The sequence below is a fragment of the Felis catus genome, chromosome A3, assembly GCF_018350175.1.
Source record: "Felis catus isolate Fca126 chromosome A3, F.catus_Fca126_mat1.0, whole genome shotgun sequence".
Classification (NCBI taxonomy): domain Eukaryota; kingdom Metazoa; phylum Chordata; class Mammalia; order Carnivora; family Felidae; genus Felis; species Felis catus.
The window spans coordinates 58,803,321-58,869,396 of NC_058370.1; the positions used below are offsets into that span (position 1 = coordinate 58,803,321).

The 66,076-nt window shown below is 40.7% G+C and overlaps 2 protein-coding genes and 1 non-coding gene across 6 annotated transcripts; 2 read left to right on the top strand and 1 right to left on the bottom strand.

Moving 5' to 3' along the window:
• Nucleotides 1–4,888: 4,888 nt before the first annotated feature.
• RNF149 (ring finger protein 149) lies at nucleotides 4,889–40,551 on the top strand. 3 transcript variants are annotated; one of them, XR_002741102.2, is made up of 10 exons: nucleotides 4,898–5,519; nucleotides 16,771–17,021; nucleotides 17,957–18,025; nucleotides 23,687–23,769; nucleotides 25,926–26,022; nucleotides 29,345–29,543; nucleotides 33,187–34,281; nucleotides 35,497–35,641; nucleotides 37,143–37,198; nucleotides 39,500–40,551. XR_002741102.2 is itself a non-coding variant. In XM_023251568.2 (7 exons), exons 1-7 carry the CDS (start codon nucleotides 5,063–5,065, stop codon nucleotides 33,228–33,230), a joined length of 1,200 nt encoding a protein of 399 aa, XP_023107336.1. In that variant the 5' UTR covers nucleotides 4,898–5,062; the 3' UTR covers nucleotides 33,231–34,398. The 3 variants fall into 3 exon arrangements, 1 of the variants encoding a protein (XP_023107336.1); XR_002741103.2 differs by lacking the exons at nucleotides 23,687–23,769; nucleotides 25,926–26,022 and having other exon boundaries at nucleotides 4,889–5,519; XM_023251568.2 differs by lacking the exons at nucleotides 35,497–35,641; nucleotides 37,143–37,198; nucleotides 39,500–40,551 and having other exon boundaries at nucleotides 33,187–34,398.
• LOC111559977 lies at nucleotides 35,719–35,833 on the top strand. The gene has a single exon (XR_002741437.1). It is a non-coding gene; the product is annotated as a small nucleolar RNA SNORD89 (small nucleolar RNA).
• CNOT11 (CCR4-NOT transcription complex subunit 11) lies at nucleotides 38,537–56,638 on the bottom strand. 2 transcript variants are annotated; one of them, XM_023251566.2, is made up of 7 exons: nucleotides 55,990–56,616; nucleotides 52,966–53,130; nucleotides 44,507–44,659; nucleotides 42,645–42,847; nucleotides 41,231–41,433; nucleotides 39,752–39,848; nucleotides 38,537–39,671 (listed from the first exon to the last, which is right to left on the bottom strand). In XM_023251566.2, exons 1-7 carry the CDS (start codon nucleotides 56,504–56,506, stop codon nucleotides 39,474–39,476), a joined length of 1,536 nt encoding a protein of 511 aa, XP_023107334.2. In that variant the 5' UTR covers nucleotides 56,507–56,616; the 3' UTR covers nucleotides 38,537–39,473. The 2 variants fall into 2 exon arrangements, with proteins under 2 accessions (XP_023107334.2, XP_023107335.2); XM_023251567.2 differs by lacking the exon at nucleotides 44,507–44,659 and having other exon boundaries at nucleotides 55,990–56,638.
• Nucleotides 56,639–66,076: the final 9,438 nt, after the last annotated feature.

Consider the following 66,076-nt stretch of genomic DNA (forward strand, 5'->3'; position numbering starts at 1 on the left):
AGTTGGTTGACTTTAGCTCAGGTCATAATCTCACAGTTGGTGACTTCTACCCCCACATCAGGCTCACTGGTGTCAGAGGGAGCCTGCTTCGGATCCTCTGTCCCCTCACTCTCTTCCCCTCCCCTGCTTGCACTCTCTCAAATATAAAAAAATAAAAAAACACTGAAGAAAATTTATAGGAAAAAAATTATAGGGACATAGAAAAAAGTCTGGAATGTGGTTTACCAAAATTTGGCAGCATTTCTCTGGTATCATTATGATATTTTCAATCTTCTTTCAATTTATCTATACATTCTGATTTTTTTTTTAAGTTTATTTTGAGAGAGAGAAAGAGAGCATGTGCTCATTTGCGTGTGAGCAGGGGATGGGCAGAGAGAGGAGAGAGAGAATCCAAGCAGGCTTTGCACCCAACTAAGCCACCTAGGAGTCCCTATATCTTCTGATTTTTTTTAAAAACAATGAACATGTATTATTATATGATTAATGGGGGGGGGGGGGGGAAGCCAGGGGACAGATTGTGGTCTCTAAAGAGCATTCCCTACTAAAAGGAAACAAGTGTCCTCAGGGAAATGGCTGATGCTCTGCTGACTACAGAAAGCAAGGAAGATATCAAAGGGGCCAAGTGGATTTTGGAGCCCATCTAAAAAGGTTCCCACTGACCAGCGATGAGAGACTTCAATAAGTGGACTCCAGTAAATGTGGGCTACAATAAGAATAATCACAGCAAAGGATTGAAACTCATCAAGTATGCTAAATTTATGCATTATAAATGACAATTTAAAAAGAATTCTCTTACCTGGCTCTATAGTGCAATGGATAGTGCATTGGACTTCTAAAAAGAATTCTCATTAAGGGAGGTTAGGGATTTAGTATTCTGAAAACTGATAAAGGAAAGAAAATTTTAATCTGATTTTTCTATATAAATTGTCCCTGAGGGTAACCTTATTTGGTGAAGGGAAGTTTCTCTTTATAGAAGTATTCTAGCAAATAAAATGAAGAAGTAATGATAGAATATCACCACTTGGCAAACACTTAATGAAACAACAGATTTAGGTAGCGATCATTAATGGCAACTAACACTGCAAAAAAAGAAAGACACTCCAACATGATGCCACCACGTGGAAGTACACAGCACCCCCTTTTTTTGCCCAGAAATCCAATTTGTATCAGAGACCCCTTGATCTAACCACCGGGTCACGGGAAGTACAGGGAATAAAGGAACATGGTAGATTGTCATCAGCCAATGCAATCAGCCAAATACAGAATGTGGGAAATTATACAGGACAAATCATCCAATTCTTCAAAAAGATGGGGCGCCTGGGTGGTTCAGTTGGTTCAGCGTCCCAACTCTTGATTTTTTTTTTTTATAGACTAGTTTTTTTTATCTTATTTTATTTATTTATTTTTTTTTCAACGTTTATTTATTTTTGGGACAGAGAGAGACAGAGCATGAACGGGGGAGGGGCAGAGAGAGAGGGAGACACAGAATCGGAAACAGGCTCCAGGCTCTGAGCCATCAGCCCAGAGCCTGACGCGGGGCTCGAACTCCCGGACCGCGAGATCGTGACCTGGCTGAAGTCGGACGCTTAACCGACTGCGCCACCCAGGCGCCCCCCAACTCTTGATTTCAGCTCAGGTCATGATCTCACGGTTCATGGGTTCGAGCCCTAATTTGGGCTCTGCACTGACAGAATGGAGCCTGCTTGCTCTCCCTCTCTCTCTCCTCTCGCTCTCTCTCTCTCTCTCTCTCCCGCCCTCCCTCCCTCTCTTTCCCTCCCCCCCCCAAAATAAATAAACTTAAAAAAAAGAAGGAAAAAAACTTATGAAAAAAGGAAACTCAAGACACATTTCCACCAAATGCAATGTGTGAACGTTTGAACCTTGATCCAAACAAACTCAATGTAAGATACCATTCAGGAGACCATCAGGAAATTTGTGCACTTACTGGATATTTGATATTAAAGAACTGTAGACAATTTATTTAAATATTGTGATAATACTGTGATTATGTTTTTACTTCTAAAGGTACATATGAAAATGTTTACAAATAAAGTATGTCCGGAATATCCTTCAAAATAATCCAATAGGGGCAAGCGGAAGTGGCCAAGAGTATATTTGACATGAAGTTAGCCATGAGTTGATCATTGTTGAATTTAAATTATAAGTGCATAGAGCTTCATTACACTAGTCTCTCTACTTTTGGAAACATTTGAAATTTTCTGTAATAAAACAATTAAAAGAAAAAATAATGAAACCTGTACCTATCTCCCCTGTAAAGAGTGTGTAAAGAGTGTGGTGGGGGTGAGGCCTGTCAGCTTTTCTTCTTGGGACAATAGAGAAGGGGAAATTAAAGAGGCTGAATGGCACTTGGCAGCTAGTCTAGGGGACAAAGGCCCTAATGGTTTAAGCCAGTGGTGGCAGCTTTGGAACCAGCTCAGGCCTGTAGCTGGTAATGAAAAATTGAAAACCAAGAAGCTAGGGTGAGCCTCAGGGCTTAAGAGCCGCAAGGCCTGTTCCTGTTAGCCTGTTGAACTTCTCTGAGCAACAAACCTGTACTCAGTCATGAGTCCCTTAAATCTGAAACAGTAAAAAGGAGCTATTTTGCTCATTTAACAAACATGGATTACACGCATAACTGTGCTTGCTGAGGTAGGTAGGTAGGTAGGTACTGTGCTCGCTGTCATGAAAACAGCAGACACAATCCTTGCCTTTATGATATAAGAAGGCTAAAAACCTGTATTTGGAAAGCAGTATTGCTGTTATAACATTAACATATAAGCATAGCATACCTAAGCAACATGGAAACTAAGAGGAGCACCCAAGTTTGTCTTTAGGAACCAAAGAAGGTTTCACAGAAGAAATAGCTTTTGAGATAAAACTTGGAAGACTAAGTTGGTGTTTGCCAGGACAAAAGCCAGGAGCAGGAGGATTTCAGAAAGAAGGAAATGAATTTGCGAGACATAATGTGAAACTACAAAGGCAGATTCTGGGAACTACAACTATTTGTTTTGCTAGACCATAATGTGTGTGTCTGAGGAACTGTTCTCTAGCCTGCTTGCTCTTCTAGGCCTGGGACAAGGGGAAGGCCTTAAGCCTTCCTTTAAGCCTTTAAAACTAGTTTCCTGATGGGAAAGGGACAGGAGATCTAACTTCAAGGAAAGCTATGGGTTATGGGTCAGGCTGCATTTTACAGCAGTTTTAAAATGGAGTCCAAATGGGGTGCCTGGATGGCTCAGTCAGTTAAGTGTCCGATTTCAGCTCAGGTCATATCTCACCATTTGTGGGCTGGAGCCCCTCATGGGGCTCTGTGCTGACAGCTCAGAGCCTGGAGCCTGCTTGGGATTTTGTGTCTCCCTCTCTCTTTGCCCCTCCCCTGCTCATGTTTGTCTCTCTCTCTCTCTCCTTCAAAAATAAATAAACATTAAAAAAAATTTTTTTTAAACCTCCCCAAAAGAAAAGCCCAGATGTTTTTATGGAGTTTTATTAATAATACATAAATAAATCAATAATAAAATGCAGTCTAAGAAGTAAAATAAGTCAGAAAAAGATACGTATCATATGATTTCACTCCTTTGGAATTTAAGAAACAAAACAGATGAACACAGGGGATGGGAATGAAAAATAAAACAAGATAAAAACGGGGGCAAACCATAAGAGATTCTTAAATATGGAGAAAGAGGGGAGGTGAGAGGAGGGATGGGCTAAATGGATGAGGGGCATTAAGGAGGGTACTTGTTGGGATGAGCACTGGGTTCTACTCCTAAAACCAATACTACGCTGTATGTTAACTAACTTGAATTTAAATAAATATGTTCTTAAAAAATACAGCCCAAGAGAGGCTAATAATAAAAAGGAGAAAGTGAGAAGGTTTAAGGCACAACAAAAACCCTGCTATGAGTGGCAACAGCCTACTTCCTTCAATTATAGATCCTTGTAGAAGGAGGAAGATGAGTCAGTCAGAAATTAATGTTCTAAACTTTTCCTGCAGCAATAAGGCTTTGTATCCACGGCAGTTTTAAATGGACTATCGCCCAGTATTTCTTTCCAAATACTTATTTATTTACTGCTATACAATTTAAGTGCTCATCTAAATAGGTAGTTAGATGCACTTATTTCAAAACTGCAGATTGCACATAAAATACCATAATAGAAAAGGCTGTTGTGAGCACAATGCTTGAGAGAAGCTACAGGGTATCAATCAGCATTAAATAATTGGCCACCAAACGTATCTGGAAAATATGTGCAGCTTGGTTCCAGACAAGCAAGGCCTCCGCCAAGTGCCTTCCACGGAAATTCATTCATTCATTCATTCATTCATTCATTTATAATGTTTATTTATTTTTGAGAGAGACAGAGACAGAATGCGAGTGGGTTAGGGGCAGACAAGAGAGGAAGACAGAATCCGAAGCAGGCTCCAGGGTCTGAGCTGTCAGCACAGAGCCGCACGCAGGGCTCGAACCCACGAGCTGGAGATCATGACCTGAGCCGAAGTCGGAGGCTCAACCGACTGAGCCACCCAGGCGCCCCTCCACTGTAAATTCTTCATAAACATTCGCTGGACGACTCTACACAACCGCGCTCCCATGCCCCCCGGGCCCGCACGCCGAGGAGCTTCCCTTTTCTCCGACGGCTACTTCCCCTGGCTTCGGGGGCCCTCGAGGTCCTGTTACACAAGCTCGGCGTCTGGCCACCGGGCCCCCCCAGTGGCGCAAGCCGGCGAGTGGGTTGCCAGCACCCGTCCCGGCGTCACTGGACCGCCTAACTGCCAGAACCAGACAAGCCCAAGGCACTGAGAGGGTCTGACTCAAGCCAGCACGCGCTGCTCCCCCGCCGGGGGAGGGCTCCCCGGCGGGGAGGGGCCAGGAAAAGCCCCGCCCCACGCCCCGTTCCGCCAGGTGCGCGTGCGCCGCGGCCCCGCCCGCCCCCCGGCCTGGTTCTGCGCTGCTCGGCTGAGAGCGTCTTTTCCTCGCTCTCTGGCGGCTTGCACGCGCCCTCCTTCCGGACCTCGGGAGTCGCGCAGCTCCCGGCCCGGTCTCCTCCCCGACTGCCTGGCTGCGGGGCCATGGCGTGGCGGCGGCGGCCCGAGGCCGGCGTCGGGGTCCGCGGCGCGCTGGCGCTGCTGGCGCTGGCTGTGTGCGCGCCCGGGGCCCGGGGGCGGGCGTTCGAGTGGTATTCGGCCGTGGTGAGCACCGAGTACGTCGACCCGTACACGAACCGCACCGTATGGAGCGTCTCGGAGAGCGGCCGCTTCGGCGACAGCTCGCCCAAGGAGGGCGCGCAGGGCCTGGTGGGCGTCCCGCGCGCGGCGGATCGCGACCCCGAGGGCTGCGCGCCAGATACCCGCTTCCTCGTGCCCGCGCCCGGCGGCCGTGGAGCCGCGCCCTGGGTCGCCCTGGTGGCGCGCGGTGGCTGCACCTTCAAGGACAAGGTGCTGGTGGCTGCACGGAGGAACGCCTCGGCCGTGGTCCTCTACAACGAGGAGAGCCACGGGAACCTCACCGTGCCCATGTCCCACGCGGGTAAGCCGAGGTCGGGGGGCGCGGGGAAGTGGCGGGGGGAACTCTGCAGCCTAGTCATGGCCCGCGGCCCTCTCGTCCTCGGCCTTGACCCCCGCCTCCCAGGGGCAAGCAGCGAAGGGGCCGGGAGCGCGACTCTGATGGCCTCTGGCCGTTGTGAACTACGGGGGAAGCTCTAGGTTTGCGCCCTGTGACCCCCCCCCCCCCCCCACCCCGGGACGCTGTAGGAAGTTAGACGGGCCTCCAGACAAAATCAGATCTTCGCCTTGGGCCCTTCAAGTGAAGGGAGGTGCCATCTGGAGGAGGGCAGTGGGGAGAGAGAAGGAAATTAAAACCCACCGAAAGAGGATTGTGGTGGAAGGTCTCATGATTGCTAATCATGGGTCCCTTTCCATTCTTCGTTACCCAGAGTCAGGTGGGGTGAGAATTGAAGCTCTTTCCTAGCGCGCTCCAAGGTCTGGCAGCCCCTTCACCAACGTAAAGTGGTGATTGGTGGCACTCTGTTTTCTCCACTTTAATAAAGCGTGTCCGAATATTCTAAACTTTCGAATCAGAAAATCTGGATTTAAGTTCAGGTATGCTTTCTCGCTCTCTACATTAAGGTTAATACTGGCGCGACTGCCAGTTAGGTTCCTTGAGTCTTGAGTTCAGATGAAAGTTTTCAAGTTGTGTACATTCAGTAAAAGATCTTGCTCTTTGCCAGGCAGTACTTCCCACACACCTATTCCCCTCAACAGGTTCTATCTTCAAGCAGTGATGACAGTTTAAAAGTCTTATTTTGCAAGAAGACGTCCTCAGAACTGAATTCCGAGTCCCATAGGAGCAGTACACAGCAGAGTGGACATATTTCTGTTATGACTTCTAAGATCATGACTCTTGACTTACTGTGATTAAAGTCTTTTTTAAAGTTGCTGCTGTTGCAAGTCAGACATCCTTTTTCCTGTACTTTTGTTTTTCATTCTGCTTTTTTTGTTTTTAATGTTTTATTTTATATTTGAGAGAGACAGACAGCGAGCAGGGGAGGGGCAGAGAGACAGAGACAGAATCTGAATCAGGCTCCAGGCTCTGAGCTGTTAGCACAGGGCTTAAACTCACGAGCAATTGAGATCATGACCTGAACCAAAGTCAGCCTCTTAACTGACTGAGCCACCCAGCCGCCCCTTTGTTTTGATTTCTTAAAGGCAAGTTAGAACTTAACTAGAATGAGGACAGAAAAGTGACTTTGGATTTGGCCTATTTTAGCAGTGATGGGAATGGAAATCAGCTGAGAGGTGAGAAAATGGAAACTGTTAGAACAACTCTTCCAAGAAGTTTGACTGGGACGGCTCAGGAGGTGCTGAGAAATGGGCAGAAACTATAGGGCAAGTGAGGGTAGGGTGAACAATGGTAAGCCATGTTTGATATTGGATGGAAGTGATGTATCCAGGATAGAGAAGAGGTAACCACTCATGTGGTGGCAATGGGTGAGGCACCACCTTTGGTGCAATTATTACAGTGATTACAAGTCTACCTAATTGTTGTACCCAAGTCATGTTTCCATAAGACTACCATGAAAAGCCCTATCAGACTTCACAGAGCATTCCTGATACATCCTATTGATGGTTTTTCCCAATTTTAGTAGTTCTGTCAAAAAGGTTAGTGTGTCAGGATTCTGATTCTGGGTCCTTGCAATCTCTTTTGAGTCTACAACATCTTCATTTGGACCTTTTCTTCCTTCCTTCCTTCCTTCCTTCCTTCCTTCCTTCCTTCCTTCCTTCCTTCCTTCCTTCCTTCCTTCCTTCCATGTTTAGTTATTTTTGAGAGAAAGCAGGGGAGGGTCAGAGACTCCCAAGTGGGCTTCACACTGTCAGCACAGAGCCTGACATGGGACTTGAACCCACAAACTGTGAGATCATGCCCTGAGCCAAAACCAAGCATCAGACACGCAACCAAATGAGCCACCCAGGTACCCCAGGACTTTTTCTCTTCAGTGGCAGGCTCATCAGCTACAATTTTCTAAATTTGTTTACTGCATTTTTTGATAATGACATTAATATTTTTCCAGGCTAATAGCACTTGCTTTAAAAATAGTTCAGCCGCCTTGCTTGCTTATACTAGTGACACAAAATTTGTCCAGGCCCAGAAAAACACCACATTGATGTTTATTTGAAATCCTTTTCTTGTTTCTATTCCCATTATCAGTGTCCATTCAATCCCTTTTCTGTGACAGTAATTGTTTGAGAAAAAAGACAAAAGTAACAGCTTTAGCAATTTTTTTTGAATGTGTGAAAGTACCCAGTGTGTAGGTACTGTGCTCAGTGCTCTTCATTCAGTGTGGCTCACTTAATCCTCCTGACAGCTTTTTGGGATAGGTACTTTAACCCCTTTTCACAGATGAGGAAACTGGCCCAAGGTAACAGGGTGATCTGTATATATAGCCAGATCTTTCTTTGTTGTGGGAGAGGGTTTCCTGTGCATTATGGGATGTTCAGGGTTTCTGGCCTCTACCTACTAGATTCCAGTAGTAGTGTCCTGTTGTGACAACTGAAAATGTCTCCAGATGATACCAAATGTCTGAGGGGAGAAATGATGACGGAATCATCCAACATTTGAGCCACTGACTTAAAGGGAGATTAATTTGGTAGCATTGTGACCAGGGCATTAGACAGGAAAATCTTCAGAGACTCTTGTCAGACTTTTGGGCTAGTCTAAGTAGAAATACAGTTGACCCTCGAACAACACAAGGCTTAGAGGTGCCAGCCTCCCATGCAGTTGAAAATCTGCGTATAACTTTTGACTTCCCCAAAACTTAACCAGTAATAGCCTCCTGTTGACTGGACACTTTATCAATAACATAAACAGTCAATTAACATATGTTTTGGATGTTATATGCCTTGTATACCGGATTCTTACAATGCAGTAAGCTAGAAGGAGGAAAATGTTATTAAAATCCTAAGGGAAAATACATTTACAGTACTGTACTATATTTATTGGAAACATTCCTTGCATAAGTTGATCTACACAGTTCAAACCTGTGTTGTTCAAAGGGTCATCTGTATAAGGGCCAATATTATAGTGGTGACCAAAGGAATGGAAAGGAGTGACCTTCATACAACTTGGCCCAACTGGGGACAAGGGTACAAATGTATCATGACTTTTTGAGAATGGAGTAGTATTAAGAATGGAAAGAATGGAATTAACTCAGAAGACAAAGTGGCTTTGACATACTTGAATTTGAAATGTCACACAGAACCTTGAATGCAGCTCAAGTTTAGGTTTCTTGCATTTTGTCAGGATGTGGCTAGAGACAGTAAAAACCGCGGATTTCAATGGTTTGGGTGTTCCTGTGTAGCACTGTTGTCCTACAGAATAGGTAGAGGTGGCTGCTTGTAAAATTAAATCGTGATAGTCTTTTCCCAAATCTCAAGGAGAATTTCACCAGTTTTTGTTTGTTTTTTTTTTTAAACCTGTTGCTTGACTCTACTAAATCCAGTATAAGATATTTTGTGCTCAAATCAGTTTTTTACTGTGGTTCTAAAAAAAAAAAAAAATCATCAAGATAATATTCTATCAGAACAACTATAAGGACTGTTTAATCCCCTGTTAATTAATCTTAATTTCCTTTACTTTAGCAGACAGGATAATGAGGAGCCACTTTGGGCCAACTATTGTGCTTGCTCAGGGATAGAAATGCATAAGACACATGCCTACCTTTGAGGACTTTGGGGCATGGTAAGAGCGATAAACAGCTTTCTAGATAATATGGTTTGGACCTTGATGGAATTATATGCTTAGGAAACAAAGAAAGGACATGTAAAGCAGGTATTGCAAGGGTAACTAGAAGTCATTTTGACTAAGGTGAGTAAAAATTGGTGCAGGTCAAATCATTAAAACAAAAGCTTTTATAGAGTGTTGGCCTTAGTGTAGTTATTGTCAGTTAATAAATGGGATGATCTTGGGGATGCCTGACTGGCTCAGTCGGTAGAGCATGTGACTCTTGATCTTGGGGTAGTGAGTTTGAGCCCCATGTTGAGTGTAGAGATTACTTAAATAATCTTTAAGTAATAAATAGGATGACCCTTTAGCTGAAATCTTGACCTTTTAAAAATAGATTCATTCATTCATTCTGCATACAGTTCACATTCTGTTAACAGGTGTTTACTGAGTGCCAAGTACTGTCAAGGCTTCGAGCTATGTTTGAGGAAGGGGCCAGAGTTGGGATGGAGGGAGATGACAAAGATGTAGAAGCCCCTAGCGTCAAGGAAGATGTGCATTTTGCATTTGCAGAATATGGTAAATAGTTTTTTATAAATAATAAATTTTTGATGATGTTTAATGCTATACTCAAATGATCCAAAAATTTGGATTTGAATTAATGTATTTTGGTGCTGTAGGAAGACAGAAATGGCACCTCACAGGCACATAGAAGGTGGGATTAGCTGAGACAGTTCCCAGAAAGATTGAATTTTGAAGGACACGTTGATGGAGAAGGGTGTCTCTGGGTGTGTGTGGTAGGTGGGGTTGGACTATAGGACATTGTTGGTGGCAGGAATAGAATTGTAAAATGCTGATTTCCTGAGATAAAGTAATGCATTTAGGAACGCTGCAAAGAGGTGGATAGTATATTCAACAAATACGAAATATTTTTGAGCAAGTCGAATTATCCAAAATGTAATTTTAAATTCCAAGGAAAGAATCAACATTTGTTTTTGTGTCCTGCCAACACTTCCTAACCAACCATAAAAACATTTCTGTTTTGTGTAATAACTTCAAATTTCAGAAACATTTGCATTCATATTTGGTGTCCTGCTCCTCCTGCAAAGCAGTCCATAGTATTCTCCTTATTGGGGCATTTCAACTATATAGAAGGAAAGCCAATATTTGCATACAGAAACTCTTCTATAGGTCATCACTGTGTGATGCTGGGCTACAAAAACTAATAAATAAGAACAGGTAGTACTCGTCTAGTGAGAGAGAGAAACCTGTAAAGAAATTGTGGTGGGTGTATAAAAAGCTGTGTCTAAGAGGCACTGATGCATTGCAGCCACAAAGGGGTAGGTGGTTCTGAGCAGCCTTGAGTTGAGCTTGTGCTGAATCAGAGATGTGACCAGGAGTTTCCTAGGTTGGGAGCAGAAGGTGGAGAGAGTATGGAAGTTATTAGAAAAAAAAAAAAAGGACCTGAAACGTCCTGGGTTTCTTTTGCTGGAACTCTAAAATGTGTTTTTTTGATGCCTGAATCAGTTTTCTACAACAGAAATCTAATCCATCACTTTAAATATTTCAGTAGTTCCCACCTCTATTATAATTTCCTTTGGGAGACAAAATGGTACACTAGACTCACATGTAAACTCTAGAATTTTGAACCCACTATTTTTTTTTTAAGGTTTGTTTATTTATTTTGAGAGAGAGAGCAAGCACAAGCCGGGGAGAGGCAGAGAGGTAGGAAGAGAGAGAATCCCAAACAGGCTCCGCACTGTCTGCACTGACAGCACAGAGTTCACTGTGGGGCTGGAACTCATGAACCTTGAGAACATGACCTGAGCTGTAATCGAGAGTCAGATGCTTAACTGACTGAGCCACTCAGGCACCCCTGAACCCACTATTTCCCAAGATAGGATTTTTTGTTTTTGACCAAGTGGTAAGAGGAACATAGAAATTTGAAAGGAAACGGAAACATATGCAATTTTATTTTTGGCACAGAAGAGTTTTATATTATAGATAGTTTGGCTTGCTAAAGAGTACTGTGTTTGGTATTTACTATTTGACAGGTGTTTGGTATTTACTATTTGATCATGTTCTCTGTACACAGACCTTGTGCTAAGTAAGACAAAAATAAAACTGCCTTCAAGGAGTTTCCCTGTAATGGTGTGAGGTATAGATTCTTTGGGGAAGGAGGGGGATTGCACCAGGTGACATTTTTTTACATAAGCATGATTGGTAGCAGTGTTAAGGTCTAGGGAAGAAAAATCTTGAGAGCTTTCTCTCCCCGGTCCCAAGTCTTTGAGCATCTGTGCATCCTGTGAAGAAACAGAGGTGTTCAGTTTAGAAATAAGCCATGACTTGCTCTTTTGTGCCACTAAGGCTCTCTAGGATTGGCCTAGGGAGGAGGCAGTGCATCAGGAGGTAAGGGCAGGGCCGAATAAGGTGCCTGTGCCTGGCAGCCCTTGGGGTCATGCATTTTCACTGAGCTGCCCTGCTTCCAGTTCATCCCCAAAAAATGTCCCAGAAAAGTAAATCATGGGATAGAATGAATCTTCATTCTGAGTTTTATTAATTTAAAGTTGTTCCCAGAAGCAATCTTGCTGCTATAATTAGCATAGCAAATGGTTTAGCTGTCATCCTAGACACTTTTTTTTTTTAATGATTTCTTTTAACCCAGTGAACTGTTTTAGTTTCCTAGGTAAAAATTTTCAAGTAGATATTACAAGTGTTTTCAGTTCAGGTTATCCTTCTGATAATTGTTGTGTGTTAATAGCCCCTCCCTTTGAAAATTTTGGTGTCCTTGGTGCCTGGGTGGCTCAGTGGGTTGGGCGTCCAGCTCTTGATTTCGGCTCAGGTCATGAGCTCACAATTCATGAGTTCAAGTCCTGTGTCAGGCTCTGTGCTAACAGTGCAGAGCCTGCTTAAGATTCTCTCTCTCCTTCTCTCTCTGTCCTTTCCCTGCTCATGCATGTGCCCTCTCTCTCAAAATAAATAAACTTAAAAAAAAAAATTTGGTGTTCGAGAACCTCTCTAATCTCAATTCATCTTCCACCTCTCATTCATTCATTTCGTTCATTTATTCAACAAATATTTATTAAACACTTTCTATGTGCCAGGTTCTATGTGAGGCACTGGGGATAGGAGATCAACAGGATAACCTTTACATATGCAGTAGTTGCCCCCCCCCCCACCCTTATCCATGGTCTCAGCTTCCATGGTTTCAGTTACCCACAGTCAACCTTGATCTGAAAGTAGATGATTCTCCTGACCTATGCTCAGAAGGTTAGTAAGTAGCCTAATGTTAGGTCATCATGTCCACGTCACTCACCTCCCTTCATCTTATCATGTGGGCATTTTACTTCATCACAAGAAGGGTGAGTACAGTATAAGATATTTTAAGAGAGACCACATTCATATAACTTTTTTGGCAGTATAATTGTACTTTATTATTAGTTGTTCATGTCTTACTGTGCCTAATTTATAAATTAAATTTTACCTTAAGTTTGTGTAGGAAAAAAGCATAGTATATATAGAATTTGGTGCTATCTGTGGTTTCAGACATCCACTGGGGGTCTTGGGATATATCGCTCATGAATAAGGGGGAGACCACTATATTTTTATCATTAACCAAATAGGACCAGTCACCATCCCAAATAGGTTTTTATGGTGATTTCACAGCCTAGAAATCCCCCCTTCATTGTCTTGGTAAACCTTGCCTGTCCTTCAAGATGTAGTTCAAGTGTCCTCCCAGGGAAAGAGTTCTGTCCCACCTCAGACAAAATTATCACTTCATTTCTGTAGCTCTTTGTATTCTACTTTCATATTAAATAAGCAACAGTCAAAAATAGAAAAATTCTCATTCTCATTTTATAGCTGAATAAATTCTCTCAGGGTAGATTCTCCAGACCTAGACAGTGGATAACAGTGAGATTTGAACCCAGCCTGTGAGGCTCTGAAGGCTGGGTCCCCCATGAGGAGAGGGTAGGGCAGACTTACTATGTGGGAGCTGGGTCTTCAGACCCAAGGATTGGCTTTTCCAGGTGGTGTATGACATTGAGCAGCTCTCAAGATTTCAGAACCCTCATCTGTAAAATGGTAATTTGACCTCTTTCTGCTGCATGTGAGATATAAATATGAAAGTGCTCCAAAGTTATTTTCCCCAGTTAACACAAAGAGCATTATGTCTGTACCAGAAGTTTTATGTGGCTGTAACCGTAGCATAGAAACAGTTTTGTTTTCTGTATAAAACTTTTTAACTGAAATAGGTACGTAGGGTTCATTAAACTGTTCTTTCTACTTGAGTCCATACTTGAAATTTTCCACCGAAGGGGGTTTATGAAAAAGGCTTTCCGCTTATAAGGTGCCATGTAATTACAAGTGGTATTACTATCATAATAATTGTTTCTGTAGTTGTCTTTCTCAGCTTTAGATGTTTGCTTTCCTGAAGGCAGGAAGTGCCTTCCCCCTTAGCGTGTCTCCCCAGTGATGACATGACAGACTGTGTGAGTGTGGAGACCAGAACAGTTCTTGTTAAGTGACACTTTGAGGCCTGGGTCAGAGGATCGGCCTCCAGGCCAGAGCCACCTTAGAAGGGTGCCCTTCTGGTGTTTCAGTAACTAAATCCTGTTGGCAGCGGCGGGGCCACAGTGGATTTGCTACAGATTCAGTTTCTCTGCAAAAGAATTGCGTTATAAATCAGTTTCGAACCGATGCCAGAGAACATTCTTTGTGTGTATTTTTAAAATTAGTTTTGAATAGGTAATATGTGCACATGATACAGAATCTTTACTGTGTCCACCTCTTTCCCTACAGACATAGTCAGGGTCCCTAGACTCTGGGTCACATTCCAGAGGCAGTCTAAATTGATACGACATCTAGATCTTTCGTCCACATAGTTTGACATTTTGCTTTTTTCCCCTTTTGTCGTGTTGAGTCCTATCAGTGCTAACAGTTGCCGCCTCAGTCTGCACACATATCCTGTATGTATTTATATAGGATTTATATAACTCTCTTCCTATTGAGGACGTTTAGATTGTGATACCATAAACTTAGAGAAAACAAATTTGACAACAAATATCTTTATAGATAGTTCCTGTATACATATACAAATAAGATCCCCCCTGCAGTGTGCAGGTGTGCAGATTTGTGCTCACTCTTGACAATATAGAGGATCAAAACTTTTTGATCTTTGCCAATCATATAGACGCAGATGGTCCCCAACTTACCATGGTTTGATTTACGATTTTTTGACTTTATGATGGCACGAAAGCAATACACATTGAGTGGAAACCATACTTCAAATTTTGAATTTGGATTTTTTCCGGGGCTGGTGATGTGCCCTACAGTACTTTCTTGTGATGCTGGGCAGTGGCAGCAGCCCCAGCTCCTCCTACACCACACAATCACGAAGGTCGACAACTGATACAACCATTCTGCACGCAGACCACCCTTCTGTTCAGTTTTGGTACTGTACTCAATAAATGACATCAGATAGCACTTTCTTACAAGCTTAATGTTAGAGGATTTTGCCCAACCTTAGGCTCTTGTAAGGTAGGCTTGGTTGAGTGTGATGTTCAATAAGGAATATTAAATGCATTTTCTGCTTAGGATATTTTCAACCTATGATAGGTTTTGAGGATGTAAACCCATCATAAGTTGAAGATCTGTTTAATGTTTTCATCTGTACCCTGACTTAATGTGTTTAAAACCCATTTGTTGGGGAGGACCACAGAGGCATTCAGGTTTTCTATTTAGGGTGATGGTTGCACAATTTTGGTGAATACACTCAAAACCACTGAATTGTGCACTTTAAAGAGGTGAATTTTGTGGCGTGTGAATTCTGTTCTCGCCAAAGCTGCTATGTAAAAAAAAGGTATTCATCTTTTCTGCAAACTGACTTCCTTTGTTTTTTTGTTGCTCTTTCTCTTCCAGGAAACTGTTTTCAGTCTTTGTTGTGTTATATGCCTTTTTTCCCCTTGATGACCATTTGCTCTTTTGATCTTGATTCCTTGATTTTGCTCTTTTCTAGCCACATGGAAAATTTTCATGTTTATATTTCCTCTTTTTTATATATTTAAATCTTTGATTTAGTTGGGACTTATTTTGCCATAAGTTGTGAGAAAGGGATGTAGCTTTTTTTCTCTCAGATAATACCCAATTTTCCCTATACTATTTTTTAAAAAGTAATCCATTTTACCCCAGTGATTTAAAATAACATTTTTATCATATACTGAGGGTTTTTTTAATATATTAGAGTCTAATTTCTGGACTTTTGATTCTGCCCTGTTATTCTGGTTGTTTCCTGTGCTGCTACTACACTGTTTTAATTACTTTCATTATAAAGGTTTAGTCTGGGTTTTATTGTTTAAAAAGTTTTCCCAGTCAAAAAAAATATTTTTGCCCGATCATTCTTGATTGTTTTCCCCTAATGAACTTCAGAAACAGCACTTAAGGATTTAAGAATACTTAAATCTTGAGGGGGCCTCAAGGGGCACCTGGGTGGCTCAGTCAGTTAAGCGTCCAATTCAGCTCAGGTCATGATAGTTTGTGAGTTTGAACCCCACATCGAGTTCTGCGCTGGTATCACAGAGCCTGCTTGGAATTCATTCCCCCCCCCCCCCCGCCTCTCTCTCCCTCCCTCCCTCCCTCCCTCCCTCTCTCTCTCTCTCTCTCTCTCTCTCTCTGCCTCCCGTGTTCATGTACATACACACACACTCTCTCTGTCAACAATAAACATTAAAAAAAAAATTAAGAATACTACTGATATTTTATGGTTATTATATTAATCTATAGATGGAATTCACCCATCTTTACCCATTCTTTCCTGTTATCATTATTATTATTATTGTATTATGTCTGCTCATGTCTTCGGACCAATGTTAAATAATAGTGATTACAGTAGAAATTCTCAGATGCCTCCTTGTGTTTAATAGGCATGCTTTGGGCATCATGTATTAATGTTCATAAGTGAAATTAGTCTGTATGGTTCTTTTGGTTTCACTCCCATGTTTGGTTTTATTCTCTAGAAATAATTTCTAAACTTCCTTTTTAATTTTTTTAATCTGTGGAACAATTTTAGTACTATTGGTTTTACTTAAAGATTTGGTGGTAGAATTCACCTGTGAAATTGAATGGTGCTCTTAACTTTTGGGGGTAGTTTTTAGAGACTTATTCTACTTCCTTATTTTTTTTTCAAGTTTATTTATTTTGATAGAGAGTGTGCCTGTGAGCATGAGCGGGGGAGGGGAGAAAGAGAACTCTAAGCAGGCCCCATGCTGTTAGCACAGAGCCTGACTGGGGCTCAGTCTCATGAACTCGTGAGATCATGACCTAAGCCAAGATCTAGAGTTGGACGTTTAACTGACTGAGCCACCCAGGTGCCTTAAGACTTATTTTACTTCTAATGTAATCAGTCTGTTTTCTCTTTTGGGACCAGTTTTCCTTGAAAATCAAACATTTTTGGAAGTTTTGGGATGGTTATATGTGGACAGACTGTAGTATTCTATTTCTCTTAACCTTTTTCTGTGTCTTATTTTGTGTTCTTCATATTGACTTTTTTTGTTCTTTCCTCCAGGAACAGGAAATATAGTGGTCATTATGGTTAGCTACCCAAAAGGAAGAGAAATTATGGATCTGGTGCAGAAAGGCATTGCAGTCAAAATGACCATAGGAGTTGGCACCCGTCATGTGCAGGAGTTCATCAGTGGTCAGTCTGTGGTATTTGTGGCCATTGCCTTTATCACCATGATGATTATCTCGTTAGCCTGGCTGATATTTTACTATATACAGCGTTTCCTATACACTGGCTCACAGTTTGGAAGTCAGGTAATTATGGATAATTCTTTTTAACTTTGCTTTTTAAAAGATACCTCATAAATATTTCTCATATATATTGTCTTTAAGTTATATTTGAGGTTTTTTTTTTTTTTGGACCATATTCTTAATTTCATTTTCACTCATACTGTTTAATTACTACACAACTTTTTGAAAATAACTTTTTAATTAGAATATATTAAATTTTCTGTTCTGTAGGATATTAAATACCTTTAAATGGGGTCACTTTTTGCATATTTTGCTCCTGCAGATACCCTCTTTGCCTTTTTCAGACATAAAGGGGTAATAAATAGGCCTGAGGTAGAGTGGACCTGGTTCTGTGTTTAAAATAAAAGAACACTGGGCCTGAAGGCCAGGAGCAGAGTGGGAAGGCCTTCCCGGCTTCCATTGTGGGGCAACTTTCAAGGCAGTTTTTCTGCAGAGAGACAGTGTCTCTGTCACAACAAAGAGGAGGGCAGTAAAAGAAGAGCCAGAGGCTTCCAAAGACAGGCCTTTGAATTTCATGCTTATCCTGTTGTCTTGAAAAGCCACCCTCTCTGGCTTTGGTAGTCGTCTGGCATCTGGTAGTTGTGTCTGGGTCATCTGGCACCTGCTACATAGGAAGCCGCCTTCATTTTAGGGACAGACGTTAATATATTGATGAATATGTGGGGCCCCCATCCTCAGCTTACTCCTCTCTTGCCAACATTTAAACGTGAGAATTGGTTTCTTCCCCAGACATGGAGTTGAAAATCAGTATTCTTGATCAAACATCTCTTTAAGTTATATATGGCTATTTTATACATTAGGATGTAAATATTAGTTTTTGTTATTTTCATTGTAGTCATTCAACTTTGTTTTTTAAATGAAGCTTTTTCTATAAGCTTATGTAAATTTTTGAAAATAGTGACTTAAAATTTTTAATGATGATATTTTTCCTACCTAAGAGTCATAGAAAAGAAGCTAAGAAAATTATTGGCCAACTTCCACTTCATACTGTAAAGCATGGAGAAAAGGTAATATTTTCATGAGGTTTTTTTTGTTTGCTTCTTTTAAAGTATGTATCTGTTTATATGTCTAAGTAAAACTTTCCATTCTGTTAAACTCACCTTGACCATGTGGAGTTTTGGCTGGTTTGAGTTAGAACTAAGTTGCATACGTGTTTCATTTTGGAGAAGGGTTGGCAGAAATACTCCTTTGCACATGTGAAGAGCCTTCCAGACCTGTGCCATCAGATAGGGTAGCCTTTAGTCATATATAGCTATTATAATTTAAAAGAATGAAATTGAACTTACAATTCAATTCCTGAGTCACACTAACTACATTCCAAATACTCAAATGGCCCCATTGGCTGGTTGCTACCATACTGGATAGGACCGGTATGTTCATTTGCTAAGAAAGTTCTTCCTGTTGGTCAGTCACAGATGACTCTTAAGGAACCTAAAGAACTTCAAGTCCCGTTAGACCATAGACCTTTGATAGTTTAAATTCATTTCTGTTAAATCTGAGGCTGTGTATCCATTCTCTCTGATTCCCTTAATTGCAGGGAAAAAATACTGGGATTTGTGGAGAGGGGGAGAACAGATGTACTTAAAACTACTTTTTAAAAAAAGAAAACATTTTGACATGGCCAACATGAGACTGATGAAAAGGTCAAAATCATACCAGAGTTTTAAAGCATTTTTGGAATAGGACAGATCCTAATCTAGAACCTCAGATTCTTAGAGGATTGATTCTTTAAAAGGAAAACAGTTGCTAATGAAGTAGTATTTACTTTTTTATTTGTCTGTCTTCTGTGCTGTAAAGTGTGGATAACCATGTTGACTTGTTGGTTGACTTGGTTGGTTCCGTTGTTTTTTGTTTTTGTCTTTGTTTTTGTTTTTATCATTTTTTAAAATTTTATTTTTTTAATTTACATCCAAATTAGTTAGCATATAGTGCAACAGTGATTTCAGGAATAGATTCCTTAATGCCCCTTACCCATTTAGCCCATCCCCCCTCCCACAACTCCTCTAGTAACCCTCTGTTTTTTCTCCATATTTAAGAGTCTCATGTCTTGTCCCCCTCCCTGTTTTTATATTATTTTTGCTTCCCTTCCCTTGTGTTCATCTGTTCTGCGTCTTAAAGTCCTCATATGAGTGAAGTCATATGATATTTGTCTTTCTCTGACTAATTTCACTTAGCATAATACCCTCCAGTTCCATCCACTTGGTTGCAAGTGGCAAGATTTCATTCTTTTTGATTGCCGAGTAATGCTTCATTGTATATAGATACCACTTCTTCTTTATCCATTCATCCATCGATGGACATTTGGGCTCTTTCCATACTTGGGCTATTGTTGATAGTACTGCTATAAACATTGGGGTGCAAGTGCCCCCTTCGAAACAGCATCCCTGTATCCCTTGGATAAATACCTAGTAGTGCAATTGCTGGGTCGTAGGGTAGTTCTATTTTTAATTTTTTGAGGATCCTCCATACTGTTTTCCAGACTGGCTGCACCAGTTTGCATTCCCACCATCCGTGCAAAAGAGATCCTCTTTCTCCGCATCCTCGCCAACATCTGTTGTTGCATGAGTTGTTAATGTTAGCCATTCTGACAGGTGGGAGGTGGCATCCAGTTGTGGTTTTGATTTGTATTTCCCTGATGATGAGTGATGTGGAGCATTTTTTCATGTGTTGGTTGGCCATCTGGATGTCTTCTTTGGAGAAGTGTCTATTCGTGTCTTTTGCCCATTTCTTCACTGGATTATTTGTTTTTTGGGTGTTGAGTTTGATAAGTTCTTTATAGATTTTGGATACGAACCCTTTATCTGATATGTCGTTTGCAAATATCTTGTCCTATTCTGTCAGTTGCCTTTTAGTTTTGCTGATTGTTTCCTTTGCTGTGCAGAAGCTTTTTATTTTGATGAGGTCCCTGTAGTTCATTTTTGCAGTTGTTTCCCTTGCCTTTGGGGACGTGTTAAGTAAGAAGTTGCTGTGGCCAAGATCAAAGAGGTTTTTGCCTGCTTTCTCCTCAAGGATTTTGATGGCTTCCTGTCTTACATGGAGGTCTTTCATCCATTTTGAGTTTGTTTTTGTGTATGGTGTAAGAAAGTGGTCCAGGTTCATTGTTCTGCATGTCACTGTCCAGTTTTCCCAGCATCACTTGCTGAAGAGACTGTCTTTATTCCATTGGATAGTTTTGCCTGCTTTGTCAAAGATTAGTTGGCCATACATTTGTGGGTCCATTTCTGGGTTCTCTGTTGTGTTCCATTGATCTGAGTGTTTTTGTGCCATGTTTTTGTTTTTAAAGGTTTATTCATTTTTCAGAGATAAAGAAACAGAGCGTGAGTGGGGGAGGGGCAGAGAAAGAGGGAGACACAGAGTCCTAAGCAGGCTTCAGACTCCGAGCTATAAGCACAGGGCCCTGTGCTGGGCTCAAACTCACAGACCATGACCTGAGCTGAGGTCAGACTCTCTGAGCCATCCAAGTGCTCCCCCCCCCTTTTTTTTTTCTTTTTTCTTACATCTCACCAAATTGTTGAGACTTCACTTATTCCACTCTCTCTTCCCCCTTCAAAAATAACCATACTTATTGTATGTATCTCTTCTGACCAACTTAAAGGTTTAAAACAAATAATACTCATTAGAGGCTCCTGGCTGCCTTAGTCAGTGCAGCATGAGACTTTTGATCTTAGGGTTGTAGAGTCAAGCCCCACCCTGGATGTAGAGATTACTTAAAAATAAAATCTTTAGAAGAAGAAGGAGGGGGAGGGGGAGGGGGAAAGGAAGGAGGGCGAGGAAAACATAATACTCATTAAATATAGGCCTTTGATTTTTTTTTTAACTTTGGCTTCTGATATTAATGGGTTATTTAGAATATTAATATGGAGATACTCTTGGAATTACATCGTTGGCTGCCATTCTTTCCTTCATGCCTTAAACAGAACTAACAGTTGAATTTTAATAGTTTGTGCAGGGTACTGGTTTCTTCCCATGCAAATGTGTACTGAACAGAAAAAGTAAAAAATAAATAATAGAAGTTTCTCATGTCACAGCTTAGGTTTAGCACCTGATGTACAGATCACTGAGGGTCCTTGGGGAGAGAGTCTCCAGTGAAAGCCTGTGACAAACTGTACCTGCATTAGATGTGGCCTGTTACTTGAGTAGCATGTAGTTTTATGTTCCCCTGAGAAAATGTCTTTTACTCCATAGCAGGAAGTCTCAGTCTATAAAATATGAGAAAACAGAGGCTTATATGTATAATATGCTGAATTGAATCTTTGAGAACATAAGTAAATTGATATCCTCTTCCTATACAGAGCATATTTTAAATAGAACATTTTTGAAAATATGATTCCACTGTTTTTGAAAGTTGTCAAAGTAGGGGCGCCTGGGTGGCTCAGTCAGTTGAGCGTCTGACTTAGGCTCAGGTCATGATCTCACCGTTCATGGGTTTGAGCTCCGTATCAGGCCCTGTGCTGACAGCTCATAGCCTGGAGCCTGCTTCAGATTGTGTCTCCCCCTCTCTCTGCCCCTTCCCTGCTTATGCTCCGTCTCTCAAAAATGAATGTTAAAAAAAAAAAATTTTTTTTTAAGTTGTCAAAATAATGGTTAAAAAAGGATCTCTAGGGGCACCTGGGTGGCTCAGTCGGTTGAGCGTCTGACTTGGGCTCAGGTCATGATCTCATAGCTTGTGAGTTCAAGCCCCATGTCAGGCTCTGTGCTGACAGCTCGAAGCCTGGAGCCTGCTTTGGATTCTGTGTCTCCCTCTCTCTCTGCCCCTAACCCACTCGCATTCTGTCTCTGTCTCTCTCAAAAATAAACAAACTTAAAAAAAAAAAAAAAGGGATCCCTAAATGGCCTGTGAGGTACATAAATGGGTTTTCTTTCTTTCTTACTTTCTTTTTTTCTTTTTGTTTTTTTGTTAAGTTTTATTTCTTTAATCTGTACACCCCAAATGGGGCTCAGACTCACCACCCTGAGGCCGAAGAGTCGCATGCTTCTTCGACTGAGCCAGCCAGGCACCACATACATAGATTTTCTGATGATTCTGATTGAACTTGTACTGAAAAGTGTGTTTTCTTAAATCTACATCATGTCCAGTTCTAGAGACAGGTTTGTTTTCTAGTTTTTCTTTTCTTATGGGTGCATTCACAGTAATGTGTAAGCTGGCAAACCATTAGGGGCTTTAAAAATTATTTCCTCATGGGGCACTTGGCTAGCCCAGTCAGTTGGCTAAGTGTCTGACTCTTGATTTTGGCTCAGGTCATGATCCCAATGTTCGTAAGATTGAGCCCCACATTGGGCTCTACACTGACAGCATGAAGCCTGCTCGGGATTCTTTCTCCCTCTTTCCTCTGCCCTTTCCTTGTGCACATGCTCTCTTCTCTCTCATAAAATAAATAAATACACTTAAAATAAATTATTTCATTACTTTTGCATGGCATATGATAAAACAAGTGATAATATTTACTTTAGTGGTACCATACCATTTTAAATGTTAAGAAATTTTCATATAATCTTTGATAATAATAATCAGTTTTTACTGCTTGCTTGCTAGCAAGTGATACACATGGCTCAGTGTATTTTTAAATAATTACATAAGGACAGGGTAGCCATGTTCCCATACAATCCACTTGCTAAAGTTGCAGCTACATGCAGACACTGGTTGTAATTTCTGAATCTATCCCGGAACCAAAGAGAGTCTCATTGGCCTGTCTTGGGTCAGATGACCACTCTGGCCATGCCTGCTTTGGTTGATTAGTTGAGGCCAGGTGGTTTAATATGGGGGGTACCCTGAGAAACGGGGGGAAAGCTGATACCACCAAAAAGGTCTGTGATTCATAGATTCTTAGAAGTGGAAATTTTGTCACAAGACTTTTCCTCTCCAGCACATTTTATTTCTTTTTGCCTTTGTTAATTTGATGGATGAAGAACAGTAATTGAGGGGTGCTTGGGTGGCTCAGTCAATTAAGCGTCTGACTTTGGTTCAGGTCATGATCTAATGGTTCATGAGTTCAAGCCCCATGTCAGGCTCTGTGCTGACAGCTCAGAGCCTGGAACCTACTTCGGATTCTGTGTCTCCCTCTCTCTCTCTGCCCCTCCCCTGCTCACACTCTGCCTCTCTCTCTCTCAAAAATAAATAAACACAAAAAAAAATTAAAAAGAAAAAAAAAAGAAAAACAGTAATTGACTTTAATCTGTGATTCTTTTATCATTAGTGAGGTGAACATTTTCAGATATTTAGCCATTTGTGTTTCTCATTTACAAGTTGAAACCATGTTCTTTAGCAAATTCTAGTGAATTTTTGTTAGTTTTTAATGATTCTAGAAATGAGTATCTTATTGGATTTTAATCCTCTTTATAAGTTTTACATTTGAAAAATAACTTACCATTGTAAAGCAAGCATGTGCATTTATTTCCATAACCCTTAAAACGTGAACGTTAAAGACACATGAACACTCCCCTAGTAGCTAAAAACTGTTGGTGTCTGATTAGGTAGACAATGACATTTTTTCCTTTTCAGGCAGCTTCTGTAAAAAATCTCTGGACAGTGGGGGAAAGATTGTGTTTAGTTTCCGGCTGCACCCCTGTAGTATAGAATTGGTCATTGTTTTAGCCAGGACGTGGTGAGTTTTACTAAGCATAGACCGTGTAGCAAGGATGCAGTGAACTCTTTTCTTTCCTCTTTACAGGGAGTCGACGTTGATGCAGAAAACTGTGCAGTGTGTATTGAGAATTTTAAAGTGAAGGATGTTATCAGAATTCTGCCATGCAAGTACGTCCTTGTTACTTCCTGAGACGCTGCAAACTACCCACTATGTTTCAGGTTTCCGACAAAAGTGTTAACGTGTTTTTTTATGATGTAAGGATCTTGCTATCATGTGATGATCTTGTGATCGTCTCATCTTTTAGGAAGGAAGCTGGAGCCTTCGAGGCTCCTGGATTTGGATTATATTGCCTTCAAATTGCTTAGGACGCTTCAGGTCCTAAGACAGACCCATTATGTATCTTTGATTGGCTTCTAGTCTAAAGCAGGGCTTCATTAGGAACCTGGGAATCCCATCCCACATTTAGCCATGCAAGATATGCTGTGTCGGAGTAAGGAGACTGAAGCATGACTGGTGAAGGACCCCAAGGGGAGCGGCCAGGAATAGTTAGCAGAGAGTCGATCGGGGAGGGCAGCGGTCTGCTATTATTTGCACGCTGGGGTGTAGGGCTTTAGGTAGGTTCTGCCAAATAAATATTTCTTGCTTTAGGTATACTAGGGGCTTTGCTTTAGCAATGGGAAGTCAAGCTTTCCTTTTTTATTTTTTTTTAATTAAATAATGGGATACTTTATTGATAACCATTTAGAAGAATGGCTGTTACCAGAAAGATGTACAAAATGACAATATACTTTAGAGTCTGATCGGTTTTAATTATACTTCTCACCTATTGGAGAAATAGGTCAGAAGTTAATATGTAATTATGGTTTGCTTTGTGTTTACAAAGTACTTCAGTATTTATATATAAGTACTCTATAGTAGATTAAGTTCTCAGTAATTCTGTAGAGAAAACAAATAAATATCAGAATAACAAAAGTTTCCAGAATAAAGATTGCTAACTTCAGTTTGCAGGCTTTTATATGAGGTTGGTGTGGTGGGCACTTAATGTATTGGGTCAGTATGTCCTGTAGAAAGTTATTAAAATCAGAAAGGATTTTTACCATAGGATGCTTTAGGGCCAGTCTTTCTGACTTAAAAATAATGCTTGGGATACAGCACAAGTGAGCGGCCTGAGGCTCACTTCCTTTGTGACACCAGATCTGTCCTGATAGCTGAGCTGGGTTTCATACTTGACCCTCACAAGCAGACATGTTGCATGTGCACATTTCCTGGTCTCCTGATCTGGGGTTTTTACTTGTTTCTCCCCATTTTCTCCCATGCTTTATTTAACAGATTTCGCAGTAAAGCCAACATGTTTCCTTTGTGTTTCTGTAAAAATCATTCCATTGGGTCAGTCAGCTTCAGTTTCAATTTGAGGATGGAAAGGACAGAAGACAAGCTGGGCTAGACTGTATTCTGTAATTAAGTTCTTTTATCTTTAACTGCGCTGTCAGACTTCTGTATGAAGAAGAGGTCTTCAAACAACAGCATTAATAGTGATAACAGTTGCTCAGTATTTTCTGTGCCCAGCACGGTTATAAGCACACTGCATGTCGGCTGCTGAGAACAGCCTGGGGTGTAGATACAGAGAGGTTGAACAGCTGGTTCAGACTGCCAGCATCACGTCACATAGTGGTCACTGGAGCCATGGGTACTGTACCCATTCTCCTGACTCTGTATCTTCACCATGTATAGAAGGCAGATTCACCAGGTAGGAGGCAAAGGGAGCCAACTAAGACAAATCAGTAAAAGAAAATACGTAGGCAGTTTTTCTTTTTTTCTCTTTTTGATTCTGAAAGTGATCATTTTAGAAAAACATGGAGTATACAAAAACACGGTTAAGACCGAAATTAAGTGCTTTCTTTTAAGCCTACAATCTAAGACGATCTGTTTATATTTTGCTGTATTTCCGTTTGATTCATTTCATGAACTTCTATAAGATACTCTGAGTTCAGGATAAGCTTTTTGCTGTTGGTTTACTTATGCCACATTTATTCCCAAAAGGCTTTTAAGTAAGTTACAGGGGCACATAAAAATATAGCCTAGCATGAAGCAAAAATAAACCGTGCTGTTTTTGTGGAGTGAAGGGAAAATTTCCCTGTAAGTTCCAGATTCTGTTTAACATGGGAAATAGAATAGATAATGACATAGAATAAGTGAATAGACTAGAATGTTGATTTGAAGTTGTTTAACTTGTTCTGAGAAGGTGAGTTAGTAGAATGTGTTGTTTCCTTAATAAGATATAAACATTTATTTTAAAACATTAACACATACTTAATTTTTTTAGGCATATTTTTCATAGAATATGCATTGACCCATGGCTTTTGGATCACCGCACGTGTCCAATGTGTAAACTTGATGTCATCAAAGCCCTGGGATATTGGGTTTGTTACATTTTTGTTTATATTCAATCTCTGCCCCGGTTCTTCCTGAGTGATGCGATTTCATTACTGACCAGAGGCAAGAGGAACGGATTAAGTGCTCCTTCTAACATGTTTGTGGTTCTCTGAAGAAATTTTCCTCGTGATTAAAAATGCATTTTTAAGACATCCCAAAAAATTAATGAACTGCTACCTTTGCGGTTATAGACTAATACGGCCAGATGCTTCCCCCCAGAGAGTTTGTAATTGCTTAGAGCAATGAGCTTTGGTATGCTGCCCTGCAGAATATATATATGCTCATCAGTGTCATATAAACAAGAATTGTAAAGTTTGAAATGAAAGGAGCCTCCTACATTTTCTGGCTCAAGGCACACATGTTACATATGAGGAAACTGAAGCCAACACTCCTTGACACAAGGCCTCAGATTCCTGGCTTTCGAAACCAAATCCTGCTGGGGAAATTGGTCCCGTGTGGAATTTGCTCTGTCAGTTTGTGGTACTCAGGTGGTCATAGGACCTTCCTCAGAAAACAGAGACATGAGGGCAGAGTGAAAGGGGGTGCTTCATCGTAGCCAGCCATGTGCTGAGGGCCTTATGTACATTATTACATGCAGTCCTCAAGGCCGCTCTAAGAGGTAAGTACTATTTCTCTAATTAGGAACTTGAGCTTAGAGAAGCCAAGTAGCTTGCTTAGGTCACACAGCTAGTTACTGGGGAATCAGCTTTCAGACACCAGCTTGCTTAATTCTTGGGTGTAAGCTTTTAACCAGTAGTCCCACCCAAAAGGGGAGACATAGGGGGAAAAAAACCAGATTTCTCTAGATTGCTGTATTTTTAATTATTTTTAGAGTCTTCGTATAATGTATTGTCTTAAAATATTCTTGACTGTTAAACAGTAAATAATTTTGAAATACTGATCTCTGGAAGAAGTCATTTAAGTATCAAATAAACTTCTTGTATTGCTAAACATTTTTTTTTTTAGAAAACTTTATAGTGTTTATGGTAGAGCTAGAGACCACAAGGAGGTTTTTCATGCACCTTACAGCCATAATAGTCCTCGAGGTACCCTGTCATCTTCTAGCTTAGTGCGCCTTAGAAAGATAGTTGAGAGCCTGCTGCCTTAATTACTACTGTAATTTTATGTGAATTATATTTTTCACTGTGAGTCCCAGAATGCCCTCACCATAGGTACACAGAAAGAGTGGGCGGGGGGGGGGGGGGAGGGTTGGTCAGCATTCAAGACCTGTCTTATTGAAAGAAAACTTCACCCGCTTTAATGTCTAGAAATTTTGTCTTTCCTCTAGAATTTCTATAGTTTATAGTTTTTAATAATGATGGCCCTACTTAGCAGGGCATAACATGCTTTCTTAGTGAACTTGAAAGTTAGTGAACTGAGCCTGTAGCTCAGACAAGAGAGTGCACTTTCCTAGGATTTTAACCAATACAATACAGGGAGCTTGACAGATGTTTTTCTTGGCAAAGGTTTCCTTTTTCCTCTTTTCCTTCCTGTCTGGCCCCATACTGTCAGTGCAGAGCCCGGCACGGGGCTCATCCTCACAAACCATGAGATCATGACCCGAGCCAAAATCGAGTCAGGTGCTCAACCGGGTGAGCCATCAGGTGCCCCCTAAAAGTTTTTATAAAGATATTTCGCTAAACTTAGCACTGAGACTTTAATCGTTGTGAGTTTTGTTTTGGGAAATATATCTACGTATGTATATTTGTTAAAATGTTAATTTCAGAAAGCTTGAGTATGTCCTCAGAAAGTAATTTTTTTTTGAAGAACAGAAACCTATAGTAAGAGATTAACTTGTCTTGCCCTTAGTTTTTACTTTTTGGATGAATGTGCCATTTTCTTTAAACCCTGTGGCCCGTCCTGCATTGGGTTTCGTAGGTATGACACTCTCATATGGTAATGACTGGTAAGAGAGCTGCTGTCAGTCCTTCACATGGACTTGGGAGGTAGTCCTTTCATTTGCAGTTGTAACCTCCTGGATGGGCCATTTGTCACTCTTGTTTTCATTCATTCAGCAAGCATGTATCAAAGGAGCACTCTTTCAGGTGCTAGATCGAAACTTGGGGAGACAAAGACAAGTGAGACGCAGCCCTTCTGCCTGCCTGTGGGCTCTTGGGGATTTCACTTTCTGGACTTTGGGGGCCAGGGGACACACCCGTGCACAGTGCAGCAGAGGATGTATGTTTGAAGTGCTGAGGAGCATGGAGGAAGGAGGAATTTACTCCACCAGGTGGAGTGGGGAGATAAGAAGGTGGTATTTTAAGAGGGGAGTCTGAGCCTGGTGTTAAAGAGTTTGTCTGACCGATCACTATATTGCAGATAGGGGTATGACCGTGTGGGCTTTGAGACTGGCAGGTAGTCCAGTTTGTCAGGCACTTCAGTAACTATCTGGGAAAACAGATAAGGGTGGGCTGGGTGGGAGTTTGGACTTTCTAGCAACTCAGTAGGATTCGTGTATTGCTGTGTCGGGAGTCTCAGTTACCAGTGAGGAGGAGTCTGTGTGCTGTGTTGTTCAGGAGGGCGGTTCTAGAACCCTGTGGAGTGGCAGTGGGAGCAGCGTGCCAGCCGTGCCCTTGACCCCGAGAGCCCAGTGAGGGAGGTGCAACAAACACCATGTTCTCACGTAAAGCCCAGGCTCACAGTAAACCCAAAAGCCACCGCTCATATACCAGGTGACCTAGTGGTTTCCTCTCTCACAACATGGCCTGACTCTGGTATTAATCAGAAAGGTATCAGGATTAGCCTCCATGTAAGACCGGGCTGTCACTTTCACGGTCCTGTTCTTTAAAGCAGTGCACGGGAGAGTTGAAGGTAGACTGAGAGCCAATAGACACTGTCCTCAGGGAGCCACAACTGATTGTTTTTAAGTGAACTAAATGCAGTCTGAAGCCCTCTGTTTTCAGATACTGTGTTCTTCCCCCAAACCCTGGTGCCTGCGGTAAGACAGTACGACAGTTAGAGGCAGTAATCTGAGCTCACGGCCACAGCCAGGCTGATTCACACCCTCTGTCCAGGAAGCAGGGAAAATGCATCTGTGACAAAGCTTCACTTACTGTCAATAAAGAATTTAAAGGTGGCATTGCTTACGTCAAGGTGGGAAATGGTTTTTAAAATAAATACCGTTTAGGTCTTAGCTGCTTATTGAGAAGTAATTAATTTTCTGATGTTGCTAAATAAAGAAGACATTAATGTTCTTGCCTGATTCTGTGTATAAAAATATTCCGTATGGATTATGCCTAATCATTAGGAGATGATAGATAAGCTTTGAATGTGTTACCCAGACAAGGTATTTTCTTTTCTTCTCTCAAGGGAGAGGTGGAGGATGTGCAGGAGATGCCCGCTCCAGAATCTACCCCTGGGAGTGTTTTGGCTGCAAATTTGAGTATTACTCTACAAGAGGAGGACAGAAGCGAGGGGAACAATTTACCGTCCTCTTCCACTAGTGAGTCTGCACTGCAGTGTGATGCCGGCTTTAAAGAAGATGCAGGTGAAGACACAGCCTTACTAGGTAAGTGCCTTCCAGGTTATAAAACAATGTTGCTAGCAGTTAGGGAACAAAATGAAAAATACATAAAATGCAGAAAAACATAAAGGAAAAATAGAAACTGTGATCCCACACCTGGAAATACCATTTTAACATTTTGATAAATACCTTTCCAGATGTTTTTCTGTGTTTAATCACATATCATTTATGTGCTGTTAGGTAGCCTGTTTTTCTCTTAATGTGTGCAGCTCTTTTCTGTATCAATAGGTGCATGATTCTGTGTGGCTGTGTAGTATTACAGTTTAGATTCACTGTAATTTCTTTAAACCGCACCCTTTTGGCGACTTTATTTTTAACACTCAGAAATCGCTGTGTAGGGGCACCTGGTGGCTCAGTCAGTTAAGCATCTGACTCTTTTTTTGTTTTGTTTTAATGTTTATTTTTGAGAGAGAGAGATCCAGCCCCACATCGGTCTCTGCACAGACAGTGCAGAATCTCTCTTGGGAATCTCTCTCTCCCTCTCTCCCTCCCTCCCCCAAGAGCTTGAGTGTTCTCAATCTCTCTCTCTCTCTCTCTCTCTCTCTCTCTCTCTCTCTCTCTCTCTCTCTCTCTTCCTCAAAATAAATAAATAAACATTGTTTAAAAAGTAAAAAAGAATTTATTATGCATATACCCTCACCACTTAGATGTCTGATTATTTCTTGTCATTCTGAGAGAGGAGATAGAGTGAATTGCATTTTTTTTAATTAATGAGGTGACCTTCTTTTCATATTTGTTGGTCATTTTTATTCTTTCAGGAGTTGCCTGTTTCATCCTTATTTTTCTCTGGAGAAACTAATTTTTTCATGTTGCTTCTAAGAGTTCTTTGATCTTTGTCATATGTGTGACATATATTTCTCCCCCAGTTTGTCTATCCTTTGACTGGTTGGTATATTTTGCTAGTAGAAATGTTTAATTTTTCTCTAGTCCCAACATATGTTCATGATTCTGCCTTTGATAGCATACTAACTTGGGAAGGTCTTCCTTATCTCAGGATTATATATTAACCCATATTTTGCTAATATTTGTGGTTTTGTATTTTACATTTACATTTTTAATCCACATAGCTTAATGGAAGGTTTAACCTATTTTTCCCCAAAATGTTTAACCAGTTGTCCCAATATTTAGTGAATTATAATCATTTTAGTGAATAATAATTATATATGTTTTGATATTGGCAAGGCAAATTCTTTCACCTTTATTCATTTAAAAACATTTCTGGACTATTCTGCATTTTTCTAAAAAATTAAAACTACTCTGCCAAGTGAACATTTTTATTATAATCAAACTTATTTTAACTGGGAAGAATTGGTGCTTCCAATTTTGAATTTTTCCATACGGGAAGAGGAAACATATCTTCCCAAATCAGTAAAACTCAAACTGAATCAGTTTTATGTTTGGCTATGAAGCAAAAATAAACAAATACTAGAACTTAGGTTTTAAACCAGTAGCCAAGGAAGAAGAGCACACTGTGGAAGAGAAGGAAAAACCCATTTCTGAGCATTGGAATGCAGAAAGGACATTCTCCCAGGCGGCTCCCTGGTTGCCTGCTGGGATGGAACCACCTTTAGAATCCATCCCGTCCGGTTGAGCCCAAGTGCATGCCAGTGTCATTTTTGCCATTGCCTTCAGTCTCCAGAAAAAAAACTAACTTTCCTTTCTCTAGTACTTGACCACCCTTGAGATAGTTAAAGGCTGATAAAGACTCACCCTAAGCGTCCCCCACGTTTTCCTGCACTCTTGTTATCTGCCGTGCATTGGTCTGTCAGCATCTCCTCTCCCCTCTTAGAAGTAGGATATTATTATCATTTGAAATAGTGCATAGTGTAGTGTAGACTACAAGTGCAAGTATACAACAAAAACAAGAAAAGATCAAATCCAAATGCAAGTTAATTAGGAAAATGCAAATTGAAATAGCAGTGAGATATCACTTTCCAGTGTTCAAACGAGAAAAAAATTCAAGACAGCTAACATTTATTGCTGGCTGGGATGCAAGAAATGGGCATTTCCATACATTGTGCTATAAATGTAAATTGTTATGGCCTTTTTAAAAAAAATTTTTTTTAAACATTTATTCATTTTTGAGAGACAGAGCATGAGCGGGGAAGGGGCAGAGAGAGGGAGACACAGAATCTGAAGCAGGCTCCAGGCTCTGAGCTGTCAGCACAGAGCCCAACATGGGGCTTGAACTCACGAACTGCGAGATTATGACCTGAGCCGAAGTCGGACACTCAACCGACTGAGCCACCCAGGCACCCCCTGGCCTTTTTGAATAGCCATGTAACAACATCTATTAAATTAAAAATACATAGTCTTTGAAGCTGATATTTCATCCTTGGAAATGTATTTTATACAAATAAAATCACCCCTACACACACACACACACACACACACACACACACACACACAGAAATAGTGCATAAAAATAAAAGTGGAAAAAGAAGCTAGGTTATAAAACAACAGGATGTTAGATACATTCTGAAGAAGCTGGGCCCACTCCCCACACCTGCCTTTTGTGTGTGTGTGTGCTTTCTTCTTTTTTGTTTTTTGTTTTCGTCCTTTTTTATTTTTAATTTCCAAGTATTTCTTCACGAGTAAATTGACAGGTAAATTTAAATGTTCATATTCTTTCCACCTTATCATTGTACCAATATAATTTGAGAAATATTAAATTGGAGAAATCTATTCTTTTTTAAAAAAAAAAGTTTAGAGAGAGAGAGGACATGTATGCACACAGGGAAGGGGCAGAGAAAAAGGGAGAGAGAGAGAAAGAGAGAATCCGAAGCAGAGCCCGACACAGGAATCAAACTCCTGAACCATGAGATCATGACCTGGGCCAAGAGTTGGACGCTTAAGCGACTGAGCCACCCAGGTACTCCCAAGAAATCAGTTCTTTTAAGCAGACACTAGTGCTTCCAGAATAAAATGTGGCTTCACTTAAAGTTGAGAAAACATTTACTAGGCTCTTCGGAGCAACTAGAAATAAAATGTGGAACTTACTAATGATAGACTACTCGCTAGAGACTGTGTTTCCCTGGTGAGTACTCCTTCTGTTGTCCAGTTGACCTTCTTGGCTCTGACTAGGTGAGTTGAAGTATTTGATTCTGTATTTAAGGAAGTACTCTATTCCTGTAAGAAACCTTCTGACTTTGAACCACCAGTTCCTTTTCCAAGATAGTTTAATGTCTCTGTGCCCATGTTTCATCATCTGTAAAATGAGCATAATAACATCCTAATGCTTACCTCACAGAGTCACATATATAACACAGGAAATGCTCTCTGTTGTTTTTGTGGGCAGTGACACCATCATCATCATCAGATGTCATCATAGCTGTCTGGTTTACTTTTGAAAACATACACTAGTTCACCAACTTTAATAGCACCATGTTGGTTAAAGTAACATTGGTTAAGCTAATGTGAGAAAACTTATCACACTCTGTGTGAGGAAGATGTTTGTATATTTTTTTTGCTCTCTGGAATGAGTTGCCAATTTTACATGTAGGTTTTATGTACATTTTTTTGTAATTTGTTGCTTGAATTATAGTCTCCAAATGAGTCACAGTGCTTCTGTAATTAAAGTTTAGAATATGCTAAGTGGCTGACATTGGCTTTTGTTGCTTCATTGTAGAAATGGGCAGGAGCGACCTTGAACATGGAAGGCCCGTCTCCTAGCACACATCCTGGTGACCGCGTCATGGACAGAGCATTGACTTCAATTAAAGGACTTTTTTTTTTTTTTTTTACTTCAGCACATAGTTTGTATATTTGAAAATAATGTACATTCTTTTACCTTTCAGGTTCTGATTTGATACACAAAGGGCTAAGATATTTTATTCTTGAAGAGATGTTTTGATTAGTCTTAATATATTTATCTACTAAAATATATCATTTATGATAAACAGTATGTTGTTTTGGACTATTACAGAGGAGACCACTAGGAAGGCCCTCTAAAGGGGGTGGCAGGGGGAGGTTTTTCTGAATACTACTAGACTAGCTACCACGGTACTGTACAAATGGGATTTTGTTTCTCAAGGATGGCTTTAGACTGAGCAACTGAATTTAGACTAGTGGAAGTGGAATTGTATAATTCACTTCAGTTATTGATCACGAGTTTTCCTTGGAGGAAAGGCTTTTCTAGAGCATTAAACTTATAAATGAGATCTGAGAAATCTACAGCTTTCTCAAACCTCCGTGTTATTATATAGACTTTGAAACCTACGAACACCTTTTCATTGTTCTCTCTTTGGAATTATAGGAAAAGCGTTAGGTGACTTTAGGATTTGCATTTTCCCTTTTTAATCCCTAATTGCTTGTGATACCTTAAAGGAGAGGGAAATTTGTCCATTTTTTCTACAAATGAAAAGCTAAGATCCTTCATCACACATGAGCAGTAAGTTCTTCATTGCCTTAAGGAAATCGAGCAGGCAGAGTTTTTTGTAAATGATGACTGTATTAGTTCCAACTGCAATTTAATCTTTACAATTAAAAGGATGGAGAACTTTGTTTCTGTTACAATGTAAGCAGTTTACTTGATTGATTTAAAGATCATGATCTCGTGTAATCATCTATCCTTTTTATTCTTGGCTGTTCTCACTTGTAGGTTGAAAGCGGCAGGTGAATGTAAAGCTTTTGGAGACTGCACTCTTAAATTTTATAAAATTATTAAGTAAAAACGCACACTTTCTGCTCTCCTCTCACTTCTTGGAGGTGGAAGTTGAGGAGGGTGAGGGAGAGTTATTTTTTTAAAACTTGAAACTGTTGTCCTTTGTTGCTTCTAAGTTAGTTGTGTGTATCTTTATTTTGTGAGTAAAAATAAAGGTCTGTTTGGAGTTTTAAAAAATGTAAGGAATTCATTCTTAACAGCTGCATCTAAGTTTTGTATGGCTCTGTTTTCTTTTTTTTCCTTCAAACTATTTGTTGCCCTTGGATTTTAGCCACTCATAGTGAAACATTTGGTGAGTAAACAGTTTTGCTGGTGTAAATTCTGTGGCCAGATTCAACTTGAGGAGCTACTGAAGTAGAAAAGTTGACTGACTTTGAGCTCTCATTGACAGCCTCAAAGTAGGTTTCCTTAATAGCCATTATCTTTGTGGTTCATTGCAAATAGGAAAGTATGTCCTTGATTCTGTACCAAGTAGGTTTTTTGCTGTTTGTATTTTAAGATACATACTTGGGAGACATGCTTTAATTAATAATTCTTTCCAGTATCCAATGAAGCAGACTTTTAAAAAGAATATCATGACAGATCAAGCTAAATTGTTTGATAATTACAGAAGTATGATTTCTTCATTAGCAGCTATCAGATACAGCTTTCCATAATTCAAACGTTTGAACACTAAACTGCAAATTCAAGAGATGGGAAGAACTGTAGTGGTCTGGTCTCATCTGCAGAAACATGTCTTTAAAAATAATTTTTTTGTTTATTTTTGAGAGAGGCAGAGCATGAATGGGGGAGGGGCAGAGAGAGGGAGACACAGAATCTGAAGCAGGTTCAAGGCTCTGAGCTATCAGCAGCTCAAACCCACAGAGCCGTGAGATTCTGACCTGAGCCAAAGTCGCTTAACCGACTGAGCCACTCAGGCACCCCTGGAAACATGTCTTTAATAGCAGAGAAAGGAATTACCAAGAAAAAATAGAGAACTGCAACACTTTGAAAGCTTCCTTTGATAGGCTTTTTTTTTTAGATATAAATATGATAGAAAAGGGTCAAATATTAGCAGAATGTTTGCTGAGACATGAAATTGATAAAATGCTACTCGGAATATGGGAATGTAATGAAGAAAGGGTAAACCAGAGAGATTTGGTTTAAGGTTAGTCATATTTATGGCAGTAATCATGTTCCCACTAACAATTGTCATAAAAGCCATTTGTTCACAATTACTGTAGAAACAGTTTTTTTTTTTTTTTTTTTTTTTTTTTTTTTTTTTAACTTTGAAAGTCGCAGGCAGCATGTGAAAGAAGCAGTTTGACCATGAACGTGAAGCACTGTTGTCAGCCGCCTGCCCAGGTGCTACTTCTGGGTTTCCCGCTAGAACACCACAAAGGGCAGGAGGAGATGTGCAAAAACAGGGCACCTTGGACAGGTAAACTTCCTCACATGCTGAAGTCTGGGGGATCTTGAATATAAAAAGCCTCTCCTGAGAGCTTGTCTCCTGCAGTCACTGAGGAGTGATGACAATAAAAGGCCGAATTGCAGTGTGCCCATCAGCAGTTTGCTCTCTGTGGGGCGCACGATGACAAAATCTCCAGAAGCGAATCACTGGTCTGACCTCAGTAACCTCAGGATTGAAGCTTTGCACTTGGGCAGGCTTTCTCAGAGGGGTCTGCTCTTCCCAAAGAGAGCTGATATTTTTAGAAGAAAAACTAATCAGTGAATTGAAGGCATTGGATCTTAAATTGAGTAGTAAATACCTGTCTACATACTTTGCAGTCTACTTGCTGCATCAGGGACTGCTAGAATCAGAAACAGAAATAGGCCTTCAAGAACAGGTGTGTTCCCACTGGGATGAAATACCCAGTGTAACCAAATTCCCCAAGAGGATAGCTTAATTGGCAAGTTTCTTCTTTTGGGCACATTAAAGTTTATTTGCTCAGTGAAGGCTGAGCTTAAATCAGTATGTGTATGTTATTAACGAGAACCTGAGGTAATTACATGTTTGGTCAAAAGCAGTCTCTTTGAGCTCAGCGTAACCCAGTTTGTGATTTACAAAGCACAGGATGTTGGCCTGAACCAAAGTGAGTCTTATATATAACATACGCTGTGCTTCTGTGATGCAACAACCAATTAGAAAAGCCACCTACGCCTTTCCCAGTTAATTTCGCTTTTGAAGTTTTAAAAACATTTCATTTTAAAAGATACTAACGTAATTCTTATAAAAGTGAAATTTCTACAGTGTAATCAGCCATTTAGCTAGATTTGCCTTTATTCTAACAGCAAAGTAGAAGTTGTAAATTGAAAAAGGTATATGGATCACATTAATTCAGTCCATTTTTTTTGAAGAGGTGTAAGCTTGTATATTATGGGCTAATGAGAAACCTGAGAACACCAGCACTTTCGTGGGGCTTGGCTGCATAGGTATTGGATCCCAGGACCGTGTTTTTGGAAGCATTTTAGGGATGGATTTCCTGATCAGAACAGTAGTGATTGCATAAAAACGACAGACCAGATATAAAGTGAAACCGACAAAATGGTCCAAGTACCTAGGTAGAGTGTGCAAGAATTTTAAAGAATACGTAAAAATATGCGTTAGTTTTCCAGATATCCTTAAAATGCTAAAGTGCTGCCCTTCAAAATATTATTTAAAATAAGCGCGTGAGCCATTGCTTTCCATGAGAATCATTACAAGATAAAGTAGTGGCACACACCACTTAAAATTGTGGGAAAGTGTGTACTCTGTAAGAAAGGTGAGTGATAACTGTTTCTTTAAAGTTGTTTAAATGTTATAAACACTTTGAAAAAAAAATTTAAAAAAAATGTATAAACACTGCTAAAAGAATTAAAGTAGTTGTATCTTGGGATCTGATTAATTTTGAAGCATTTTTTCTTTCTACCCTATGGTGTAACTTAGTGCTATCTTTTTACAGGTGATTTGAAGATACTACAACTAGAAACCGGAACTAGAAAACCCAGAGAATTCAAGGTATGTTATTTTTAACATGGCAGTCAATTGAACTACACTTAAAAGTTGATTACAGTTACTGAATCCCAGGACTATAGTTGATTTCAGGTAAACTTTCTTCTACTTTTAAACATGTTTAATGAAGAACCTCTTGCTGGTATTTAAATTTTTTTAATATTTATTCATTTTTGAGAGAGAGAGAGAGAGAGAGAGAGAGAGAGAGAGAGAACAGGGGAGAAGCAGAGAGAGAGGGAGAGTCAGAAGCAGGCTCCAGGCTCTGAGCTGTCAGCACAGAGCCCGGCTGGTGTTAAATGTGAACCTGACTCACTTTTGGGGGAGGGGAGGGGGGTAAAATGTTCCCTAAATATAACTACTGTTTTTTGTTAACTATTTAGATTTGGAAATCTTTCCTCTTTCAAGTAAACACCAATAGTGTGATCTTGGAATTTTTAGCAATAGTCTATTTGCAGAGTCCAGAATTTGTAAATTCACCAACTGAATTTATCTGTAACCCTCACATCAGAATGAGCAGTGCTTTTTGCAAGTCCTTTGTGGACACGTACAGTGCAGTGAAAATTTTGAGGCATGTGACACACTTTTTCCAATTGAGGTTTAGTAAGAGGACACTCTGCCTTCTTGTTTCAGCTCTCAAAGTGTCAACAGTGTATCCTTCTCCACTATGTATTTAGCGTCTTTTCCAAAATTTTGTACCTTGGTGATTTTACAGTTTAAAATGGCCCCCAAGCATAGCGTTGTCTCCTGTTCTCAGCACATGAAAGCTGATGTGCCTTATAGAGAAAGTACATGTTAAGTAAGCTTTGTTCAGGCATGAGTTAATAGTGCTGTTGGCCAGTGTCGTTCAACGTTATCAGAGAATCAGTAGGTCCTGGAGCCCTTCCAACAGTCGTCCAAACTTTGCCATTCCCAGAAGTATCTCAGTAATACTTTTGGAAGTATTTGGAAGTACTTTTGGAAGTAATTCCCAAACCTAATAACGTAAAACAGTGATGCCCACTTATAGGTATGGAAATCAAGGCTGTTACTATCATCTTGGATGTCTTAAAGGCATTCCTCTAGTACACTGGCTTGGGTTAATTCCTTTAAGCAAATACATTTATAAATACCTTACTTTCATAAGATTACATAAAAATCTAGGAGTACTGTTTTTTTGCTGGTATTATAAGGTTGAAACTCCTCTTTAAACCAGTAGGCTCGGTTTCCTTTAACTTTCGCTGAGGGTTAAATTGGAAGGTGAATTCCTGTTGAATAGATTACTTCCCTATAAAGAGCAGGCTTTGGAAGTACCTCAGTAAATGAGGAATTTTTCATGCTTTCTTCAAGTAAAAAAAAAACACATAATACAGTTCATAAAAAACTTTAATGTAAGGCACTGTTGTCCAAAGTTAAATGAGGGATAACAGCCCACATGACGCCAGCCACCTTGTCCTCCTACGTCTCAAACAGGTCATCTGCCCTAGCACAGGCAGCAGGGTACAGACTGTACATGACAGTTCCTCAGTGGTGATGTTATCTCCCAAAACATGGACTAATATTTTTCCTTTAAACAAGAAAATAACTATCTTAGACTAAGAACTGAAGAACTAATGAACAGCTCAAGAGGAAAAAAACAGAACACTACACCAGCTATTATAGTCTCAAAAAAGGTTTCTAAGAGTTTCCATGTTTCTAAGAGGTCCAAGGAATGCATGTATTCTGTTGTCTATTAAGTCCCCATGACAAGAAAGGATAAAGCTAGAAGCATTTCCTTGGTTCAAACTGTGCTTCAGGAGGCGGTAAGGGCTATACGCATAAATGGGTTCAAGGACCAAACTTCTGTTTGCCCCTTGATTCAAAAACACTTAACTGATTTCACCTCAAGGGCAGTATGACAAATTCTTAAGAATGTCTTCATTTACTCTCATTAAATACTAAAATATCAGAACCTTAAGAAAACTGGGATTCTTGATTTATCAGTAGCCTGTAAGTTGTGTTTTAAACAAAAACAGGCACCTTGGTTCTACAGTGCTAAAGACCGCATCTACTTTTTTGCAGCAACTTTTTTTGGATAACTGCTAATCCTAATCATCAGCAAAGACACCAAAATAGACACATTTTTCTAAGTTCTTACCAAAAATCCATTTCAAGGAAAAAGTCATCCAGGAAGGGAAAATTTTGCTTTAAGTAGATAAAGTAGTGTTTATATGCATTAGGCCAAGCAATCCACTCAGGGTTCTAACAGTTTAAAAATTAAGTCACAATACAGCTGAATAATGAATGTGGTGGTTCTGATGAGGTATTATTTTGACATTTTGGTCTCGGAAGGTGTTTCTCCAGTGTCCAAGGTCTTCAACAATCGGAAAAGGCCAGCGGCTTCTCGTATCCTGCTGAATTCAATACAGAATGCCTGCACTTCTATAAACAAGTCCTGCACGTTAATTATTTTGTTACGGATCAAGGACTGGAGAAAGACACACACAAGACGCACCAAACGATTCTGAAAAAGAGAAAGCAAATTTAGTGTACCCGTTTCCTTGGCAGGTATTTATAAAATTTACAAAAATCTCTGCTACTTACCTGCATATATTTATCCTTAATTTGTTCACAAGTAGAGATGCAATTTGATATGTAAAGGTGAATAAATTCAGGAGGTAGATCAACAGCTGTAGTGAGTCTGTTTCAGAAAGTTAAAAAGTTAGGGCTGTTACAAAACACTGTTACCCATAAAATATAAAATTCCTCTTTGGTCATTTAGTCAAAATTTCTGATAGATGATCAGTTACCTACTTTTAAACATACTTATGCAAATAAGCCTGAGTCACCCACTTTGTTAGTCAATGGCACTTCATTTTTTAAGTCTATACTTAGCATTACATTACACATGAAAGTTACTCATAATTTTGAACACCACATTTCTGTGTTCTTGGTTGAATCCTAATTTGTAGTTAATGGTCTTCAAGCTCTAGTAAGTAACGTTAACTAAACCTCAATTATATGTAAGTGCTGTGCAAGGTGGTAGGTCCAAGAAAGTATAATTTTTAATAAGTATAATTAAGGGCTAAAATGAGGGGTTTGCAAAAAGCAGTGTAAATGAAAAAACAGGAAAAGTCTTAAAAGGCCAAGTGGCCTAAAACTGAAACCTTGAAGTATTTCTTATAACCTAGCAAGTGATGTGAGAAAAAGCTGGGATCTGGGATTAGTGTGGCACATTCAGGAACATGGTGGTAGAGATCCGGATGGAATGTGACAGAAGGCACTGGTGGCACATTAGTGTCTCCAAGAGGAAAGGTGGTATTTTCCGGAAGATTCTGTGGAATATTTTAAGGAAAACAAAAAGATGGGAATTCCATGTTCAAATAAAGGTATGCTATACAGTATGAATTTCCAAAAGGAATTCTAAACTTCTTTGACTACAGAACCTTTCCCCATAAAGCACCAAGGAACCAGTGCTCTGAGAAAAGTGCTGTGGTCACTTGAGGTTGGGGGGGAGGAGGGCAGGGGGGGGGCACAAGGAACAGACCTCATCCTTGAAATTATTCTCTAGAAAGAATTCTACTGACAAAAAGATGTGGTTATTCTTGGACTAAATACCAAATAGCTGGTGAAAACAGTGCTACAAGAACATAGTGAAGGGGGAAAAGCTGGCACTGAGAGGGCAGTCAGTCCAAGGATGGGAGCAGAAGCAGCCCCAGAAGGAAGTGAGTCTGCACTGGAGGGAAAAGCCTGAACAGGAGAATGCAGACACACAGTAGTGTATTTTCAACAAACAGCTGACCAGTTTTGCCAATGACAGAAAATAAAGTTGAAAGCCTCATGCCTGCCTCCTCTCTCTCCCATCCCAGAAAGAACACTCCTGTACACATACTTGTGATTACTTAGTTCTTACTGGCTGATAAGTTTAAAAGGGCAGCCTTCAGTACAATTTCAAGAAGGTTAAAAAAAAAAAAAAACAACTAAAAATTTGTTGCTAGTTTTTGCCTTCTGGCCATTTAATCAGGATCTAGATTCACACCGCCCCCGCCACCCACCCACACCCGATCAAGTATAAAAACTTACCGATTTACAACTTCCATTGAATGCAAAGACATGTCCATGTTGACCAGAACCGAAAAATACTCCGTGATCTGGCTTGACTGCATTAACTTCAGCAGCATTTCTATAGCAACTAGAGGGTTGTTTTCCACTAAGTCTGGAAGTTTGGCTGGAGTGAGGCCAATATGATAAACGAGTTTGGGGTCTTTTTCCAATTCACCCAGGAGCTAAATACAACCAAATTTTTAAAAAGAGAGAGGTTCTTAAGTCAAATATTCTCTTTCCTGCCTACAAAACCAAACTATAAAATAATCTACATAGAACCAACTTGGTAAATTTCTTCCCTGAAACCCATCATAATCTTGTATTAATTTTTAAATTTACATTTAAGCTGTGAAGATAATAAAATGCAGACACCTTCAAGACTAAAAATGCTAGTGATCCCTTTCCAGGGCATTAAACCAGCCTCAGTATGGTCTGGTTGGATAGAATGCTGTGTGGACTGTAACAGTATCCTCAACAGCTTTGTAGGCTTTTCCTATCCTCTGTTAGTTGCCAACCAGTTCTCCAGAAAAGCAGAGACCACAAAGAACTGAGAACAGGGGAAAGAGTGCAGCCCAGGCAGAGAGCAGACACTCAAGGAGAGAAGCATGACGGGAGGAGATCGCTGCCCTGTTGTGGTGCCTCCCGGCAGGACCGTACAGTTCAGGCCCTACTCACGTGATGCAATCTAAATACCTTCAAAAGCAGTTCTGCCAAATAAGTGGTTTTTCTTACAAATTCTCTATGTTCATTCCCCTACCTGCCTGCATATACCACAGTGGACTGTGTTAGGATGGCCTAGCAAACAAAGTGAACTATGAACAGCTGTTATTTGACTCTGAAAGTAACATTTTCAGTGGTAAACTGGATTGGAAGTGTCAGTATGTCCTCACAAGTTCCACTGTTTAAGTTTGCAAAGCTGGGTAAAATTCACCAAACAGAAACCACCCACCAGGTATCCTTGCCTTTCCCCGCCCAGGGGACTCTTACACAGAGAATAGCAGGGCCTATTCTAAATCTCAAATCCACCACTAACCAGCTTACCTTCCCTAGGTCTCATTTTCTTCCTCCATAAGATGTTAATCTCACTTGCCCTCAGTAGTTACTGTCCAGCAAATGTAACAACATATGCAAAATGCCAAAAATGTGAGATCCATCCTACCCCTCCTCTCCCATAGTCAAAATGGCCCCAAATAAGTGTTGATACATGTTGAGTCATCAGTCTTTTTCCACCAGAGTAAAATGACCAGAGTGGGAGGGGCAGAACAAAGCTCCAGAGATCCAAGACTTATTGGATCCAAAACATTCTTATTGCTGGCTCCTATTGGCAGGATCATTTTATTGGTCATTTATCATGTGAAGGATTAAAATAAAACACCTACAAATAAATACATACCTGTGTTTGTTGAGGAGAAGATAAGGGGCTTTTGAAGGCTTTGGCCATTATTCGCTTGATCTCCACACCAGTGCTATTCTTGACACACATTGATTTGTCCCATTGAATCGCATGGTCAGGCTCTGTTGGATTCAGCCAAGCCAGCTCATCCTCACAAATGTGGAGTGGAGGTGGTGGACGAATAAACTCTGGCCGGAAATGGCCTGTAACGAGAGTAGGAATGTTTGCTTCGATCAGGAAGCTACCATCTATGCACATCTATAAAGATAACATGATAAAACTTGCAGACTTCAAAATCCAAAGCAGAGATGATATAGAAAGTCAGGGTTTTATTCAGAATGCCAGCAAAATGAAACACTGATATAACATTATTATTCCAGAGCCCAAATCTACTTTTCAGGAGAGATGAAGGCATTACCATGATCTGATGATTTTTAATTCAAGCATGATCACCACTGAGAAGCAAAAGGATACAACTTCACATACTGGTGAGAGTTCTGATGGGAAAAATGAAATGCTACTTGATCTCACTCTTCCTATTCTTAGTGACCGGTATTTTTTTTTTTAAGTAGGCTTCACACCCAGTGCAGAGCCCATCGTGGGGCTTGAACTCACAACCCTGAGATCGAGTCCTGAGCTGAGATCAACAGTCAGACACTTAACCGACTGAGCCACCCAGGTGCCCCATTAATTACTATTATTTTATTCAGTAGTAGTGAATAATTACTATTATTTTATTCAGCACTACTATTTGTGGTTTTTTCTTTGCATCTTCTAATGTTGAGGTGGCAAATTATGTGTAGATAAAATGGCAGGGAACAAAAAAGTACAGTTGGCTTGACATTCCCAAATGAATCCAGAGACTTTCATAAACCCCTGAATTCACAAATCCCATATTCATTTTCATAGAACAGTAAAACGACAATAGGAAAATGCAGTGACTCTACCTCAATTGTTGTATGAAATAAGACTGAACCCTAAGTTATAAGCCCAAGAAAATAAATGCTGGCTGGGATTTTTGCTGAACAAAATTTCATAACTCACTCTGGTTTCCACACAGGGCCTCAGATGGCTTATTCTGACCATGGCTCCTAGCCCCTGCCAAATTTGAGAATGGTTTGTTGAAAAGGTTTTCTGGCTAAGAATCACCAGTTTATCTTCTACTCTCTCTTCACTTACATCCAGCATTTTACATCTAGTAGGACTAGCATCTCCATCTCTTTTCAGACCACTTATAAAAAGAAAAAACTTTTAACACCTCAGGAGAAGCACCACTTATATGATAATGAAATCATTCCCATGAAGTACATACGTTTAGCCAGACTCCGTATCTGATTTGCTTTTCACATACTTTTCTGGTGGCTTACCCAACACACAGTAAGCAAATATTAAATGAAAACCAGTATGTGCCATGGGGCTGTCAGGCACACTTATGCTCAGCTTAGACTTCAAATATTAAACCCATTTATGTCAAAGATCTAATAATGGCATTAAAGTCATGTAAGTTTTAAACTCATGGTGACACTATAATTTGGAGAACATTTTCTTATCCCTAAGGATAAAGCATGCCTTCATCACTAAAACCACATAGAAGCCTGAATACAAAAGTTAATAAATTACAGAAGACTCATTTCAGTAAAATCAGAATTTGTATCTTCAGGAATGCTGATAAAAAAACTTGAAATGTAATTATATTAAAGAACACAGACCATCACTACTATGTTCTACAAGACACTATAACTGGGAAGTGTCTCACTGAATTCAAGTTTAAGCAGCAACAAAGGTAACACCATGTTTTAAAAAACCAAAAGTCTCAGGATGCTGGTAAAATAAAACCAAGTACAAAAAAGTAATATACCTACTTTCAATAGGTGGCTTTGGTCCACTGACTAAAGCTTCTGTGATTTGAGAGGCAACTGAGCTGTCAAATCCAGAATTAGAAGAATCTGGGTCTGGGTCACTGAGAATACTAGGGAAGCTAGCCTTACTTTGGGTTGGCAATTCAGACTGGCGTTCTGAAAAAGGGTAAAATAAGAGACATTTTTAAATTGAGGGCAACACAAGGAAAGTGAAAAAACTAACTGGGAAAAGCTGTCTGCAACATATGAACAAAGGGCTAGATTCAGAATATAGATACATCCCCCCTCCCCCACCAATACAAAATCAGCCAGGAGCTACAAAACCCACCAATAAGCCAGCAGCAGCTGCAACCACACTCTCAGCCAGTTGTGCTGGGGGGGGGGGGGGGGGGGGGCAGCCACACCCGCCAGAGCATCCCCATCTGCTGCAGACCAGTCACAACAGAAGGGTACATACAGCCCATACAAGGGATATCCACAGTGCTGGACTGGTGATCAGGGGATATTAAACTAATGGACTCCACAGGACATTTTCTATATAAGGCCACTACTTTCAAGTCCAAGAGATGTAAGTGACATACCTAATATATAGAAACACAGAGTCAGAGAAAATGAGACAGAAGAATATGTTCTGAACCTCAGAAAAGAACTAAAGGAAACATAAGCAATCCACCTGATGAAGAGTTCAGGTAATGGTCATAGAGATGCTCACACTGGACCGGGGAGAAAAGTGAATAAGCTCAGAACTGAGCTGAAGAATACAATAACTGAAATGAAAACTAGAGAATAAATAGCAGATGCAAAAGAAAGGATCAGCGATCTGCAAGACAGGGTAATGGAACACACCAAGCACAACAGCAAAAAGAAAAAAAAAAATTAATGAGGATAGGTTAAAGGATTTCTATGACAACATCAGGTATTATAACGGGTCCCAGAAGAGAAAAAGGGGCAGAAAACTTATTTGAAGAAGTCACTGTTGAAAACCTCCCTAACGTGGGGAAGGAAAGAGCCAGCCAAGTCTAAGATGCTCGGAGAACCCTACACGAGATGAGCCCAAGAAGGTGCATATCAAGACATAATTAAAATGTCAAAAATTAAAAGATAAAAGAGAATCTTAAAAGCAGCAAAAGAAAAGCACATAGTTACAAGGAAAACCTCAAAAGGCTATCAGATGTTCTTTCAGCAGGAACTGCAGGCCAGAAGGGAGTGGCATGACATTCAAAGTGCTGGTAAAAACCCTACAATCAAGAGTACTTAACCCCAGCAATGCTAGAACTCAAAATTGAATGACAGATAGTTTCCCAGACAGACAAAAGTTAAAGTTCATCACCACTAAACTAGCCTTACAACAACTGTTAAAGGAACTTCTATAAGTGAAACAGAAAAAGCCATAATTAGAATAAAATTATGAAAAGAAAAAAATGCACTGGTAAAAGCAAATGCATACTAAAGGTAGTAGATCACTTATAAAGCTAGTATGAAGGTTAAAAGACAGAAGTAGTAAATCAATTATAGCTATAATAATTAGATAAGGGGCACAAAATAAAAAGATGTAAAATATGACAATATATACATGTATGTATACATACATATACATACAATACATCCGTAAAATACAGAGCCAGGGGTGAGGTGGGAGAGTAAAAACATAGTGCCTTCAGAATGTTCAAACTTAACCAACCATCAGTTTACTTTAGACTGGTATATACAAAGAATATTATATATAAAACTCATAGTAACCACCAACCAAAAACCTGTAACAGATACATAAAAAACAGGAATCCAAACATAATGCTAAACAAAGGGATCAAATCACAAGGGAAGAGAGCAAGAGAAGAACAGAGAACTATAAAAACAACCAGAAAACTAACAAAATGGCAAAACATACATATCAATGAATACTTAACTTTAAGTGAACTAAATGCACATTTACTTTTAAGTCAAAAGACAGTGACTGAATGGATTAAAAAACAAGACCCACTTATATACTTCCTTCCTACAAGAGACATGTCCGATGTCAAACATCAGATCCAAAGACACAGACTGAAAGTGAAGGTATAGAAAAAAAAATATTCCACGCAAATGGATTGGGGGGGGGGGGCGGGGAGGAATACTTATACAGGACGAAGTAGACTTTCACAAATTTTTTTTAATGTTTGTTTATTTTTGAGAGACAGAGCACAAGTGTGGTGGGGGGCAAAGAGAGAGGGAGACACAAAATCTGAAGCAGGCTCCAAGGCCCTGAGCTGTCAAGCACAGAGCCCATCGCAGGGCTTGGGCTCAAACTCAAGGACCACGAGATTGTGACCTGAGCTGAAGTCGGAGGCTTAACTGACTAAGTCACCCTGGTGCCCCAGGACAAACTAGACTAAAACAAAGACTGTACCAAGAGACAGAGAAGGGCATTATATAATCATAAAAGGGACAACCGAACAAGAAGATACAACAATTGTGCATATTTATGCACCCAACATAGGAGCACCCAAATATATAAAGCAAATACTAACATGAAGAAATTGACAGTAATACATAATAGTAGGGAACTTTAACACCCTACTCACATCAGTGGACAGATTCTCTAAACAAAAAATCAATAAGGAAATAGTGGCTTTGAATGACACACTGGAACAGAGGGATTTAATGGATATATCTGGAACATTCCATCCTAAAAGAGCAGAATACACATTCAAGTGCACATGGAACGTTCTCCAGAACAGATCATATATTAGCCCATAAAACAAGTCTCACCAGATTCAGAAGGATCAAGTCATACCATGCATCTTTTCTGAACACAATGCTACAAAACTAGAAATCAACCACAAGAAAAAAACTGGAAAGACCACAAATACATGGAGGTTAAATAACATGCTATTAAACAATGAATGGGCCAACCAGGAAATAAAGAAGTACATGGAAACAAATGAAAATGAAAACACAAGTTCAAAACTTTTGGGATGCAGCAAAAGCAGCTCCAAAAGGGAAGTTTATAGTAGTACAGGTCCACCCCAAGAAGAAAAATCTCAAACAACCGAACTTTACACCTTTAGGAGCCAGAAAAAGAAGAGCAAAACCTAAAAGCAGAAGGAAGGAAATAATAAAGATTACATCAAAAATAAATGATCAACTGGAATTTATTCCTGGGTTGCAAGGACGGTTGAATATTCACAAATCAACCAGTGTGATACACATTAACCAAATGAAGGATAAAACTGATATGGTTATCTCAATAGATGCAGAAAAAAACATCTGACAATATTCAACATCCATTCATGATTAAAAACTTACTAAAATGGGTATACAGGGAACAAATCTCAGCATAATAAAGGCCATATATAACAAACCCACAGCTAACACCACACCCACTGGTGAAAAGATGAAAGCTTCCCCCTAAGGTCAGGAACTAGACAGGCATTTCCACTCTCACCACTTTTATTCAACACAGTACTGGAAGTCCTATCCACAGCAGTCAGACAAAAAAATAGTCTGGTAAGAAAGAAGTAAAACTTTCACTATTTGCAGATAACATGATACTAACCTATAGAAAAACTGAAAAGACCCACCAAAAAACTGCTGCAACTGATAAACTCACTAAAATCACAGGATACAAAATCAGCGTGCAGAAAATCTGTTGCATTCTAATTTTTTTTTTTTTAACATTTATTCATTTCTGAGAGACAGAGCACAAGGCAGGGAGGAGCAGAGAGAGAAGGACACAGAATCCGAAGCAGGCGCCAGGCTCCAAGCTGTCAGCACAGAGCCCGACGCAGATGTCAAACTCACGCACCGCGAGATCATGACCTGAGCCGAAGTCGGACGCCCAGCCGAGGCACTCAGGTGCCCCTTCATTTCTATACATTAGTAACAAAGTAGTAGAAAGAGAAATCAAGAAAACGATCCCATTTACAACTGCACCAAAAACAGTAAGATAACTAGGAATAAATCTAACCAAAGAGGTAAAGACCTGCACTCTGAAAACTATAAAGCACTAATGAAAGAAAGTGAAGATGACACAAAGAAATGGAAAGACATGTCAGGCTCATGGCTGTGAAGAACAAATATTATTAAAACGTCCATACTACCCAATCTACAGATTCAATGCAATCCCTATTAAAATGCCAATAGCATTTTTCACAGAACTAAAACAATCCTAAAATTTGTATGGAACTACAAAAGACCCCCAAATAGCCAACGCAATCTTTTGAAAGAACAAGGCTGGAAGTATCATGCTCTTGGATTTCAAACTAACTGCAAAGCTACAGTAATCAAAATAGTATAGTACTGGGACAAAAACAGACACACAGATCAATGAACAGAATAGAATGCCCAGAAATAAGCCCATGCTTATATGGCCAATTAATCTACAAGAAAGGAGGCAAGAATATATGATTGGGGTAAAAGACAGTTTCCTCAATAAATAGTGCTGAGAAAACTGGACAGCTACATGCAAAGAATGAAACTAGACCACTTTCTTACACCATACACAAAAATAAACTCAAAATGGATAAGAGACCTAAATATAAAACTTGAAACCATAAAACTTCTAAAATAAAATATAGGCAATAAACTCTTGGACATTGGCCTTTAGCAACTTATTTATAGATAGGTCTCTCCAGGCAAGGGGAAAAAAACAAAACAAACCAAACTGAGGCTACATCAAAATAAGGCTTTTATACACCAAAGGAAACCATAAATAAAAAAGCAACCTAATAAATGGGAGAAGCTATCTGCAAATGATGTATCTGATAAAGGGTTGATATCCAAAATAAATAAAGTACTACAACACCAAGGGAAAAAAAAAAAAACAAACAGATAATCAGACTTTAAAATGGGCAGAGTACCAGAACATTTTTCCAAAGAAGATACACAGGTGACCAACAAACACATGAAAAGATGTTCAACATCACTGATCATCAGAGAAATGCAAATCAAAACCACAGTATGACCTCACACCAGTCAGAATAGCTAGTATCAAAAAGACAAATAGCAAATGTTGGTGAGGATGTGGAGAAAAGGAAACCCTTGTGCACTGTGAGAATGTAAACTGGTGCAGCATGTCTGGAATACAGTATGGAGGTTCCTCAAAAACTAAAAACAGAAGTACCATAGGACTCAGTAATTCCACTTGTGGATATTTACCCAGAGAAAACAGAAACACTATTTCAAAAAGACCTAGGCACGCTTATGTTTATTGCAGTGTTGTTTATAACAGCAGGATATGGAAGCAACTTAAGTGTCCATCAAAAGATGAATGGATAAAGATGTGGTGTATATATATACACAACGGAGAATTGTGAAAAGGAATATTAAAAAAGAATGAAATCCTGCCATTTGTGACATGGATGGACCTAGAAGTTATTCTGCTAAATGAAATAAGTCAGACACACAAAGACAAATACATATGATTTTGCTTCTGTGTGTAATCTAAAAATATGAAACAAATTAAAAAAAAAAAAAAACAAACAGACTCCTAAAGATAGAAAACTGGTGGTTGCCAGAGGGGAGGGAAGGAGGAGGATGGGCAAAATAGGTGAAGGGGATAAAGAGGTACTAACTTCCAGTTTTAAATAAATCATGGAATGAAAAGTACAGCGTAGGTTATACTGTCAATAATGCAATAACTTTGTATGGTAACAGATGGTAACTACCCCGAACATGATGACCACTGAATAAATGTGCAGAACTGTTAAATCGCCATGGTGTACACCTGAAACTAATGTAATATTGTAGGTCAACTATACTTTAATGTCTTAAAAAAAAAAGTCAAATCAGTGTTTTAAAAAAGAAATAATGGGCTGACTTCAACAAGCATTTTATTTCAAAAGGCTTGGATGGTCAATAAACATCTGAAAATATGTTCAATTCCATTGGGGACAGGGGGTGGGGAAATCAGTCAAAACACAAGATCCCCTCCAGATTAGCAAAAATTAACATCTGAAATTATCAGATGTAGATAATGTCATGTAACTTGCACACTGGTAATGGGAATGAAACATGGCACAGCAAAATCTGGAAAATAATCTGCCATTAGCTAGTAAAGTTTTACATGTGCTTATCTTTCCTGCTAGAAGAAACACTTTCATATGTACACTAGGAGAATGTACCAGAATGTTCATGGCAACATTACGTCCATCAATAGTAAAATGGATAAAGAAACCACTACCATTATGTCATCAACATGGATTCATCTTACAACCCATACCCAAAAGAATACTGTATGATTCCACATGCACATCAACTTGAAGAACATCCAAAGTTAAACTATAGGCATGCACAGTTTGGAGGGCTATAAAGTAAATCATGAATGATTATCACAAAAGTCAGGTTAGTGATGGGGAAGAAAGGGAGCATTGAGTAGGAGAAACACATAGGGAGCCACAAGATCCTGAAACGATTCCATTTCTGAACTTAGATAATGGTTGCTCCAAGGTCACTTTATAATTCCTTAAAATGTACATGCTGGTTTTATGAAATTATGTATTTCAGATTCTGTAATTTTGAAAACACAGAGCTAAATTCCTAATTCCTTAAAGAGCCACCAGTGTTAATAAAAGACCATCGATCCAATGGAAAAATGGCCAGACATGAAAGATGCCTTAGATCTGTAACCACATGTTCAACTCATTCAAGGAAAATGCTAATTAAAATTATCCTGAGATGCCATTTTCTCATCTCAGATTACTAAAGCACAAAAAATTAACATACTCTTGACCAAAATGCAAGGAAAAGATTTAAACTGGCACATTGTGTGGTAAACTAGTAAGTGCAAGTTGTCAGGAATTTCTAATAAAACCTCTAATATGAATACTGACATTGTTAACAGGGTAAAAGTGCCCCTTATAGTTACTTCTGTTTAACTTGTCTGCTTGTTTATTTAAAGTTTAAAAAAAAAATGCAAAGGCATCCTCCATAAACACACCTCTGGTCCATGAACCCTACCACAAGACCTATGAATTGAGGGTCTCTGCAAAGATCATCTGTGTGTAGCCAGCTCCAGAGAAGACAGGTGCATCACTTTGTTTTTGTTTTTTGGTACTTGTAAAAATGAATGGATTAGGACATCTTCAATCTGGGTAGGGGACAGCAAGCAGCAAGCTTAGCCACTGTGCCCAATTTTCTCAAGACTAACGTGTTCTTTTCTGGGCTTGATATATTTTAAAACTTTCTCACAAACTAACTCAAGTCATCCTAAGTTGCAAGGGAAATCAGATTCTCACTCTATTAAATACAAAACTAGAACCCTCAGAATATCTATCCCTTCTGAAGGTAAGGTGACTGAAATTGCCTATCACCTCTGTACCCAGCTTTCACATTATCTTTTCAAAATTGTATTTTATTTCTGTGAATAGATTGTATCCAGCACTAGTGACCAATAGGTATTTTTGTGTACATTCAATCTTAAAAGCCTTAAAAAGATTTCTCTTGGTTTCAGAAAATAACCACTGTTATATTGTTGATACCCAGGAGTTAAAAAGTGAGGTTCAGAGGTTCAGAATGCTCCAAGGAAAAAGGAGTTTATTGAACAATGTCACCTTATGTAAGAAACCAAATGTCACAGATGCATTAAATCTAAGAAGGATGGGAAACTGTCAAAATTAATTAATACTGCAGCTCACTCAATCACAAGATCAAGGGTTCAAAAATTTGCCTATATGTTAGAATTTCCCTAATGAATCACTCTCAAGTGGTTAAGACCCATTCATCCACATTTTTGCTGAGAGCAGTTAAACAAAAGGCGCCTCTTCTTACCTTCCCTACTTAGAGATGCTCTGACCATCCAGATCAAGAAAGTCCCCCTATTTTCTATTACAACATGGTTTTGCTTCAAGAAAACCCATTCATTCGTTTACACATGTAACACAGAAGGTGCCAAAACAATCTTGAAACAGAAGGAAGGACACAGCAGAAGTTTCATATGTCCTGATTTCAAAACTTCCTACAAAGCTACTGTAATCAGAAGTATAGTAGAATCCAGACAGGCAAAGCAATTATTATAGAATAGAGAGCCCAGAAATAAACCCTTCCATATATTGTCAAATGATTCTCAACAAGGGTGCCAAGACAAATTGTTTGGACTATTCAGGGTCCCATGGGATTTCGTATGAATTTTATGGTGGGTTTTTCTCTATCTGAAAAACACATTGTTGGGATTTTAAGAGAAATTGCACTGAATCTGTAGATCATTTTGACATCAGGAAAAAATTTTTAAACAGACTAAATTTTATCCAGCATTCTTCTTAAATTGGAAACACAATCAATTCAGGTGAAAACTCAGAGTGAACTTCTGTGCCATATTAACAAGGATCCAGTACTGAAGCTGTTTTTCACAGAAGTTATCAAGCTTTTAGCACAGTTACAAAGACCTTCATTTTAAGTGGAGAAGCTCATAAAAAAAAAAAAAAAAAAAAAAAAAGGCGGCCTAGTGCTACCACACAAGAATACCCAAACCACTGATTCCTCCTTACCAGCCAAGGCTAACTGAAGCCCACTAATGTCCACAGACTGGCCCATATTTCCAACATCCATCAATGCGATCTGCCGAGGTGTTTTTTTGAAGAGTTCCCTTGGGGGTGCCAGCATCAGCTGGGAAAGAAAAAACTTTTCTGGTGGAGTTATGGGAGGTAAAAATCCTGTAAACAGAAATGTATAACAATTTCTCCAATGGTTATTTTTTAAAATTAACTTGACTCTGGTAAAATTAGCATTTGCTACTTGCCATTTCCATTCACTTATTTTTAAAAACAAAATTTTCAGTGAACCAAATATATACATTTATGAAAATGTAATTAAATATGTCATTTGAAATTCTATTTGTGGCAATATCAATGAAACTTAAGGTTTTTTTACCTGTATTTCCAACATGCAAAGGCTAAAGCTTACACGTGCAAGCAAAAACAAAAAAGCTACAGTGCTCAGAAATGCTCTTCTTGGAGCGCCTGGGTGGCTCAGTCAGGTTTTGATCTCATGGTTTGTGGGATAGAGCCCCAGCGCAGAACCCTCTTGGGATTCTCTCTCTCCCTCTGCCTGTCCCCTGCTTGTGCTCTAATAAGTTTTTAACATTTATTTATTTTTTGAGAAAGAGACAGAACGTGAGCAGGGAAAGGACACACAGAGAGCGGGGAAGACACAGAATCCCAAGCAGGCTCTAGGTGCCCAGCTGTCAGCACAGAGCCCAAGTCAGGGCTCAAACTAACGAACCGTGAGCTCATGACCTGAGTCAAAGTTAGACACAACCAAATGAGCCACCCAGGTGCCCCTCAAAATAAATAAGGTTAAAAAAAAAATGTTTTTTCTTCTGCTGCTGCAACTGTACAGGTTGAAGAGACAAGGAAACATCATTAGCAGGGCAAATACACTTCTCACACCTGCTTCAAAAAACAGTGAAGCTACAAAATTCCCACCGTGCCAAATGCTGTCCCCTTTTGTTCCATATCCAGTGGTTCACCAAGCCTCATCCATCCCCCAGGGGCACTGTCCCCAGACTCTGCTCCCTCCTCTCTGACCCCTCCTCTCCTCTCCTGCCTGAACTACAGGTCAGCCTTCCTAATTTCCCCAGCTCCCAGTTTTGACTCCTGCCCACCCATCACCCAGTTCACACTCCCACTTACCACCTAGTCATATTTTTATGTACACATATGCTCACAATACTTAACCTGTTTACACAGGATTAAACCCAAACTTTGCACCATTTTAAGTCCCTTCATAATCTAATCCTGACCCACTTGCCAAATATCATCTCTCCCCTCCAACCCACATATCCTACATTCCAGTTGCACAAAATCTTCCAGGTTTTAGGAGTCCTGATTTCAAAACATCCAATATATCCAGCTCTCTAAGAGTACCTGACAGGGCCACACCCTTCCCTCACACCCCACCCCCACACACACCCCTTACTCCACCTCTAATCACCATCCAGCAAAAACATCACTCCCTCTGAGGACGTCTCCAGCCACACAAGTAGTTGTTCCTCTCTGCTACCAAGCATTTTATATGTGACATCTAATACAACTCTTACTACACTGGTTATGACTACATTTATGTCTCCCCAACCAGACTGCAAGCTTGAGTGAAGAGAAGTCATCTTACTTACCTAGCTCTGAATCTGAATCATCTGAAAAACTTTACAAAAATATATCTATTAGATGTTCACCCTAGACATACAATATAAGTCTTGGTGTTGATATAGCTTCCATTGTCCATTTAAGCACCATCCCTGCTTTAATAAAAGTAATGCAGTCTATGGTCTACATCTAGGTTTACACTCACTACATCTGAGAATGACGTAAGTGATCCTTCCTATGCCTAACCTGGCCTTCAGAATTCAAAGGGCTCTCTGAATAAACCCCACAATGTCCCCATTCCCTGCTAAGGGACTCTTAGGATGGTAGGTTTTGACAACCCATAATATGTTCCATTGCTTTCTGGGCATTCTGGAACTCCCTGAAAGCCTAGTTCAGAACTAGTACCCTAAAAGGGCATCTTATCCAACACAAAGTTTGTCCCTCTTACATAAGAGCACTGCAGGAAACCAACTAGAGGATGTTTTAGATCCAAAGGGGGTGCCACGCATGAACACCAAGTGGCCTGCAACGTAGAAACCCTCCCGTGCCATGAAAAACTTCATGGTATTACTTCAAAATCCACTGCCTTCACTTTTAACTCCCTGTATAGTGGCCTCTACCCACACCGTGTTTTGCTCATTTTCTCACAGGTTGAGTACTTTAAGATCAAACTGTTTTTTCCCACCTCTAATTACCTGCTTCCCCCAGTACACTGGTCTCTGTCTTAGTCTTCCAAGTACCCTTATCACTAATCACCATCCCCTCTGCCCTTCTGCTTTCCTGGCTGAGTCTTCTCCCAAAGTTACGTCTCAAAAGGTATCTCTTTGAGTTAAAAAGAAAAGGCAGCCTTGAATGTAACCCACAGATCTGATCTCACCAATGCTGCACCAACATACATTTTACATAACGTCCAGTAGTCATGCGTTTCCTAACTTAGGCCGTAAATTTGAGACTACCTTTTATCTTCTGCTCCCATCACATTATCCCAGGACACGCAACAAACCAACGAAGGTGGCTGCAAAGTCCTTAAACGCCGTTTAATGTCTATTTCCGCCCAACAACTTCGAGTTCTGAACGAGTTCTATTTACTTGACTGAGACTTAAACCAGGAGCGGGGTGTCACTAGTTACAACGTCACACATCTCAAACGGGCTTAACAAGAATGAAGCGCGACTGAGTTGCTAAAACTCTCAAGCCCCACTCAGCTGCATGGTTTCATGGCCTGTACAGTTGAGAGGAATAATCTGCGGTGCCCTGAATCTGTAATTAAGCTACCAATTCTCCATATTTGGGGGGGGGGGGAGGACAGACAATTTCAAAAGGAGACAATGTCACTTGCGGATGAACTCGCACAAGGATAGGTGGAAAGTTCCCAGTCTAACCACAGCGCACATCTGGCTTCGGAAGGGACGGGCTGCCCCGGCGTACCTGAGAGGGGCGGCCTATCGGGCTCCTGGCCGCCGCGAGCGGGCGGCGCGGGGTTGAGCAGGTGGGCGAAGCTGGCGGCGAAAGGGTTGGCGGCGAGAGGCTCGGTGCGATACATCTCCCAGAGCAGGTAGAGCGCGGTGAGGCGTTGTGCCGCGCTGGGCAGTAGGTCCGGCTGCTGTAGCAGCATGACCAGCACCGAGCCCAAGCGGAAGTGGTCGGCCTTGCTGAAGTAGTGGTGGAAGGCAGTGGACAGGCCCTCGAAGGTGCTGCCGCCTCCCGCCTCCTCCGAGATGATACTCAGCAGGCTCGAGAGCTCCTTCGGGGTCAGGCTCATCCTGCCCGCGGGCCCCCCCGGGCCTCCACTGCCCGGCCCGGGGCCGCCTGCTCCGCCTCTGCCGCCGCCGCCGGAGCCTCCCGGGCCGCTCCTGGACGCCGACCCCGCCGCTTCCCGGGCACCCCTCTGCTCCGCGGCGGTGAGAAGTCGGCCAGACGCCGCGCTCACCCCGCCGCCGGGCATCAACCTCGACCGCCTGCCCTGCTTCCCGGCCGGAGCGGCCCTGGCGCCGGCTCGCCCCGTCCCCACGGCCGTAAAGCGCGCTGTTACACGACAGCGTCGCAAACAAAACACGTCGGAGAAGCCAGACAGCGGCAGAGCGGTGGGGCAGCGCCGAGCGAAAGCGAGGCCAGCTGGAGCGAGGCCAGGGAGAGGATCCGGAGATGCTGGATGGGAAGGGTGAAGAGGCCGGAAGCGGGGGCGGGGCCTGCGGGAGGGGCGGGCCAGCGGGGTTCTGGCCTCTAGCGGCCGTGGGACCACCCGGCGCTGGGGGCGAGATCTGCACTTCCGCGATCCCAAGCGGACCTCCTAGGAGCTCCCGGGGCAGTGCGTGGCAGCCAACGGTTCCGACGACCGTGGGCCACGTTATCGTGTGGAAAAATGCGTCTTAGATTCAAAATGGTTTTCTTAATATAACATACGTGATTGTTCATGATTTTAAACTTTAAGTGCAAGTAACTGAACAAGGACATTTCTCATAACCAAAGTTAATTTCGTCTCACATTTTTTTTTGCACAAATGGAATCTTACTGCACTTGAGTTTTTGTACATGGTTATTTTAACAGGATATTGAGAAAATTTTTCCAGTTAATACTCATTTACAAAATTGTTATGCGACTTTTTGCTTTCTCTGCCCTAAGGCTCTGATTCTGGCCTTGAGTGTGCGTTGTAAGGCGCTGGGGAAACTTCAGGAGTAGTAGCTCCAGGGGCCCCTAAGTGGCTCAGTCCGTTAAGCATCCAACTTCAACTCTGATCGTGATTTGGCAGTTTGTGAGTTGGAGCCATCAGTCTCCCCACCCCCTCCTCTGCCCAGGGCTCTGCAGTGACAGCTCAGAGCCTGGAGCCTTCTTCAGATTCTGTCTCTCTCTCTGCCCTCCCTTGCTTGTTCTCGCTCTCAAAAATAAATAAACATTAAAGAAAAATTAAAAAAGAAAAAAGAAATGTAGCTTTCTTGACAATGTTCTCTAATTAAAAAAAAAAAAAAAGCACCAGCCCCTAAAGATGACGGCCCCAGTATTTAAAAAACAAAAACACCTCCCCAGGTGACTAATGTGAACTCAGGGCTGAAATCAGTGGTATTCCCCAGACTTGCCCAGCCCCCTCCCTAGACTTAACGAAATCCTAAGGGATTTCTGCCAGGCAGGTTAGGGAAATCCGGTCTGCACTACACAATGATAGCAACTCAAGAATCATCTAGTTAGGCACCACCTTCATCTCAAACAAAACTGAAGGAAGAGAAATGGCCGGGTCACCAGGTATGCAAATTATGAAGGCTGCTGCAATCTACTGCTAGATTGTCCACTTGAAAGATCCTGCCAAAACATTTCTAACAGCAGCAAATACTATTTGCTAACACCTGGACCGTTGGGAAACTGACTCAAATTAGCTAGAAAATACTCTTCTTTTCTTTTCTTTTTTTTTTTTTTTTTTTTTACTGTGGTAAATAAACCTGTGTTTGAGCCATTTTGCATTTTGGGCTCTCTTTGTAATAGCAATCAGTACACATATCTAGGTTTTACTTTTCTTTAAAGATGTTTCAAAATATTTGAACATACTACCCACCACCATCACCACCACCAAAAGAACTAAATACTTTTCTTTTCGTAGGACTGATGAGGGAGCTATAGAGCAAGCTGAGGGCAAAGCACAAGCTAGCACACACACACACACCCCACCAGGTGGGATTCCTCAGGTACTTCAGGCTTTCCAAGAACAAAGGAAAGTACAGAAAACAAATGGTTAAACTGATACAATTACCAAAAAAAAGAGGATCTTACCAATAGCCTAAAGTCCAGGAACTCCCTACTGTCATAAAGTCAACGCTTTGCTAGAGGGAAAAACAACCTTAGCTTGACATTAGCTAGGCCTCCAGTAATCTGTGAGTCTTCTTTAGCATATAGAAATACCTTTATAAACTTCCTCTTGACTTTACCTCCCCCATCTTCATACTATGTAATCAGTCACTCTTCACAACCCCAGTGAAGCTCTTTCTGCCCACAGGTCCTGTCTCCGTGCTTTAATAAGATCACCTTTTTGCGCCAAAGACGTCTTCGAGAATTCTTTCTTGGCCATCAGCTCCGAACCCCACCATCACCCCAAAACCCCATCAGGATCATTTTCAAAATTAAGATGATATCCAGAGTTTCCTACATGTCCTCTGAAAACAGTTCTCAGGTCTTGAATTAGTTTCCTGGCAACAAATAATGACAAACTGGGTGGTTTAACACAATAAAAATTTGTTTCCTCACCGTCCTGGAGGCTAAAAGTTCAAAATAAAAGTGTGGGTTGGCAGGGCTGTGCTCCCTCTGAAGGCTCTAGGGAAGAATCCTTGTCTCCGAGCTTCTGGTGGTTACCGGCAGTCTCTGGCATCCTCTGCCTTATAGCTGCCCCATCCCCATCTTTGCCTCTGTAGACACATAGCCTTCTTCCCTGTTGTGCGTCTGTGTGTCACATGGCTTTCTTCTGGGGACACCAGTCATTGGATTTAGGGTCGACCCTAATCCAGTAGGACCTCACCTTCACTGATTATGTTGTCAAAAACAACCTCTTTGCTTCCGGGCCAGAAGACAATGCGAACACAGAGTTTGGGGTAAAGAGGAACAATAGCTTTGGGGCGCCTGGATCGCTCAGTTGGTTAAGCGTCCAACTTCGGCTCAGGTCATGATCTCATGGTTCATGGGTTCCAGCCCCGCATCAGGTTCTGTGCTGACAGCTCAGAAAGAGTCTGCTTTCTATTTTGTGTCTCCCTCTCTCTCTTCTCCCCCGCTTGTATTCAGTCTCTCTCTGTCTCAAAAATTAACATTAAAAAACAATTTTTTTTTAAGAGAGGAACAATAGCTTTATTGCTTTGCCTGGCAAAGGAGGCTGCAGCAGGCAGCCCTTGAAAAAACTGCAAGCCTGACCCATTCCCCCTCCCTGAAGGAAAGGGCGGGGAAGGGAGTTATTGGGAAATAAATACAGGGCCTGGCCAGTTTCAACAGGAATTGTGTAGGTGCTGCCAACCTCCAGAGTAGTTTTCAGGGTGGTACCAAGTTCCTGATACAAAAGGCTAAGAAGGGAGGAGGGGAGGTGTGTGGAAGAGAGGAAAATGGTTGCTTTAAAATCGACCTTTGCTGAAGCATTAGTGCAGCCATTTTGATTTTTGTGCAACTTTATGCTTTTAAGCGGTTTCACTTACATCTACAAAGATTCCATTTCCAAATAAGGAAATAACGATCTGAGGTTCCAGGTGGACATGAATTTTAGGGAGACACCATTCAACCTACAAGACGCTGAGGAGAGGATTGCTGGCCCAAAGTTCTTCAAGCTGGACTAATAATTAAATGTACCTGAGACAGGTTAACAGTAGGGAAAAAGCCCCAGAGTTTTATTACATGGGCGCGGAGGTCCACTAATGAAATTGAAACCTAAAAAAATGATCAAGGCAGTTTTCATACTTTTTAGACAAAGAGACAATACATCTATGAGGCATTGACAAGAAAACAACTTTGGGAACTTCAATTGTTGCAGGCTTTTTTTTTTTTTTTAACCTCAATACCTGTAGTTCGTTGTCTTGCTTCTTCAAAGAATGAAGAGGTGATGGGGCCCCTGGGTGCCTCAGTCAGTTGGGCGTCCGACTTTGGCTCGGGTCATGCTCTTGCGGTCCATGGGTTCGAGCCCCGCATAGGGCTCTGTGCTGACAGCTCAGAGCCTGGAGCCTGTTTCAGATTCTGTGTCTCCCTCTTTCTCTGACCCTCCCCTGTTCATGCTCTCTCTCTCTCTCTGTCTCAAAAATAAATAAGTGTTAAAAAAAAATTAAAAAAAAAAAGAATGAAGAGGTGAGCACCACAAAGAATGAGCAGCAGGCAAAAATTCATTAGAGTATAAGAAAGTAAGAATTGAATGAAAGCTCTCTTTACAGAGAGAGGGCATTTTGTTTTATAGGGTTTGGGTCGGCCCCTTTCCTTCCCTCTTGTGTCTTCTCAGGTTCTACTCTTATTGACTAGGTAACTCTAAATGCCTACTCATTCCTTTTTGATTGGCTTGTTTCTATTGTATGAGGGGTGGCCTATGGCTATACCATTCCCATACATTTTATGATCTACTTATTTAAGTATTTTGATTGTCAGATTCCTGAGGGGAACCTGAGGGGGAGTAGGTGGTGTCTGTTACATTCTTAAGAGGAAACTTATGGCCCAAAGAGGTTTGCTGTGGTCAGCCGCTCCCAGCATTGTTCCAAAATATGTGTTTTTCCCCACCCAGGGAGGGACCTCAGGTCCTAACCTTTCCCTCTCTGCCTATTTTATCCTATCTTTTCCTATTATACAATTAGTAAGGAATTCCACACAGAATTTGGGCTGGGGTAGTAGAGTAGTAAAAAGTAACAAGTGTTGTTGGTACAGCCTTCATCCCTCTAAATTTCCCATCTCTGATGATAAGGGTGGCACAGGAAGGTACTTCTCCTAAGGACGATTTCAGGGGGACAGAGGAGGTCTAAGTGTCCTACACAGGCTGTGTCTAAGTAAATTTTATTTTAAATAATCAATAGGCCAATTTTGAGTGGCCTACCCTTGGCCTCCTGAAGGCCCTAAGTTCTCCTGAGCTTGTGTCTCGATAGTTGTTCTCCTTCACACCCACCTCATCGCTGCCCTTAAGCTCGACACCAGCATTTGGGGATTAAACAAACACTGTTTTGAGCTCCTAATATGTGGCAGACAGTAATATTAGGCACTGTTGAAACGTAGTGAATGAGAGATCAAGCCCTGCTCTCATAATGCTTAGGGGAGCTTGGTGACCTGTTGGTTAGCCTCACAGTAACTATCTGTGCAGTCTAGAACCCCCCACTGGAGAATCACCCCATCCTTTATGATAATTGACTTTACCAGATAGTCAAACACCCCACTGAAACTGATTTAAATTCTTTCTAAAATGGATCACATGTTACCCTCTCTTCAAATGGAGTATATAGACACAATTTAACCCTGCTCCTATCATGCTCTGATACACTAATGACAAGGGCCAATTAGGCATAAAGAACTATTTGCTGTATACAAAGTGTCCTCCAGTGGCTATACTTTTTAAAATTCTTGGGTCTGTCTTCTATAGTTTTTCTATTTCTCTCATCCCTGTTGGGTTGTTGTTATTCTCCCGCAAGAGTGAAATGAGCCTTGCAGTTGGGGTTCAAATATGAGTGATACAGTGAGAGGGTGTGTAGTTGCTGGAAGTTTGATTCTGTGACACTGTTTAGAAAACTTTTCAGAACATTCACTGCTTCCTTGCTGTGCTTCAGGTAGCTGAGGTCGAAGGACATTTGGCTTTCATATCTGAGCTAAAATCTTGCCAGATGTTTACTTCTGTTTTCATCCTTTTGTAGAAATCCTCATGCTGTTTTTCCACTGCTCCCTATTCTGGGAAAGGCATTTCCCTTTCAAAAGGCAGCTGGAAATGTGTAGGAGTTTGCTCAGGCTGCCATAACAAAGTACCACAGACTGGACGGCTTAAACAACAGAAATTTATTTCTGGCAGTTCAGGAGGCTAGAAGTCCAAGATCAAGGTTGTCAGTAGGGTCAATTTCTTCTCAGACGTCTCTCCTTGGCTTATAGATGGCCATCTTCTCTTTGTATCTTCATATGGTCTTCTGTCTGTGTTCTAATCTCCTTTTCTTATAAAGACACCAATCACAGCGGATTAAGGCCCACCCTAATGACATTTTAATTCAATTACTCTTTAAAGACCCTCTACAAATATAGTCACATTCTAACAGGGGGTTAGAACTCAACAGCACGAATTTGGGAGAGATGGACCCCAACTCAACCCATAACAAAGAGTGAACTTGACTTTGGTATGAGGCAAGGAAATGTTTCATTATCTCATAATTGGCTGCAAGAATCCCAGGAAACTCTAAACAAAAGGGAGATGACTGAAGAGCTCATACCAAAGTTATACTCAGGGAGAAGACTTACACATTTGGAGTGCAGAGCATTTTGTGGGTAGCGAGTAAAGGAACAAGTTTTTCCTCACATCAACAATCAATGCTTTCTTGTTTCTTTTCAGCCTTTCCACTGGGTGTCTAGTGTCTAGTGGTTTTGCATTGTGCTCTTAATTTCCACTTTCCTGATGTCTAAAAGAAGTTCACATGTTATTGGACATTTGGTGTTCTCTTGTGCAGAATTCCTATTCAATCTTTTGCCCATTTTTGTATTCAGCTGTTTGATGTTTTCGTATTGATTTGTAGAAATTCTTTATGTAGTCTAGATATGAGTCCTCTGTCAGATATAGGTATTGTGGATGTATTCTCCCATTCTGCAATTGCTTTTCACTCTATCGGTGGGTTCCTGTGCCTACGTTGCTGATTTCTCACTGCCACTTTTGTTGTACCAACACCTAGAGGACTTTGTAAGATGTTTGTAACATGGTTAAAAACCCAGCCACTTCAGAGGGACTGGGTCCACCTCAGTCCAGAGTGTAGGTACAAACAAAGCTGAGCATGTGTGATTGCTGCCTTCTGCAGCTACATACCTTAACATCAGGGGAGATGAGGTCAAGGTATCTGCGTATGTTAGTGGACTCATCTTTCCTGGTTATAACCTTTGCTTACTGCATGTTGCAGTAGCTTCCATGAGTTAAATCACAAACTGTAACTCCTCAGTTCCAATTTCCCCATTTTAGATCCAACTGGATCTCTTAGGCTTACAAGAAGATGCCCAACTCTGGTGAGAACCACTATCTTCGTCAACGCAGTGATGGTATGCTGGGTCCTGGTCCTGTCTACTCCCTGGTTGGGGACAAGGACTTAGTTTGCCAGGTTCTCTGGCAAATTCCACTTCTGAAAGTCTATCTTAAAGAAATAAGAATCAGGAGACCCTTTTTGGACAAGACATTCAACAGCATTTATTTTTATCACTAACACCTAAAAGTCTAACAATAAGGGAAATCCATAGCATCTCTACCACTGGGAATGTTATGCAGTCATTATAAATGTTGTTTACCAACCATTGAAAATTATATGGTAAATCTATACATGGAATACTACTAAGCAATTAAAAATGAATGAATCTATTGATATATGTAACAACATGGATGTATCTCAAGAGAATTATGCTAGGTAAAAAAAAAAAAACAATCTCAAAAGGTCACATACTTATGATTCCATTTATATAACTTTCTTGAGATAATAAAATTCTAGAGCTGAAAAGTAGATCAATGGTTTCCAGAGATTAGGGGTGGTGGTAGAGATGGAGGGGCAGAGAGGTGGATGGGACTCTGAAAAGGCAGCACAAGTAAGTTTTGTGGTGATGGAACAGTTCTGTGTGGTAATTGTGATGGTAGCTACACAGGTGTACATGTGTGATACAATTTCATAACACTCTACACACACATTGCAATTGCTTGTTTCCTAACTCTGATTGTGTTTTATAGTTACACAAGATGTTACCACTAAGGGAAACTGGGTGAAGAGTACACGGGAACTCTCCCTACATGTTTTTTGTGATTTCCTGTGAATCTGCAATTATTTCAAAATCAAAAGTTAAAAAATACATAACAGCATCCTATACTATAATGCTATAATGCCAAAAGCAAAATAAAGGTGATATTTATAGTCGTGTGGATGTATATATATTACATAGATACATATTTAAAGTTGTAAACAGTGTTTGTCTTCAGATGGATACTTGTTTTTCTTTTTACATTCATGTGACTTCCAAATAAACATGCATTAATTTTAAGACTGAAAAAATTTCTTTTTTGAAAATGTTTGTTTATTTTTGAGAGAGAGAGAGAGAGAGAGAGAGAGAGAGAGAGAGAGAGAGATCATGGGCGTGAGTGGGACTGGGGGTGCAGAGAGGTAGGAAGCGAGAGAATCCCAAGCAGGCTCTGTGCTGTCAGCGTAGAGCCTGATGCAGGCAGGGCTCAATCTCCTAACTGTGAGATCATGACCTGAGCTGAAATCAAGAGTCTTTCACTCAACTGACTGAGCCACCCAGGCACCCCAAGATGAGAAAAATGTCACTGAAAGACAGAAAACATCTCTTGTAAGTGTATGATTGGGATTTGTTCTTTTTCACTCAAACACCTGCCTATGTGTTCTTCCTGGAGCCTCCCCCATGTCCCAAACTGAAAGGAGTGCCAGATGTTCCTTCTCCTTTGTTCTGCCTCCTGAAACTCTGACAGCTCCATTCTTGGTGTTGAGAGCAGCTGCAATCCACTCTCCACGTGGACCACTATGAAACACAAGGCAAAACAGTTTAACTCTCCCTGTGGTGCCGTGTAATAGGTCTTGGGGTTAGTTTTTCTTATCCCTTCCATGTGGTTCCTTCAGAAAAACTGAGTGAGGCAAGAAAGGGTCAGCTTTGGTGGGAACATTTGCTTTTCTGCCCATCAGCTGAATAGTCGCCTCCGGTGAATAGGTTAGCATCAGAAGGCTCTTTCCATTTTTCTGATTCTCCCTCAAAGCCCTTCCTTATTCTGCATGTGGTGATAAATCTGGTTTCTTTTCAAGTCAGCGCATTCAAACCACTTGACCCACAACGTCAGAGTAGTAGGAAGCCAGGAAGGTGAGCGCGAGCTTCACCATCAGGCTCACCAGGCATGCTGCTGGGGTGCAGCTCAGCGGACACCTGCCAGGACCCATTTGCCAAGCCCATTTGCGTGCCTGCTTGGCCCAGGTGGGACGACAGTGTGAGTGACACCCGGTCCCTACCTTGAGGAGACTTCACACTAGATGAGGAGAAGCTCAGTCTTTCCTCTACTTTATAACTTTAGGCAGGCTGTTGACCCCTCTGAGCCTCAGTTTCCTCTTCTGGGTAACAAAGAAAATCCACAGGGAAGGACGCCATTCCCTGGGGCTCCCCGTGCATCCCCTTACCTATCTTGAGAAAGAAGAGAAAAAAGTTGAGTTTATTTTGAAAGAACTAATCTTTCTTTGTAGATTTTTAAGCATAAAACTGGCTTCACTGTTCACCTCCAATAAAACTTTTAATTTAGCCTTTCGTTGACCTCAGCACAACACATCTGACATGAAATTGATTTCGAGCATTTCTAAATCCTTCCAATGAAAAAGACCAAACCTATGAATGTAGATATTTTGGAACACCCCTTTTGTTTATTCAGCGATAAATGATCCTGCTGAAGAGAATTGGCAATGCCATTCATTAATGACAATCATAGAATTGAAAACAGTTACAAATTGTAAATTGTGAGTTAAGAACTCAGAAGAGGGGCACCTGGGAGGCTCAGTCAATTAAGCGTCTGACTCAATTTCAGCTCACGTCATGATCTCACAGTTTGCGAGGTAGAGTCTCACATCAGGCTTCTCGCTGTCACTGCTTGGGATTCTCTCTCTCTCTCCCTCTCTCTCTCTCTTCCCCTCCCCTCCCCACCTCAAAGCAAAACAAAACAAAACAAAACAAAACAAAACAAAACAAAACAAACCTTAGAAACAAAACTCAGAGGGGAAATGAATAAAAAACTAAGTGGTTATTTTTCTCATTTCCCTGTTGCAGATAATTTCCAATGCTTTGTTTTTGTTTGCATATAATTGTACATAAACTTATT

Coding starts and splice junctions, on each gene's coding strand:
- RNF149 (XM_023251568.2), top strand. CDS start 5,063: ATGGCGTGGCGGCGGCGGCCCGAGGCCGGCGTCGGGGTCCGCGGCGCG. Junction 5,520..16,770: donor CGTGCCCATGTCCCACGCGG/GTAAGCCGAGGT, acceptor TCTTTCCTCCAG/GAACAGGAAATATAGTGGTC. Junction 18,026..23,686: donor CTGTAAAGCATGGAGAAAAG/GTAATATTTTCA, acceptor TCCTCTTTACAG/GGAGTCGACGTTGATGCAGA.
- CNOT11 (XM_023251566.2), bottom strand. CDS start 56,506: ATGCCCGGCGGCGGGGTGAGCGCGGCGTCTGGCCGACTTCTCACCGCC. Junction 53,131..55,989: donor CGATAGGCCGCCCCTCTCAG/GTACGCCGGGGC, acceptor TTCTGTTTACAG/GATTTTTACCTCCCATAACT. Junction 39,672..39,751: donor TTAAGGATAAATATATGCAG/GTAAGTAGCAGA, acceptor TCTCTTTTTCAG/AATCGTTTGGTGCGTCTTGT.